This window comes from Rousettus aegyptiacus, unplaced genomic scaffold, assembly GCF_014176215.1.
Source record: "Rousettus aegyptiacus isolate mRouAeg1 unplaced genomic scaffold, mRouAeg1.p scaffold_m13_p_14, whole genome shotgun sequence".
Taxonomy (NCBI): Eukaryota; Metazoa; Chordata; class Mammalia; order Chiroptera; family Pteropodidae; genus Rousettus; species Rousettus aegyptiacus.
This window is the reverse complement of record NW_023416289.1, coordinates 35540652-35609835: the sequence shown is the minus strand read 5'-3', so window position 1 is coordinate 35609835 and position 69184 is coordinate 35540652. Positions and strand designations below refer to the sequence as shown.

The following is a 69184-nucleotide window of genomic DNA, read 5'->3' as shown; positions in this document are numbered from 1 at the left end:
ACTAGGGAAGATGGTCTCGAAGTCCCTGTCACTGACTCTGATGTACCATCATGACCCCCCAGGGTAGGGGTTGGCCCCATGAGGAGGAGACGGGAGAATCAGTACAGGAGGGCAAGACCTGAGGCTTCCGGGGTCACGGCCCAGGGAGTGGCTGCTGAGGCTGCAGCGCCAGGCGGGCTCCCAGGCAGGGCTGGGTCCTCAGAAGGGACTTCCTCAGTGTCCTGGGTCAGCAGGTGAGGTCTGACAGAGACAGCAGAGGGGTCTGCAGTGCCAGTCGTCATCTCCTCCTGGACGGGTGGGACTCAGCCTCTCCGAGGCACAGATCTGCTCTCCCCAGGCCTCACGCTCCAGCCCAGGAAGACTCAGCCCCGTGGTAACTGTGGTCCAAGGAGGAGAGAATCGGGCTATAGTGTCTGCCATCCCTCCAGCACCGAGGCCCATGTGCTTCATGAGCTTGGCCCAGACCTCCGTATCCCCGACCAAGCTGATGCGGTGCTGTAAAAAAACGGAGGGTCCAGACCATGAGCTCTGCCCTGGGACAGAACCAGGAAATGGCCCTGAGGATGTGGGCAGTGTGGCCACAGTGGACGGTGTCCCCCACATGCCGCAGGGACACTGGGGCCTGTGGTCGGAGCCACTCCCCTCAGAAAAGCCTCTCTCTCTCTAGGGGAAAACGAGCGCCTTCCATTCCCGAAGAACAGGAAGAGGCAGCTCGTCCTCCTCTGTTTGTGTAAAGACAAAAACAGCGACTGCCCAGTGCCACTTACTGCCCACCAGTGATCACTCATGCTAAGTCCATCATTGATCTGGCCTTCTTTGGGAGCTGCCCATCCTGATAACAGGGAACACACACACCCACACTCACACACTCACACACACAAACACACACACACACACACACACACACACACACACAGAGTCCTTCTCAATCATTGCGAACACCCATTAGCTTGAATTCCATCTTTCAGGGTCCCTCTGTCCACATTCCTGCCCAGGATGGTGTCCAGGCAGTGGGTGGTCGATGCGACTGTTGGGAGTGGACATTCTGCGTCCTCCTGCTGGCCCCTGGGTCTGAGCTGATCGGATCTGTGGGGCTTGTTCACCAGCTTGCTAGGGACCCTGTTGAGGTCCGTGCCCATTGCTCCCGGAGTCCACCATCTCTCTACTCCCTCAGGGCCTAGGGACCCTTCTGGTCATCTCAATGTCTACTTTGTCTCAGGGGTTCAGTGGCCGCGTCTGATCATCCACTCCTTCCCTGTCTGGTCTAGGTATGGTCTCCCCTCCCACCACAGGGACTCCCATAGCTCCTGGTATCCCCTCCCCAAACCCTTAAGAGAATGGGGTGGGCAAGTGCAAGGTAGGCCCCTTTCCACCTACCTGGCTGCACTGAGCTGCCAGGAGTGCTAAACGTGGCACCTAGGGACCCTGGAGCAGGAGGGACATCCTTCCAGGCAGAATGGTCCCTGAACCCCAGAGCCCTGTCTTGGCCCCTGTATCTGCAGGTTGAAGGATCCAGAAGCAAAGACTGGTCCTGATGTCCACTTGGTCCTCTTCCCAAACCTGTCTCCTCTTCCCTCCAAACCCCGAGAAGGAGAAGTTTGGGACTTTGTTTTATTTAATTTCCCCTAAATCGTGTCTCTCCTCACTGCGTCCTTGCTGCCTGAATCACTGGAGTAGACATGGACCTCGTCAGCTGCCCATACTTGTGGGGGTGATAGACTATTCAGGAATCCTTTCCTACAAATGCAGCTTTGTCACCTTGTTCCCTGCTGAGAGCCCTGTGCCCACCCGTCCACCTCAGTCCGAGTCAGAAAGGCTAGAGTTTAGGAGAAATACATCATCTACCTGTGATGGTTACCATATATGTCAGCTGAGTGGACAAAAGGACCCTGAGAGCTGGGAAAACATTATTTCTGGGCGTATCTGGGAGGGGTTTCTTGAGGAGATTTGCTTTAACTCAGTGGGCTAAGGACATTGGCCCTCCCCAATGTGGCCTGCACACCCAACCCCCTGAGGTCCCTACAGAACAAAGGGGGAAGTGGGTGCTCTCTCTCTCCTCTCTCTCTCTCTCTCTCTCTCTCTCTCTCTCTCTCTCTCTCTGTCGATATCTTGAGCTGGGATGTCCATGTTCTCTGCTCTTGGACATGCAGCTCCTGGCTCTCAGGCCCAGGGACTGAACTGAGTCACACCGCCGGCTCTGCTGGTTTTCCTGTGTGCACGTGGCGGATGGTGGGGTTCAAGTGTCCATGACTCGTGAGCCTATTGCTGGACTAAATCTCCCCTTATATATATCTAAGTAATCTACATCTCAGACCCTATTTGTTCTGTTTATCTGGAGAATCCTGATTAGTACACTAATCATTGACAAGTAGGAGAAAGAGACAGAGCCAGATGCAGAGATGGGGGGAGAGGGAGAGGGAAAGAGGAGAGAGAGAAACTCAGTATAGGACTTATCCCAAGAACACAAATATAAAAACTATAGGTTTAGGAAACAGATCTCTGGAGGAAGCACCGTACAAATAGAAAACGAAAGATAAGCACGAACTAAAATTGACAAGGGAGGCCGGGCCCCCACCCTGACTGAGCCAGGACAGAACCTCCCAGCTCAGGAAATGGAGTCTGTCCTGGGGTCAGAACACTGAGTCGGGCCCCCCACCGCGGCGCTGCACCCCTGTCCCTTAGAGCCGACCGACCTCGGGCATGTCTGTTAATGTTTCGGACTCTGGTTTTTTCCAAGGAAAACAGAGGGAAAAATAGAGGATTCACTGCGCTAATGTTTGCTTAGAATGAAAACAGTGATTGTGCTGTGGTAAGAGTTGGCTGAGTTTTCGTTGAACTTTAAAAACATAGATTTTTTTTTACTGCACAATAACAGTTCTAATAGTAAGCCTGTAACAGGCATGCAGATTTCTTATCTTCTTTCTCCCCTATAAATATTTAAGACTTTATGAACAGGTGCTTGCAGTGGACTTTTTAAATTTTTTTGGAAAAAATCAAGTTGCAAGCTTTTATTACAAATTAAAACTGAAGTTCTTAGAAATCTCAACCTGACAGATATGAAATAATTTAAAAATCTTCAAAGGTGTGTTGAGAAAAACGAGCCTTTCTTTTTTAAAACACGTTTGTCAATACTAAAAAGAGACATCTCCAGGTAAAAATAATAAAAACCCCATGCCGCATAGATAATGCAGATAGTTCTAGTTATCTGGTTAACAGACAAAAAAGCAAGCACTTAAGGCTTTAGCTCCAATCTTGAGTTCATTTCTTATTGCTGGAATTTCATATTCAGTTCTTCCTGTTGGATGACCAAACAGGATGATGGTAGAGATGGTAAGCCGGCTTTTACTCGGCCCCGCCCTGCTCAGCCTGGGGTTTGTGTATGTGTGTGTGTGTGTTGGGGGGGGGGGTGACGAATTCTCAGCTGGTGGATCTGCTGCTTTTGTCTCTTTGTCACCTTGTGGTTTAGGGCATTCTGGGCATCTGCGTCGGTTACTGAAGTGACGGCGGTACTGACGTTGAGGTCGCTGCTGACCGCGGGTCTCATCTCCTTGATTTTCCTTATCTTCTTCATTGCTGTCCTCTCTCGGCTGTCTTTGGTGAGAAGGACCCCTGCGGAATCGTGGTCTATAGCCCCGATACATATTCTGTTTCACTGGTCTATCGCGTTCTCCTGCACCCCGGGTATCAGCTCCCTCCGTCACTTCTTGCACAGGAGGGTTGGAATACTGTGGTCCACGCCCACAGGGTCTCCGCCCATGTATTGTAGGGTGGGAACCCTCGCCTGCGGTAGCGCCGGCGCCGTTGGGCCTGGCCTTCGGGAGCATCCTCCAATCCCTCTTTATTCCCAGCACTCTCAGCATTCTGGTCATCCTGCTGGTAACTGCGAAGACCCCCTGCGACGCGGATAGCGTCTGCAATGGTTACGGTCTGCTGCGTGTTTCCTGCCTTGCACCGGAGCTCCACCAGGGCCTGTGACACTTGCTGCCTCTGCACCCTTTCTCCTTCAACACCACCACACTGCACAGTCTGTCTCCTACCCTGCCGACGTACTTCCTGGGGTTAGTCTTCTTTACGGCAGTCTGGTGTACAAATACATCTTCCTCGGTATCATTCCTGTTGATGAAACCATATCCGTTTCTCACACTGAACCGTTTTACTGTTCCCGAAACCTTCGTCGCGATGACCTTCTTGTCCCCGCTGGCAGGCGCCGCCGACGTGAGGCCGCGGGGCTCGCTGCTCGCTGTGCGGCTGCTGGTGGTGCGGCCTTGGTGTCCGCAGCGCTGAGGGAGCGCGCGGCTGGCGGCTGCTGGGGCTCGGCCTCGCGGCTCACGCTTGCGGTGACGACGGCTGGGGCCGGCTGCGGTAGCTGCGGCTTCTCCCGGTGCGTGATGGTAACTAGGCCTGCGGCGGCGGCTCGGGGCTCTCTGGGGTCCACTCTCCGTTCGCGCTGCGGATCGAACTCCCTTGTCTTTTCCATTTTAAAAAAAAAGACACAAAAATTAGTGCGTAAGGGACGCTGGCGCCCTCTAGCGGGCCTCGGCAACGTTCCTTTCTATTCTGACGGCAAACGCGCAGGAGGACGCGCGCCCCCAGCAGCAGGCTCCCAGCTCTGCTGGCCGTGAGGTCCCGCTCCGGGGTCTTGGTGGTGCACATCCCAAACGTTTCTTTGTGGCGACAGCTCGGGGCAGCCTCGCTTACAAGCCCTGCAGCAATCGGCAACTCGCTAAGTAACCAAGCGGGCAGTCGTGGACGGGACCCAAATCTGTGAGGACAGACGTTAAGAAATAACACAAGGGACACGGGAAAGAAAGGAGAGATGGTCCACGTGTTCAAGGATCGGGGTGGGGATGGCAGGGAGGTGTGAGGGTTGGGCAGACTCGATATCTCGTAATGCGGGACAGATTCCGGAAAAAGAACGATCTGCTTTGTGCCACGGCAAGGTGGAATTCCGCTCAGCGACACAGGCGCCAAGGCAGCCACACCCCCTCCCTGGCCCGAGGTCTGCTCCCCGCCAGGATGTGCATAATTGGGGGAGTGTCACCGTCACAGCCAATGGAGCCCAAAGCATAGTGACTCCCCACTGCAGCCTCGTTGCCTGAGTCACGGGATGTCTATTCACTTGAGCAGACGTGGACCTTGGTCAGCTATCCCTGGTGGTTGGGGGGATGGGATAGAATATTCAGGAATCTTTTCCGACAAAAGCAGCCTCTGCACCCCGTCCCTTGCGAAGAGATCTATGCCCACCTGTCCACCTCAGTCTGAGTCGGACAGGCCAGAGTTCAGGAGAAAAGCACCATCTGTGACAGTTACTTTATGTGTCAGCTGAGTGGACTAAGGGACCTTGAGAGCTGGGAAACACTATTTCTGGGCATGTCCAAGAGGGTTTCTGGAGGAGATTGGCTTTGACTCCATGGGCTGAGTGAAGAAATCAGCCCTCTCCACTGTGGGTGGCCCACTCAAAAACCTGAGGCCCCTACAGAACAAAGAGGGAGGGGGTGCATTCTCTTCCTCTCCCTTCTTGAGCTGAAAGAGGGACGGTAATGGGGATGACACCACTATCACCCCTAGCGATCGACTAGCAAAATCTTTTCTTCCTGTGCCTGTGACCTTATGCTCTGCTCACCTGGAGGCCTTATTTCCAAGGGGAGGAATGCTTCCACCAGAAGACGCAATGATTATTCTTTTGAGCATGAATACTGCTGCCTGTCCATTTGGGGTCTTGTGCTTCTGAATCGACAGACAAAAGAAAGGAGTTAGCGTACTGGTGGGGTGATTGGTCCTGATCACCCAGAGGAGATTGGACGGCTCCCCCAGTGGAGGCGAAGAAGAGTGCATCTGGGATACAGGAGATCCCTCACCTATGAGTCCTATGAATAAGATCAATGGAAAAGCACCACGATCCAGTCCAGGTAGGACTACTAGAAGCCCAGACCCTCCAGGAAGAAGAGTAGACTTGGGTCACTACACCAGGTAAAGAAGCGTGACCCACTGAGGTGCTTACCCAGGACAAAGAGAGTATGGAATAGGTAGTGGAAGAAGGCAATTACAAATGCCAGCTAAAACCATGGCACTAGTTACTGAAATGAAGGCTGTAATTGCCACGAGTATTTCTTCCTTATTTTGTCATGAATATGCCCATATCAATATCTGTATCTGCCTTTGTTTTCTTCCCTCTTTTATCCCATTATTATGTAACATAAGATGTATTGATTGTATATCATGGAATTTACATATTGTTAACTTTACTTTGTAGTATTTTAGTTATGAGATTTCAAGGAGAAGAATAGACATCACCAAGACTTTACATCCTCTTCTGGAGAAAGGGCCAGTGCATTTTTCATTGTAGGCAAGATAGTTGTATCACGCTAGGTGAAAGTGCGACTTTGTTGTTGTCTGTATCTGGAGATTAAGTGTGGTGTAAAGAGATTCATATGTGTGCCACGTCGACAAGGGGTGGACTTGTCATGGTTAATTCTCTGTGAACTTGGCTGGACTGGGGTCAACACAGTTGACTGGATATTTCTACAGTGGTGTTTGTGGGTGGTATTAACTTTTAAATCAGCAGACTTTGAGTAAAGCAGATTACTCTCCATAGTGTGAGTGAGCCTCATCCAATCAGCTAATGGTCTGAATAGAATGAAATACTGACCTCCCCTGAGGAAGAAGGCACTTGGCCAGCAGATAGCCTTTGGACTTGAACTGCAACCTCAGCTCTCCTAGGTTTTCAACCTACCCTTCAGATTTTGAACTTGCCAACCCCCCTAATTGCGTGAGCAAATTCCATTACATACAAACATGCATGCACATACACACACACAATGGTTACACAAGATTGTGAATGTATCAAATGCCATTTAATTGTGCACTTTTAAATGTTTAATGGTTGATGTTATGTTTTGTGAACTTTACTGCAATAGGGAGGAAAAAGAAATGATGCAATGTTTGTAAAGCAGACAGCATGGCCCTGACATTTTATGAGGACATCTTCATTATGCTCATAGTGTTACACTCACAGCATATGCAGAGAAGACAACATTGTGACCAAGCCAAGTCCAGGATACTTCCACTTTGGCTTCCTCTCTGCCTGTCCCATGTAGAGCAGAAGAAAAAGTGCCTTCTCCAGACAATTGTGGTCAAGTTGACCATCATCTACGTGTTCAGCTTCCTGACCTCGTGAAAAATTCTGGCTCCTTCTATGGGTGTCCACAATCCACCTGGACCTGAATGGACCTGAATCTAGACACCCTCGCTAATTCACCCACCAGGACCTAACCCCAGGAGGGTGAGGAGTGGGGGTGGGGTGGGGGTGGGGTGTCTGCTGAATCTGTCCGTGGTGCTGACTGAGACTTTGCATTCGGACCCAATTTCAGCACCATGGTTAGAGCCTGAGGGGGCAACCCCACTTCCACTGTTCCTGATAACCCAGTTGGCAATTTTGCATTAGCTGAGGCCCCATCTTTGATCGTCCTATATAGTCTCTACTCAGGGGTCTAGTAAAAGGCACTCAGAGCAGAAGGGTAAACTGGAAAAATACTAGGGGATTGCAGTAGCTAACATTAATCCAGACTCCCCTCGCAATCCGTGGATCTTGAATACAGATAGAATCTGGAAGCTCCATATGAGAACCCCACATGCAACATCGTGACGGCAGGGACTGGACGGTGTCCTAGAACAGTAGTTCTCCCCTGTTTACTTCAGAGTGTCTCTTCCCAGATGACGCTCAATATGTCAGCCATTGGGCGCGACCAAAACATAACAAATTGGGGTCACGTCAAATTGGTTTCTAATCTAGAAGTGCCTCTTGCTAGCTCTGTGTCCTTGGGACATCATTTGGCCTTTCTGAGGCTCAGTTAGCTTTTCTATAAAAAAAGCAGTGATAATGGCATTGGCTTTGTAGAGATGTTTGGAGGACTGGAGGTCAGAGGTTGTCATATTGTGCCTTTTGTCAACTGTGTGACTTAGGGAAAGCCACTCACATGCTTCTATTCCGTCATTTAGAATGATCATACCAGTATCTACTTCACAAGGTTTTGGTGAGAAACTAGTTTATACCTGTGAGATGCCTGACACACAGCTAGCACTCAGTCAGGGCTGTGAGTCGTTGCTGCTATTAACACTGGTATCACCACCATCACATGCCTGGACACAGTTTGATAAACTGTCCATGTTAAGTAACAATTGCTACTTTCACGGATGATTGTGGGAATTGCTGTGAGGATGCTTGGACATCTGACGTACATGAAGAAACTTAAGCTAAGAGTTGAAAAGTGACGTGCCTTGGGCCATGTGGCAAGGAATCAAAGCCAAGCCTGCCTGATGCCAATGCATTAGCTAAGTCACCTAAAAATTAAAGTAAATAAATAAACTTTAAAAATGAAGAAAAACTCTCTATGCCTCAGTTTCTCCATCTGTAAAATGAGGATAATAATATCAACCTCACTCCCCACAGAGTTATTGCAAGGAATAAATGAGCGTACATATGGAAAAGGCTTAAAACAGCTCCTAGAAGATTCTAAGCACTCAATAAATTTAGATATTATTATTATATACCTTTTTTTAAATACTGAAATAGGCTTGTCTCCTTTTAAAATTTACATGTAGTAACAATGATTGAGTCCCAAAAGAAACTGCTAAGTAAAAAAAGAAGAAGAAGAAGAAGAAGTGGTAATATACAATCATCCACAGAAGTTCATTTGTGTATTTAAGATGCGTTTTCTTTGATCACCATCTAGGTCAGTGGCTCTTACCCAGGGGCACTACCCCGACAGGTACATCTGGAAATATTGTTGGTTTTCACATATAGGTGAGGGTGTGCAGTGTTACTGGCATTTGGAGGGTGGAGCCCAGAGATGCCACAGACCACCCAGCAGTGCACAGAATGCCCCCACGGCAAAGATATTCCAGTCTCGAATGGTGACAGCAGGATGGAAAATGCTGGTTTGTGAGTTTGTGAGAACCTGGCTAGTTTGGGAGGTGTGCACCCCAAACTAATTTCAGGGGACATATGGATTGGAGAAAGTTACTAAAACCTTATTAGTTCAATTTTTTCCTCTCAAAAAATAAACAAAATTATAACAAATGTGTCTGAACCAACCAAAGAAACGAAACTCTCTGAGCCCCACCTCTCCCTCCAAACATACCATGTCTCTCTCCCCAGGGTACCCACTGATTTCTCTGCACTTCACCTACACACACACACAGACACACACAGACACACAGACACACACACACACACACACACACACACATCACCCACTGCAATCTGACTTCTGCCTGTCCAGGTCACTTTGGAAAGCTCTCACTCAGGCCATCGGTGACATCTGGGATGTTACTAAGTCCAGTGAATCTTTTTATCATACTTGACCTGCATTTGAGACTATAAAGAGGGGGTTCTTGAATCCTCCCTGAGCTTCTGGAACCATCTCTCTCTCCTCCTCCTCTTTCTCTGGCTGCTGCCAGGACCTTGCCTAGGTCCTTTTCTTCTTATCTCTCAAATGCCACCCTGCTCAGATGCATCCTCCCAGGCCTCTGCTCTTCCTGCTCTTCCTGCATGCTTCAATCCAGAACTGGGTACATAATGGGGGGGGATACATTGCAAATGAAAATGTGGGGTCCCTAGTTCAGAATTATTAATAATTTCGAGTCGGTCACAGTATGATGGTTAATTCTATGTGTCTGCTTGGCTGGGCTATAGTATCTGGTCATTCAACCTCACATGAATCCAGGTGTTGCTGTGGAGGTATTTTGTAGGTGTGATTAACACGTACAGTCCGTCGACTCTAAATTAGATTTCCCTTGAGAGTGTGGGTGGGCCTCATCCAATCAGTCAAAGGCCTACAGAGCAAAGTGGAGGTTTCCCTGAGGAAGAAGCAATTCTTTCTCAAGACTGCAGCATTCTCTCCTACCTAACCGAGGGTTTCCAGTCTGACCTACAGATTCTGGACTTGCCAGCACCCAGCACTGCAAAGTCCAACTACTTGAAATAAATTAGATACATACATGTACATATACATACATATCTTTATGTATCTATAGTTATAGATAACTTTTACTGATTACCAAGTTGGACACAAATACATATCCATTACCAAATACATGCATACATACATACATACATACATGTGTGTATGTGTATACGTATATGTATATAGAGAAAGATAAATAGATATGTACATGTATCACTTGGTAATCAGTAAAAGTTCATATTTTTGTATATACTAGATATAACTTAACTAGATAGACATCTTCATTCTATATATCTTAATATATATGAAGACACATGTATACTTGTGTGTAATTGTCTCCCACTGGTTCTGCCTCCCTGGAGAATCCTGACTGATACACCTATTATCTACGTGGGCTCCGTCTAATCACACGAGCCCTAAAAGCTGAGCACTTTCTCTGGCTGGATGCAGCGGTAATGGAGCAGATCCACAAATCAGGGAGATTTCAAGCATCAGAGGGATTCAGGCTGCCATTGCGGGTGGAGAGCCACATGGAACGAAAGAGAAGGATGCAGGCAGACTCTGGAACAGACCAACCCCAGCTGAAAACCAAAAGTGAAGTACTCCAGTCCCGTTACCACCAGGAATTGAATTCAGCCAACACCTGAATGAACTGGGGAGAGGACTGTCCCAAGTAAGGGCGCAGACCTGATGACACCTTGATTTTGACCCACAGGACCCACTCAAACTCTGCCCTACAGAAACTGCAAGATAATAAATGCGAGTGGTTGAAAACTACATGAGTTGTGGTCACCTGTTACAGAAGTGATGGGAAACTATTAGCATCATCCTTGGCTCTTCTCTCTGGCAACCCCATCCCTTTCAGTTCCAAAGTCCAAGGGAACTTGCCTCCCAAAACCCTTTTGGTCTGAACCTTCCTCTCCATCCTTGGGTCCCCACCCCAACTCAGCCCCCTCCTGGGGTTCTAGGGCATAGCAAGAAAAATTCAAGGAAGCACCAAAGATTCAGTCACTACAATCCACACCATTGTAATGCAGCAAATGAATAAATGCAACAAAAAGAATAAATAACGCATCTATGAGTAACAAAGAATCAAGTTTCAACAAAGACGGGATCACGGGATCCATGTAACTGATTTTTCCTTTTGCCTCAGGCTCCAATACAGTTCATCATAACCCTAATCCTGTCTTCATCTGAAGTTTTGATATTTTATTCATTATGGCATTTTTTGCGCTTTTAAAAGATATTGCGTTTAAATATCATTTATCTTAAACAAAATGCATTCTATCCATACAATAAAATATTATTCAGCCATAGAAAGAATGAAGCACTGACACGTGCTACGACGTAAATGAATCTTGAAAGACGTGAGGCTGAGTAAAAGGAGCCCAACACGAAAGGTCACATATCGGATAAATTCATGTATATGAAATGTCCAGAACAGGCAAATTCATAGAGACAGAAAATAGATTAATACTTGCCAGGAGACTCGAGGAGCAGGGAGTGGATAGGGGGGTGACTGCTAATGGGTATGGGGTTTCCTTTTGGGGTGATGAAAATGTTCTGGACCTAGATAGAGGTGATAGCTGGACAAGACTGGGAATGCACCAAATGCCACCTCAAAATTATTAATCTTATGTCATATGAATTTAACATCAATAAGAATAGTTAACAAGAATATGTTTCTTAAATATATTATTTTGGTTACTAAGTTTTGAGTGACCACTACCCACCCTTAAATTCTGCTCTGATGTGAGTCCCAATCTTGTTCCAGCCATCCCCCCATGTGGAACCTGGGGGAACATTTCACTACCTGGCTCTGAGCCCCATTATTCCTGTTCATACTCTGCTTTGCTTGGTCCCCACAGTCTCCAGGACAAAGCCTAAGCTCCAGGGGCTTTCGAGCTGATCTCTCCAAGAAAACCAGGCAAACAACATGCCACCCCATGCCTCAGTGCCCTCTGCTCCACCTGGCCTCCTAGCCTGCTCTGAATTGTTTTCCTCCTTTCCTGGCTTTATAAACTCCCACTCCTCCCTCCAGAGTTGTTATCAGTTAAATTGACTCTGTCCTCTCTAGCCGCACAACCCAACCCAGGTCACGACGAAGCACGAAGCCCAGGACTCTGCTTCCTCCATGTCAGGCCCTCCCTCAAACCTGCCCCTGAGGGATGTTTCTAACACCTAAATTTGACCCTCTTGTCGTGGCGAGGCACAGGCGCTCAGTGAAGTATTGACCTGTCTGTGGATGAACAGCTTTGGGCAGGGAAATTCAGCCAGGGAAGTCTCCACAGTAGGATGGGAGCTACCTCCTGGATTGCCACCCATCCTCCTGCCAGTCTCACTGGCTAATCTTATCTATTGCTCTGTCTCAATCTCTGCCTCTGTCTCTCTTTCTCTCTCTCTCTCTCTCTCTCTCTCTCTCTCTCTCTCTCTCTCTCTCTCTCTCTCTCCTCTCCACACACACACATACTCCCCTAACAGCTGCAATCTGGAAGAAATTACTCTTCCAAACAGCCAGACTTCCCCAGTTTCAGGAAATTCCTAGCTGGGCAGGGGGAGGGGCCGGGCTAGGGGCGCGCCCCGTACATCCCCCACCCCCTCTGTGTCTTCGGTGCACTCCCAGTCCCGGCCTCCTCCCACCCCCACACTCAGCCCCGAGGGGCCTCAGCTTTTGCTCCACAGCTTTCTAGTCCTTTAAATCCTAGAGGCAAACTTTTGGGGGATAAGGAAGGCTAGGCGGAGCCTGCCCCTTAACCCTGTCTGCCCCGGATGGACTGAACTGGACTGGGCGGTGACTCCGCGCCCGTTTGGGTTCCTACCATGGCCCCCAAGAGGGGCTGACATTTCAGTCCCGGTGCAGGTACAGAAGGGACCGATGCCAGGGGTGGGGTCTGGACTCCTGGGTCTGAGCCGGGGAGGGACCGGGACCCTTGACTCCTAGGCCGAGGAGTAAGAGCTGGAAGTCAGGACTCCTGAGGCCTGAGAAAGGAGGGGGCGGAAGGAGGTGGCACCGTGGACCCGGACGCCTGGGTCCTGGTCCCCTTCCAGGTTCCGCAGGATACTTCCTTTGCCAGGTGAGATCCGGCCCGGAGGAAGGAGGAAGAAGGCGCGGGTCTGGGCCCAGGAGGCCGAGGCAGGCTCCGAACACAGGACAGCGGGTCTCAGCTTGAGCCGAGCCAGAGCGCCCCGGCCCCGCTCAGCGAGGACCGCGAGGTAAGTGAGAAGCAGGAGTGGGTCGGGGTTCCCAGTCAGGTCCGCAGGAAAGCAGGACCGACGGCGTTAAAGACCGCAGCCGCTTAAGCCCGCGCCCTGCGCAGCCACGTGGCCTCAGGAGGCACACACTGCATCCCCCAGGGCCGGGGTCTCCCCATCCAGGGTCCCCCACCGCCCCTTGCCGCCTCTCCCATGGGGCTGAGAACCAGTCAGGCCGGATCTGGAGCAGGTTATTTCCGTCCTGGCGGGACTGGATTCAGGAGGGGACACCGGAGAACCAGCTGTGTCCCGCCATACCCCGCCCCTGCAGCTGGAGCGCGCAGGAAGAGGAGAGGGCGGATGAGAACGCGAGGAAGACCTCAGCCCCTGTACGGCGGTGGGGGTGGAGGTGATGGGGGGTTGGGGAGGCGGCCGGGTCCCATCTTCGCTCTTGCCACAGGCCTGCTTCACGTTTGTCACAGACAACGGCCCCTCTGTAGGAACCTTGGCCAAGTGAGGGGACTTTTTCTGAGCATGACCTCATTGCTTCAAGCACAGAACTCTACTCAAGGGCGATTAGAGCCTCTCTTTAAGAGGATGAGTGTCTCACTGAAGTGGACCGACTTGCCCCAAGGTCTCAGAGCTGGCAGGAGAAGAGGTGGCATTTAAAAAAACAAAGGAACAAAGAAAAAAAAATTTTCTTCATTGTTTTCATCTGGAGTGAATAAAAAAAAGAAAAGAAAGAAAACCCAACAAACATGGTCATGGGTGTAGGAAATCCTGGCCTTTACATCAAATAAAACATCTTTTCCATGGGATACATGCAGCTGGTCCTACCAAGTCCCACATCCAACGTTTGCTACTGTGTGACCCAGGGCAAGTCACTTCACTTCTCTGTGCCCCAGACTCCGCATCTGTCCGATAGACATCATAACAGTGGTCTCTCAGTCTTTGGGTTGTTCTGAGGATTACATGAGTTTGTTCATCTGTGTGAAGCAAGTAGGCACCAGCTTGGGCCAGAATAAGTAAGTGCTCAGGATATAAAACGTCAGCACCATGAATGTATTCTGTGACCGGCCCTAGCACACAGGCATTCTGATTCCTATTCTTCAGCAAACTGAGGTTTAAGGTTGAGGAAGTAAGTTCAGGGTCCCACAGAAAGGAAACGGCAGCCCAGGTGTGTTAGACATCAGAAACCAGGACCTTAATGTGCTGCCAGGTGCTGGAAAATGGCAGTTAGGTTGCCTGGTGGGACAACAGGAGGATGGGATGAGGGGCGAGCTAGAGCTTTGCGGGAAGAAGCAGTGGCTGAGCAGCCCAGGCAGCATCCATTCCAGTGGCGGCAGGCAGCAGAAGCAGAATTCTGGGTTCTGGAGTCCCACAGAGCTGGTTTTCATGAACTCTGGCAAATCACATTCTCTGAGTGTCTCGTCTGGGGCATGGAACAATAATCTAAAGTGAGACTCCACTGAGCATTTGCTGTGTGCTGGGTACTGTGCTAAGACTTTCATGGGCAACATTTCACCTGTTCTTGCAAAGAGACAGCGAGATATCATACAGGTGTCATTCCATTTTCTAGATGAGAAAAATCATGTCAGAGAGGTAAAGTAACTTGTCCCAAGCCACACAGTAATGGTCACAGGCAGAGCCAAACCTGGATAGTTGGGTTTCTGAGTTCTGCTCTTTTCACCTATAACTCACTTAAGAGTAAAAAGGGCACGAGGAGAGGATGTTTTATTTCAAACTGAATTGAGATTCTATAATGAGTGGAGGTCGGAATTTGTTTTTTACGTTTAGAATTGAAAATATCCAAGTGCCTATCTAGCATATTATAAGACTAAGTCTTGCTTTGTACAGTTTTTCCCCCTTACCTGGAGGGCAGAGGGGAAAGAGAAATGATCGTATGCCAAGTTAAAAAAAAAGTTTATTCATCTAGGTTGGGTGTTTAGGTAGGGTAGAGGGTAGTTCTCACAAGACATCCATGTACAATTATTTTAAATCCTTTTGACTTTACTTTTTTCCCACATGACCACTGATATTGCCAGGATGCTTGTTACTAAAAGAACGATGCTGGCTGCTTTGCCTTCGTCCAGGATTTTATCAAATCTAAATTTTGTTCCACTGTGGTTGTTTAGGGACACGTATTGCACCTGTTCCCTGCCCCCCACTAGCACTACCAACTGGCTGGCAATATTAGTTTTCTTTGACCTTTTCGATGTGCCCTGCAAGGAATCTAATGCTATTTCACCCATTTTACAGATAGGAAGCAGAGATCATGTAATTTTTCCAAATTCATACAGCTGGCAAAGGGTGGGGGCTGAATTCAAACAGAAATATCTTTCATTATAATAACAATGACTATTATTACAAGGTCATCAAAGTCCCTCCTAGAATTTCATAAAAACAGCGTGGTTTCAGGATGAGAGCAAAGGTCAACAGACATTGCTCTTTACCACAGTAGCAAGAGGGCACCTATTTAGTTTAACGTTTACAAGCTACCAGCTTCAAATTGATGCCATTTTGCTGTTTTTTAACATAGAGAAATTTCCATCATCATCATCATCATCATCAGTATCATCTTGCAAAAAGTGAGGTATTATATTGTCTTTCAAAGTCAGATCATTACAGTTAGGATACCCTGTGCCTGTACACGACTCCCAGGCCCACCCAAAACCTCCCCAGTTGGGGTCTTTCTGCAGGCCTGCGGAGTGACAGTTGTGCTCTCTAGACAAAACCTTAATGGGCCCCTTGATATATATGAAATCCTGTTACATCTGTGTTGGTATAAAGACAAGTATAATCCAGGCATTTAGAAGTAAGTTCAAACATTTCCACATTTTTGTGAACCGCTGGAAGTATGTGGGCCCTAGGCACTGTGCCTGCTGCACCCATTGGCCGCAGCCACCCCAGTCTTCAGGAGTCGCCCTGTGAGAGGAGCTGGAGTTTCTGCCAAGTTAGGAAGCACTCCAGAGGGTTGCTTGTTGCCTGGCCTCTGGGAAGCTTGAATGTTAGTTCTTAATGAAGTCAGCAGTACCACGTGGTGGTCATGGGCAGAACTAGATTTGAGTCTGAGATGTGAATCAAGCAGTTGCGACCTCGGCGCCTCTGGGAACCTCAGTTTCCCCCCGTGTAAAATGGTAGTCATCCCACACCATCATCAGCCTCTCCCTATGGAGGGTGTTCTGGGAATGACTGGCTAGGCCCCGGGCTAGACGCGCGGCAGGCATAGGGCGCTCCCTCCAGCTGGAGGCCGCGCTGACTCGCCCCCACCCCGCAGATGCCGGTGCTGAAGCAGCTGGGCCCCGCGCAGCCCAAGAAGCGGCCGGAGCGCGGCGCCATCTCCATCTCCGCGCCACTCGGAGACTTCCGGCACACGCTGCACGTGGGGCGAGGTGGCGACGCCTTCGGGGACACATCGTTCCTGAGTCGCCACGGAGGGGGGCCGCCCTCAGAGCCCCGGGCACCTCCTGCGGGGGCCCCGCGCTCCGCGCCCCCTCCCGCCGTGCCGCAGCCTCCGCCTCCCGGCCTCCGCGCGCCCGCGCCCGCTGACCCGCTTCTGTCCTTTCACCTGGATCTGGGCCCTTCCATGCTGGACGCGGTGCTGGGCGTCATGGACGCGGAGCGCCCTGGAGCCGCTGCCGCCAAGCCCGACGCGGACCCCGGCTCTGGGACGCCGTACCCCAGGGCCCGCTGCCGCCCCGACGCGGACCTCGAGCTAGACGACGTCATCGGCCTGTAGGCTCCCGGTTCCCTGCGCTCTTGCCGTGTGGCACTTCACTTCTTTATACATAAACGGCCACGGTCTCTGCCCCGGTTCTGTCTGTTCACTTTGTACGTGGGAACGGGAGTATGATGGGGTCCCAGAGTCTTTAAGAGCCAGGTGTACCACCCGGAATTCACGTCTCGGCGGAGACCGGACTGGCCAGGGCGAGAATGACGATGGGCCTGGACTGATGGGATGCCGCCCCTTTAAGAGAGCTAGGGGACGTGGCTAGGCGATCCCCTCCCAGGGGCGGGGTTCCTACGTGGCTGCTCCCACAGCCTCTTTCATTCATCCTGTTGACAGCGCTGCTGACGGACCGACGCCATCCCGCGCGACCTGACTCGCTCTAGCGGCCCGACCGAGTTTAGTGGACGCCGCCGGGGCGAGCCACCCTTTACTCTGGGAGCGGCCGCACAGAAAAGTGGTCGGGAGTAGGCGTAGTCCTCTGGAGGAAGGGCCCCTTGTCCCCTAAAGGTGTGTCGGCCCGAGAGCGAGGGCGCCAGCTGCGTCAGGTCTGGGCGACGGAGTTCTGTCTGAATCTGCAGATAGATGTCTGGTTGTCCCGGGCGTTAGTGAAGGGCGCGACTACCCGGGGGAACGGGGAGGGGAGGACAGAGGGGCGTGGCAGCACATGCAAATCAGTAGACAGGGGCGGAGCCAGGCTCGCTCTAGCCCAAGGAGGACCGGTAAATCAATTAGGCCACAAATGTAAACCGCTGTCCGCAAAGGGGGCGGAGTCAGACTCCCAGAGGACACCATGGAGGGCGATCCGCTTGGGCCGGAGCGCCCTCCGGTGACGTCAGTCAGGTCACTGTCCAGGTCTGGGCAAGGCTGCCCACCATGCAACCAACCTCAGCGAGAAAAGCTCGTCAGCTGCACCCCGATTCCCATGGCAGCAGCTACTTCTTTCTGTAGGGCCACTGGTCCACCGCTTCTTCCTTGAAAGGCCGCTGTCGCTTTGGCGCCTGCTGCCGCTAGCTCCACTCCCGGGCCCAGGCTGGCGCTGAGGCTGAGGATGGATCCGGAGCCAAGAAGCCGCCGCTGCGCACGGCCGCTACCTTCATCCAGCTCATCCGCTGGGACCCGCACCTGGACCAAGTCGACTTGGTGGGCTACTCCGACCGCTTTCTGGGCGTGAGCAAGGAGCCCTTCAGCACTTCTTGCTGGGACGAGCCAATGGCGGTGCTGGTACTTTCGCTTCCGCGACCACGTTGTGTGAGACCGCGACTCGAGCACCGATCTTGTCTTCGGATCAGGGTCGGCGGAGAGCCCTGGACCCACAATCGTGGACGCACTCGAAGGCGGGGGAGCACACGAGAACGGAGATGCGCACGACCGCGCGCGGAAATGCACGGGGTCGAAAACACCCATGGGACCAGGGCTTCCAAGGACGGCATAGATACTGCCTCCACTGGCGCCCAGGCAGGCGGCACGCAGAGCTGGCTTGGACAGTCCGGAAAGCAGGTCCTCTGGCGCTGGTGTCTGTGAAGGTCCAGCAGCTGGACGGGGCCAGGATTTCTTGTAGATGGGAGCCTGAAAGGGTGCTGCTGCAGCTGGCTGCTGAAGCCAAGACTAGAGAGGTGCAGGTTGTGCAGCAACAGGAGACCCTGGGAAGTATTAGGATCCCCTCTCCTTTGTATTTTCTCATTAAAGGTTTATCATTTCAAGGCACCAGCTCTTGGTTTTATTATTTTACATTGTTTTTACATAGTCTATTTCTGCGCTTAATCTTTATTACTTCCTGCTATTCATTTTCTTTTTTTCCTAGTTTCTGTAGGTGAAAGGTTAGATTTGAAAATTTTCTTGTTTCTTGAGGTAGACCTGTATTATGAATTTTCCTCTTGGGGCTGCTTTCTCTGTGCCCCATAGATTTTGGTTCATTGTTTTCATTTTCATTTGTCTCAAGGTATTTTTAATCTCATTATTAACCCATTCATTACTTAATGTTATTTAACCCTCACATATTTTTTAGGTTCTTTGTTGTAACTCTAAGACTAAAATGGAATGTGGTCCTTAGAGAGGCCACTGTGGGCAGGAGCACGGCCCCTCACCAACAGGTTCTGTGCACTTTGTGGCTCTAATGAGGACAGGACGCCGGCTGCGGGCAGGGGTGGCCAAAGCCCAGTTAAGATCTGGTCTGAGCCATGCCATCATGTGCTCCATTCAGTGCCTGCACAGGCCCTGCACCTGATGCTGGCCTTGCTGAGGCTGGTGGGGCTCCAGGGTGGCTCCCATAGCCACCAGAGCAGAGATGTACAATCTCAGCCCACCGACTTCAGGCACCCTCACAGCTTTAGTTTGGGAGGCTGCTGCTCCTGGACTCCTAAGTGCTCTGTGCACCGCCCACTCCCTCCCTGGAATGCATGGCCCAAGTAGCTGAGCCAGAGGCTGGAGGCCCAGGGGCTCCAAGTGCTATAGCCCCCTGGGGGGCTGGACCCCCAATATGACATTGGCCAAGGTGCCCAGGGGCTCCCAAGGCTGCCTCCTCACCACTGGGTTCGGCAGAGGGCAGGAGCTGGGGGAGCCAGGCCCTGGGGCAACTCCGGCTGTACCACATGGGGAGGGCAGGGGACACCTTACCAACCTTTGGCTGAGGTCTCCCTGGGGTAACAGTCCAAGACCTCTGGGGGAGACAATCCGTGTCAACCCCAAACCACCAAACCACCCGATGAGATCCAGCCCAAGCAGAAGGGACAGCATACTCTCTCTCTCTCTTTAATTTTGGTTTCTCTCAAGCTTCAAAAACGGTGCTCAGTGCTCAAGGAAAGAATGAAGGAAAGAAAGGGGAGGGAGAGGAAGGGGAAGGAAGGCAGAGGAGGGACATCTGGAAAAAAAGCAGCCTGACAGTCCAGCTGTTTGCAAACTCATTGCACATCCTCCAGTTACATGGCAGAAGAGGGAGGGAGGACCAAAAGAAAAGGGGAGGAAGAAAAAAAAAATAACTTAAACACACACAAAAAGAAAAGAGAAGGAAACATGACGTGAGCTGGTGATCCATGAAGGCGGGGAGGGGGAACCGTTTACCTGTGCTGAAACAAGTGGGTGGGGGGGGGGGGTGGGGAGGAAGGAGAAGAAAAAAAAACCAGAAGAAACACTGGGGTGAAGGGAAGGACATGAGACAACTTAATACAACTGCAGACGAGGCGGCCCGGCTGGCAAGGTCCCGCGTTGGCCTCCGGAATCCTCAGTGTGAGGTGGTGGTGTGGATCTGCTGGTGGTGTGGTGTTGGCGTTTCTGGGGTGGGAGCCGAGGGCAGGGCACAGTCTCTACGGGCTCCCCTCGCCCCAAACACTGAGGCCCCAGAGGGCTGGGCAGTAAGAGTCTGTGGTGAGGCAGGCGGGTGGGCGGCAGGGCGGCATGCTGGTGCCCCCGCCGCAGCGGGAACAGGCGGAGCGGCCCGTCATCTTCTGCTGGCCCCCCGGCATGGGACAGGCCAGGGTGCCGGGTTGATGCCGGAGTACAAGCTCGAGAGAGAGAGAGAGAAAACACTGAGACAGCATTAGTGGAGGTGCAGGGTGGACACAGACCATGCCCCCACCCTCCGCCATCCCTAACCCTCCCCATCCCACCCCTCTGAGCAAAAAATAAAAATGTAGAAAAAATCTCTGTACAGACTCCCCGGTAGGAAAACTGGGGTAGGGATGGTGGCTCTTCCTGGAGCCCACTCCCTATAATTAATTTACAAGCCAAGTCCACGGCTCAGAAAACAAAATCTGCAGAGGCAGCTCTAGGGGCCGCAGCCCTGCCCCCCCACCCCCGTCGCGCTGGTGCTCAGAAGGCAGATAGCTGCGCCAGGCTGAGGCGGCAGTCGATGCTGGCGTTGTCCGGGCCCGTGTAGGCCAGGCCCAGGGGCTCTAGGAAGGCCCGGCAGGCGGCCTCGCCCTCGAAAGCCAGTTCGGCCTGCAGGTAGGAGATGGGCAGCGCAGGGCGGAAGCTATGGAGATAAGAGGAGAATGTGATGAGGCGGGTGGTGGGTGGGGGGGCCCCACGAACAGGGAGTGGGTGCCCCCCCTTCGGATACCCAAAAGGCTTCCTCAGCACGTTACCTGTTGACCTCTCACCCCCACCCTAGCCTCCCCACCTCTGGGGTTTGGGGGGGCCCAGGGTGAGGCTCATGGCCCCACCTCCAGGTATGCCCCCCTCACCCTTACTTACCTGTGCAGGGGGAAAGGGAAGGAGAGGGACAGGAGAGAAGGGCCCAGCTGGCTCCTTCACAGCTTGAGGGCCTGAGCAGTCCCTCAGAAGAGGGCTGCAGTGGCCGAGGTGCAGGGGCCAGGCAGAGGGAATGACCCATGGGGACAGGCATGGGACTGAAAGGCTTACTGCTACTCTGGCCTGACCCTCAGGGACCCCAACCCTGGGCCAGAGTGCCTCGGTATGTCCCAGGCACAGGTGTCAAGCCAGCACTTACTATGTACTCAGAACAGGAATTTCTTGTTGTCAAGAAAACACTATTGACTATGAACTTTGCATGTGCCAGGAAAAGCTGTTCCAAGTGCTACCATACTGACTTACTGAATTCTCATCTGCAAGCTATGTCACCCTACCCTTTATAAACAGTGAGGAAAGTGCAGGTCTAAAAGCAGAGCCAACTGACCAGTGTCACCTAGGAAATGACATAAAGTAATCCTGCCCCAAGTCAACGCCCCCATGGATAGGGGCACGGGAGAGCCTGCTGCCCCCATACCTGAGCTGGCCTCCTAGCCACCCAGAGAAAGGCAGGGCCAAGCTACGAAGTGAGAAAGCATGAGAGCATGAGGCCAGTGATAGGCCAGGGCCCCTCCCACAAGGCACATTATTGTGTCCCCATCAGAAGCCAAGCACACATATACTAACACCAAATAGTCAGTAGCCCAGCTACACCAAGAGCTCACAAAGGCTCGGGACCTGCCCTTGGGGGCCTGTCCAGCTGCGCAGGGTGGATTCGGAGGGGCAGCCAGGGTCCTCCAGGCCCACTGCCCCTTCCAATGCCTGGCCTGTTGCCAGGTCCTATGCTTCCTCACCCTGCATGTTTCCACCCCAAGTCCCCTTCTGTTTCAGTGGCTCCTGCCCTGGCTTGGCCTTTCCCTTAAATCTTCTTTAGCTGAACCAGATCCTAGAACATGTATCTGACCTTCAAGCTGACTATCCCTCCCCAGCTCCAAACCATCCCCATGACCCCCGTCCTAATGGATATGGCATTTAAGGCCCCGCGGACCTACCAACCTGACCAGGGGTTCTGATGTGGGGTATACTACAGGCTGGTCAGCAGCATCCCTGGTCTTTACCCACAAGGGGCCAGTAGCACCCCTGACTGTGACAACAAAAGATGTCTCCTAACATTGCCCTACATCTTCAGGGGGAGTCTCACTGCCATGAAGACCTCGTACACCTAACATTGTGGGTGCAATTCAAGTCTGGGGAGGAGAATACACCCTTCTTAAGAACAGCCCAGGACCAACCTGCCCTGCACCATGCCTGTCTTTCTAAGCTCATCTGCACCCTCAGAGGACTCAAGTGGGGACAGGATCCTGTCCCATGAGACCAGAAGCCACCAAGAGCAGGGCCATCTTTTCTTTTTCTCTAGAGCAGGAGCCCAGTGACAAGAACCAAGATAAAAAGACTGGACAGAGACCTCACAGGGAGGGGCCTGGGGCCTGAAACAAGTTGCAGACCAGCCAGGGTCATGGTTATCATGAGCAGGAGAAAAGAGAGTAGCAGGGGTGGAGAGGGATCCTGGAGCAGGGAGTCAGAGAAGGTAGAAGATGGAAACAAAGAAGGACCAGGACGACAGGGTCTGCAAAGGGAAGGAAAAGTAGAAGGTGCTGTGTGTGGGAAGAAGAGAAGAGGAGACATGGGGGATGGGAGCCTAAGGCCCGCAGGCCAGCAAGAGTGAGCAGAGGAGAGAGAAAGCAGGAGAGCCCAGCGGCACATACGTTTTGATCATGGCTTTGAGTGCAGCCTTGCGCTCTCGGTCTGCAAACTTGTCTACGAGGTAGCCAGACATACAGGGCGCGTGGCAGTACAGCCGGAAGAAGCGATGGTAGTTGCCCAGAGCCCAGGCTGCCCTGAGCGCCAAGGCATGGGCCACGCAGGGATCCGTCTTCAGCTCCCGCGTCAGGTACGCCAGCTCCGTGGTGATGTCTGAACCCAAGACAAAAAGTTAGTGGGGCCCAACCCTGGGGCCTGGAGCCCCCAGTCTGCAGCCAGCCCTCTCACCTCCTGAGTTCTTGGTGAAGATATAGTAGAGGATCCGGTAGGCGGTGAACTCGCCCACATTGCCTGCCAGGTTCTCTGCATACAGCGACTTGAGCTGCGTCTGGCACTGGTTGAACTCCTCGTGGTCACCCTAGCGGCAAGAGCAAGGAGGGAGAGGAGGAGCAGAGTGAGGCCGAGGAGCAAGCTGAGGATGGGCTGGGCCCTGTCAACCTACTTACCTTCTCCAGTGCAATGCGGGCGTGCGTCTCATATACCTCCACAGTGAACTCTGTGCGCACGCCTTGCACCTGGGTGGTGGGGAGAGAGGAGTCAGGCCAGGCCAGGGCGGGACATGCCCCACCGGACCATCAGAACCCTGCCTCACCGTCAGGTCCTGCCGGATGGACTTCATTTGCTCACAGGCAAAGGCATAGTCCTGCTTCTCTTTCCAATGGGACTTGACCATGCACAGTGACTTCTTCAAAACCTGGGAAAAGCGGCAGGCTGAATAGGATGGGTCACAGGGCAGGGGCAGAATGAACCTGTTACAGTTCCGCTAACTTGGTGTTTCACACGAGGGCTCTGACATCAGACCCCTCAGGGACTTGCTACCACCATGAACAAGAATGCTGACACAAACAAATAAATGCTCCTGGCCCTGGTGCCATGTCAGCACCCGGTGTGTGCTCCCCCTCACATGGAATGTCCACCACTGTCCTGTGGGCCTCAGTGGAGAATGCTAAGATCCTTCTCCCTGTTTAGGACAGAGACCCAGAGACTGAGTAAGTCTCCTGACAAAGCTGCACACCAGGGACTCAGGGCTCTGAGGCACAAGCTGTCTCTAGCCCACTTCCCTCAGCACCTACCTGGCCAGCTGGGTTCCCATGGAGGACCTGCCCTTCCCACTGACACTTACTGCCACAGGCCGTACAGTGGACGGGTCGGGGGCACAGGTGAGTCGCAGGTAGTGCTTGGTTACATCAGGGCAGGTGCCCACAATCTGCAGCTCCTGCCAGTCGGGGTCGGCCCCGCTGCTCTCCAGGCCGCCCACCTGCAGCACCAGGGGCTCAAGGCGTAGGCGGCGGGAGTGTCCATGCTGGAAACGGGCCGCCCGTTTCTGTTTCTTGAGCTCGCGCTCAGGATCCTCACACTCCAGCGCCACCATCCTCTTGCGGTTACGCTTAGTGGGAGCTAAGTCATGCCTGCGGAAGGGGGTCCAAAGAAGAAGGTGGGCATTTATGCACTATCTGGTCTGGTCACAGTAGTGGCCAACTATCTGCCTCTCCAGTGCTCCCCAAGGGTACGGCCCCTGCTCCTGGCCACCCACCCAAATGTTTACCTCTTCCCACGCTGTGCCCTGCCTCGGCCCCGATCCATGTGGGCTCCTCGACCCCCCCGGCCCTTGGGCGGTGGGTTCCTGCGACCCACAGGCTGACACTCATTCCCTGAGAAGGAGCTGTCAGAGTCCGAGTGGGAGTCACTGCGGAAGAAACAGAAGGGTGAGGCCCGACCTGGCTCCTCCACAGGCCCATCCCACCTGGAGCCAGCGCACCTGCGGCGGAAGTGGCGGGTAGGGGACCGGGAGGAAGAGCGGGAGCGAGAGTCAGTGCTGGAGGAGGAACTGTGGTCCTTCATGAAAACATTGCGGTTGCCAAACTTGGCAAAGCTGCTGCCCCGCGCTCGGCCAGCTCCCCCGGCCCCTGGTGTTCCACGCTGAGACTGGGCGCCCCCGCCCCTGGTTGCAGCGCCTACTCCCCTGGGAGGGTGGAGGCTGCTGGGGGCCTCCCAACGCTTCTTCTTAGGACTATCAGCCACAGGTTCCCGAGTCAGCCTGAGGACAAAGCAGGACAGGGCATCACCAATCTGTGCCCCTATAGCCCTATCTGCCCCCTGCCCCAGGGACATGCTGCCCCAGGTAGGAAAGCTTTCCCCCAGGCGACTCAGCTAACACGCCTAACACACCTACTTCCCCCTGCCCCAGCCCCACTCCCTGCCTGCCCAGGACCAGGTCCCCACCCAGGCAGCCCTCACCCAGGCAAGGGCTCCCGGCTCCAGTCGATGGTGTAGGCGGAGCCGTCTTGGAGTCGGGCCTGCAGCACCTCCTTGAGCAGCTTTTCCGTCCGGTCCTTGTCCTCCTCCGACTCACAGGCTGTAAAGCAGCGCTCCACATACTCCTTCATATCCTGAGGCCAGTCATCGGGCTTCCCAGACAGGCTCCCCCTGGGTAAGGACAGAGATGGGCTCAGCTGGGGTGCACCCACCCCAATGAAGCCTGTCGTCACTACCACTGGATCTGACATATGTGCCATACAACTCCAACGTTTCCTCTTCCCTCCAGCTCAACACTCATGGTAACCCTGAGGGAGAGCCCTCACCCTCCCTGAGAAGGCAGCCAGAGGCTCAGAGAGCAGAACCTACATTGGGCTGTACATGGGTGCTAAGCACGGAAGCAAAGGGGCCATCACCTGTGGTTCTGGGCCTTCTCGGGATTGGGCTGGAGGCCAAAGCCGCTGTGTTGGCCCTCTGAGGTAGAGCTGAAGTTCTGGCTGGTGACAGCAAAGGGCCGTTTCTGAATGTTAAACTTGAGACCACCAGTCCCAGGGGCAGCTGTGAAAGCAGCGAAAGCTGGGGTTAGGTCTACACTGGGCCTCCCAGAGCTGCTCCAACCCCAGGAATGGACAGCTGCAGCTCCAGGTGGCCATCCCACGACCGTGGCACCATCCCAGCACCCAGTACCTCACACCCTCATTTCCCTGTGCTGCCCTCTTACGCTTCATGCGGTTCCACAGCTGCTGGCCCTTCTTGGGCTTAGCGGGCTCGGTGTAGGCGTGTGGCCCGTAGGCCTGGCCCGAGGTGGGCCCTGCCTGGCTGTGCTGAGTGGCTGGGGCCGTCCCGGGCTGGGGGCCACTGTTCAGAGCATGAGCCCCGTGTGGGGTGTTGGAGGGTTGAGGGGGCTGGGCCGTGGGCAGCTGCTGGGGGGGTGCCTGGTACGACATGCTGTCATCCATGCCAGGGACCGGGGGCTGTTGGAGGAAATGGCGCTGAGGGCAGGAGCAGAGCTCTGCACTGCTCTCTCACTGTCCTCAATCAAGACAGCGCTCAGTTCTCAGCTCTGCTATGACCTCAGCCTGAGGTGCGGTCTCACAAACTGCCCTCCACAGGGGAGAAGACTAGGTGCAGAGCTCCTTTCCTGTGGCCCCAGCTGCCAGGGACAGCATCCCCAGTGATTACGAGCTGAGCATGTGTCCCAGGCCAGCGAAGGTGCACACAGGATCACACATACTTGCAGGAATCCCAAAATAACAGTGGCCCCACCCACTCTCCGAGCTGGGAGTTCACGTGGCTTGTATTGTAATCACACTGCCGGAGAGGGTGCCGGGATTCAAACCAAGGTCTACCCACCTCCCAGCACTGCTCTCCACTCCGCCAAGGTGCACATTAAGTGAAAGGCCAGAGCGTGCGCGCGTGTGTGTGTGTGTGTGTGTGTGAGAGAGAGAGAGTGGGGGGGGGGGACTGATTGTGCATATGAGTGCATGTGCAGGAGGAACACAGAAGACAAGCTGCTACTACCATTGCCCCAACAGCCCAGGCCCTGGCCCTGCCCAAGCCCTGCACCCATCCTGGTTTCGAGATCCCTGCTCCACTCTCATACTCAGAGCAGGACTTGCTACTCAGAGCAGGACTTGCTTGGCATCAGCAGGAAGGAAAGGGGAGTCAACTTTAATGCAGCTGTCCCCATTGCTAGCCCCCTCAAAAAACAACACCCCCAGCTGGAACATGACCCAGAGTCAGGTTGGGGCGTTGGTTACCTGGTTCAGAGCCCCTTGGTGCTGCGGGGCAGAGGGCTGCTGAGGTGTGGTGGAGCCGTAGGAGCCGGCCATCCCATATTGTGAGGAGCCATAGCTCTGGTACATGCCCTGCCAGGGCAGGAGGGAGCGTCAGTGGTGAACCAGTACCCCTTCCACCTGCCACTCAGCAGCCGTACGCAGTCATGGCCCTCCCTCACCCCTCGACCTTCACCACATAAATGCACCAAATTCTATAGTAAAAAAAATTACAAAATAAAAGGAAAACTATCAACTCTAAATCTCACTTCTGCTAGTTCTCAGAGGCATTTCTCTGTTTCTCAATTCTTTACTGAGTGCCAACTCCTCTAAGTACTACCATAGAACAAAAGCTAGAGGTAAAGGGCCACGCTCAAATGAAGCTGGCACTCACAACGCAGGCAGTTACAGACAAACGTGTAACACGTCAACAATGCGCGCCACAGAAGAAAAGGCCGAGGGAAGCAGCAGAGTGACTAGGTGTGGGGGAATATTCCTATAGTTTGTCACAGAAAAACGCTCTCTTTAGGCATCACCCGGGCAGCACCCTGGGAGGTGGGGACATAGCAAGGTGTCACACATGGGAAGGAGAGCAGCCACAGAGCACCAGTGACCTTGCTATGGGAAGATAAGGGTCTCTGTGGTAGCTGTGGGTGAATGTGGGAAGAGAGGTGATCGGAACCAGATAAAGCAAGGCCTAGTGGATCACAGGTGACCCTAGGAATTGATCATGTGGGTGATGAGCTACTGGGGGGTTTTCAATGGTTGACTGTCACAATGTTTTCAATCCATCCACTAGCCAGGACCCACTCCAGTGGCCCCGCCTGCTCCAGGGGCTGGGCACTCACCATGGGGTAGTAGTAGCTGTAGGGATAGGCGTAGCTGTATTGCTGGTACCACTGGTAGTACTGCTGCTGCTGCAGAGCCGCGGCTTCCGCCTGGGACACGTACTGTGGACAGAGGCCCATGAGCTGTCAGCCTCGGCAGCAGGAGCCCATGGGCCCATCTACTGGTTAACTGCCAAGGAACAGAACCCGGCACCTCTCTCCACAAATAGCCACCACCCCTACCAGCGGACTTGGGCACCTTAGGGACCGCAGGCACATCTTCCTCTTCAGGTAGGATTCCCAGGGACAAGGACACATGATGCCCTGATGCTTCAAGGAAACAATCCTTGCTTCCCCCACACTAGGGCTCTGAGAATATTTTCAGAGTACTCTGACCCAGTGATACGAGAGGATGCCAAGTGTATCCCTCCCTCAGAAACCCCTCATCAGAGGGCCCAGATTGTGTAGCCTTCTCACCTGTGCGCTGGCCACAGGCCCATTGCTGCTAGCCTTGGCAGAGCTGCCAGCAGCGCCTGCCTTGCTGATGCTGGCCAGGGCCTGGCGGGCCTTCTCCCACTCGGGGTTCTCGTGCATGGGTGTCTCTATGCCATTCTCTCTGCCTGCCCCAGTCACCATGCTGTACTGAGAGGACCTGCAGAGTGCGGATGCTGAGTCAGGCTGCTCTCCCCACTGTACACAGTGGGCAAGACAGAGAAAGGCAAACACCAAGGCAGCCATCCCAGATCTCCCTCTATCTGTTGGAGATAAATTTCCTAATCTGTGATATGCTGACAACCAGCTTATTTCACTTTTCTGTGAGGAATAAATGAGATGACCCACTGAGGGTACTTTTCCAGGTACCTGGTATACAACAGTTGTTAAAAATCAAACAAAATGATTAACAGTATCCAGACCACTTAACATGGGACCCGGTACCTAGTAGGTATAAAAGCTTTAGAAATCAGCAAATCCTATCTGACTCTACTTTAGTCGGCAGATGATAACCACACCATTTTGGAAAAAATAAGGAATTAAAGACAAATGGCTGAGGCAGTTGGAGGCTGCCTCCTAATCACAGTTCATTGAATGAATCACCAATTTTGCAAAACAAGCACTGCACTGTGAAAAATTAAAGCTCAGAAGTCTTGACACTGTCCTCACTACAACCAAATGCTTCTTTTACCCTCCCTCCTGCCAGAAATCTCAGCCCCACCTCTACTGCCAGGGACTGCTACATCACCCACCCCACTCTGTGTGAGGTTCCACTCCAGAGGATGAGCTGGGGCTTGCTTTCTCTTGCCCTCCCCTCCGGTCACTGCCCCTCTAACCCACTAACCAGTCCGTGTTACGTTGATCACCCACGTTGGCTGCCATCTGGACCCTGGGGCGTAAGGGATGGACCTCGGGAGCCAGACTGCTTTTTCACTGTCTGTGAGAAAAAGAAGGAATTAGGGAGACTCAAGAGAGCAAGAAACATGCCACAAAGCACAGAAGTACATGGACTCACAAGAAGCTAGGCAGAAAAGGGGAGTTTGAGAAAGGATCCTCTGGGGCAGAGAACTGAGGAGAATTCTAGGTGTGGAAGAAAAGGATTATGTGAGAGGGAGAGCTGGGTCTCCCTGTGGCCCTCCGGGGGGAGAATAAAGGATGTGACAACAGGTAAGTCTAGAAAAATTTTCCAAAGGTAAACAGAACCTGAAACCCATGTGAGGAAGGGAAGGATTAGAGGGAACCCTGAGCTAGACAGGGAGGTTGAAGAGTGGGACGGGGGACCTCAGTCAGGGGTCCAAGAACTCCTGAGAGGAGGCAGAAGAGAGGGACGCTCCCAGAGCCCAGTGAGGGTGGAACCTGAAGGCTGGGAGGCTTGGAAAGATTTCTGAGAATTCTGTAAGGAGGAAAGCATCTGACAGCGTCTCAACATTGAGAAAGAAGAAAAACAACTTGAGAGGAAAAGGGGATTTCTGGAAGTCACAGCTAGAGGCAGGGAGAAGTTGAGGGTGGACCAGGGGAATGCCAACATAAAGAAGAGAGTTCCTAGAAAGCTCTGCAAGAGCGACTTCTAAAAGGCCCCCTGAGGGCAGTGAAGAACCCTACCTGGGACTTCCTAGAAGGGCACCCTGGGAAACAGTAGAGGCAATCGCCTACGCTGAGAGTCTGTAGAAAAGCTTTGGGAATGCCCAAAGAGACCCAAAACATACCCCAAAGTCCACAGTGAGGTGGAGAGAAATACAAGTAAGTAAATGAGTGGCTTGGGGGTCAAGAAATGGGGACCTAAACTTGGGGTAACTGACAAGTGCAGGGGTGGGAGGAGAGGGTCAAATCCTGCTCAAGAACCCGACAACCCACTAAGTGAGGGGGTACGAAAGTCTAGAGCTGGGAAAAGCCCTAAAAAAAGGTGTTAAAAGGGGAAAAGAACCAAGGGAGGCAGATGTTCAGTAGCTGGGTAGTGGTGGGATGGCAAGACACCAAAGAAACGGGGGGAAAGGCCTGGAGGTAGTGACCGGAATGAGGGTCCTGGACAAGTCTAAAGAGTGGAGGCAGAAGCCGGCGGAAGGTGAGGGGCACCTGGCCGTCCAACGGGCGCGGGGAAGGCAAAGGAGGGCGCCGGGTGGAAGAAGAACCCACCCGATCCCCGCGACTGTCTGGCCCGAGAGCCACAGCTTCGAGTCGAGCCGCGCGTGCGCACCACGTTCCCGAGAAGGCGTCTGGGCTACCTGTCGCCTGGGGCAACGCCGTCCTCCCGGTGGAACCACCCAGTGAATGGGAGTTGAGAGAAGGAGCGCTAGGAGACCAGAAATTCCAAGGGAACGGCGGGGAGCAGGGACCAACTACACAGGTACGAGAGTGCGCAGCCGCGCGCTTCAGCCCTCGTGCGCAGACGCAGTGCCGCCTGTGCCCGCCACACCCTGTAGACGCTCGCACGCGCGGCGTCCGTTGGGGTGACAGTCACCGAGGCCTCGGGGCCCGCGGGGCGTAAGGCCGAAAGAAGATGCCGTGCCCGCCCGCCGCTCCCCACACCCACCTCGGCCGTTCACCTGCGGAACTCGGCAGCAGCGACCCAAGGCGATAGCAACACAGCCACTGGCTGCTCACAAACCTGCTAGCGCCTGTCTTCTTTGGGCTTCGACGTCCTGACCGCGGCGTCCTGACGTCACGCGGAGGCCTTGCCCCGCCTTGCTCGACTGTGCTCAACCAATGGCCACTGCGAGCTTGACTTGGGCACGCCCTTCCCCTCCTACGCAATGACGCGATGGGCATTTTAGGTAAGCCGGAAGACAGGGTGGGGACGGTGGCCCCGGGGGGACACGCACGGCAGAACTGGGTCTTGCGCCCTTCCGCGCAGCTCTGTTTTGTCTGGGTTCCGAGTGGCCGTTATTATCATTCCTAGCTATGAACTGGGGCGGTAGTAGTTGTCAGACTGCCCACCGTACAGGGATGTACAAGCCCGGGGTAGGGAATGACGAACTCAAAGGAGGGGGATGAGTGAGAACAGGCTTCACCGGCAAGGGTAGCTTCTCTAGTAAATAAAACCGGAGCGGCGCAACTGGCGGAGGGAATGGCGCGTTCGAACCTACAGAGGCGGGAAACAAGCGCAGCTTGCGGGGCGCAGAGGGAATAGGCAGCTGTGGCACGGTAGAGCCGTGAGGGTCCTGGGGTGAAGAGGTGGGTTAGCAGCGGTGGCAGGGAGCAGGTCCAGCAAGGCCAGGCTGAGGAGTCTGCACCATCCCTGTAAGCAGGCTTTTCTTTAAACTACTTGTAACCTTTTGCGTGTGATGCTGTCCATTTCCACCCAGGACCTTGACAAAATTATCTGGTCGGGTTCGGGGACCGGTTGCTGTAGTTAAAGCAATGGTGGAAGAGACTGCTGGTTACCTTTCCGTTTCCAATTGCTATGAAATTTTTTATTGATAAGTATCATGTTGTTGGTTGTTAGCATACGTGATCTTCCAGCTTTTTACTTTATTTTTATTTATTTTTTTACAAACATTTATTTATTTTTTAGGCAAGGCAAGCCTTGGTTGAGTTCACAGTTTGCAAGGACCTTGTCAGCTCATAAACCCTTATTTTTTATTTTTTATGCCTACAGCACCTGGTCTCCCATCCAAGTACTAACCAGGCCCGACCCTGCTTATCTTGCTTCAGAGATCAGCCAGGATCCAGCTCGTTCAGGGTAGCATGGATGTAGACTACTTTTTTTATTATTATTATTAACTTTTGTCTTTTAGAATAATTTTAGATGTACAGAAAAGCTGCTGAGAGAATTCAGAGCCCTGCACACCCTACATCCAGTTTACCCCAATGCCAGCACCTTACGTATTATAATGTATTTGTTAAAACTAAGACATCCACGTTGGCACATTACTATTAACTAAATGACAGACTTTATTGGAATTTCATAACTTTCCACTCATGTCCACTTATGTCTTCTTCGGGTCCAATCCAGGGTACTACACTGCATTCAAATCTCTTTTAACAATTATATTGAAGGTGGGTTTCTTGTAGACAAAAAGACAGGATTTTTCTTTTTTACCAGAGCATACAGTCTCTGCCTTTCAAATGACGTGTTTATAACTATTCTTTTAATATGGTTATCGGTGTGATGACACTCATCTTGCTATTGGGTTTCTATTTGTTCATCTTTCTTTGTTCCCCTTTTCTTATTTTTCTGCCTTCTTTTGGTTTGAGCATTTTTTAAAAATAGACTTTATTTTTTAGAGCAGTTTTAGGTGGGGCCTTAGGGAGGTGCTGTGCCTCAGTTGCCCCCCCCCCCCGCCATCCAATGGGGGGAAACTGTCTCAGAACCAAGGCCATGGCAATTTCAGGGCTCACTCTGATGTTTTCCATCTCTCAGAGCTCACTCTCCTCCCTTAACTGATGTCCAGAGTCTTGAGCACCGTTGTTTCATGTGTTTTGTCTGGCTTTTTGCTTGTTTCAGGAAGGAGAGCAAATCCCATCCCTGTTATTCCATCTTGGTTGGAAATGGAAGTGCTCACATGTATTCTTTTAAAATGAGATTTACCTTTTGTAAAGGTAGGCAAATGTTCTTTTTCTTGGTTGAAGTCTGATGAGTAAAGATTGCTGACAGTCTGTCTGGCAGGAAATCAATGGGCCTGAATCTTGGGGTATTTTGCCAACATCCAGCACATCAGAGCACACTTCTGCTTCTGCTTCTGCTTCTGCTTCTGCTTCTGCTTCTGGGCAGTGTCGATAGAGGGCAGTGTTTGAGAGCAGAGCAGCGGGAATAGCTTTGTGCTGTCCCCAGAGTCACACAGCTCAGTCAGAAGAAAGGTGGCCCCAGCCGCCCCCTGGCTGGAAACGGTAGTCCTTTTCTCTTTCCCAGTTTCAGGCCCACACATCCAAAGCTGCCTTGAACATTCCTTGCAGTGTACTAGATAGAAATGATGAGTGAGCATGGAGCAGTCCCCAAGGCAGGCCCCTCGCTGGATACCTGGCATGGGACACTCCGGGCTGGCAAGCCCAGATCTGGAAGCTCTTAGGGCCATATATGTGTTTTAGGATCTGAGATTGAGTTTTGAGAGATGATGTGGTTCCTAGTCCACACAATACACTGTATCCTCGGTACCCTGTCTGGCTCTTAGGAGTAACTCCATTAGTGTTTCTGCAGGAAATAGGTGAACATTCCCACCAAGCAGAGAAATTGCCTGTCGGTGACCCATGCCAGGACAAGTCAGGTTCCACTGCCCAGGAAGTCAGGGGAGGACCTCTGGTTTGACAGCTCTCTGGATTTGGGAATTGACAGGAGGATCTGGGGAGCTGCCTGTGACAGCTAACAGACGAGGCAGCCAAGGCCCACAAGGGCGAGAGGCTGCCCATGTCCCTTAACCATAGCCTCTGCTTTATTTGTCTACTCCACTACCATTGGTGTCACTCCCACCTCAAATCTCCCTTCTCTCAGGCTTTCCCCTGAAATCCCAAACCCAGCCAAGAGCTGCCATGTTTCCAGAGTGCCCTGCTGTGCAGTGACTTAAAGCAGGGGACCTCCAACTCCTGCGCTGCTGACCAATACCAGTCTGTGGTGTGTTAAGAACTTGGCCACACAGCAAGAGGTGAGCAGCAGCCAAGCAAGCAAAACTTCATCTGTATTTGCAGCTGCTCTCCAGTGCTAGCATCACTGCCTCAGCTCCACCTCAGACCATCAGGTATTAGATTCTCACAGGAGCACTGGTCCATGGTACTAAATAGCTTGGGGACTGCTGACTGAAAAGACTCGTCCTCTTTATGTGGACTTCAGTTTCCATGGTTTAGCGGATCGAAGCGTTGTTGCAGGAAGCAGCCCTTAATGTCTGTCCTTAGGTGCCTCTGCTTTGTTTTCATAGATTGATTCCCAAAGACGACTGCCAGCTCAAAGGGTCTGTATGTTTTTGATTTTACCCCGTATGAGATGTTTTCTGAAGGATTGCTATTCACAGCCTCAGGACCAGCACATTGGAGTGTCCGGTTCCCCCACATCCTCCCCAGCTTGGAATGTTACCGCTCTAAGTTTTATGAGAACGAGGTGGTGAAAAAGTTTTTTGTTTCACATTGCTCTTGCTATTAGGTTTTGGAGGTATTTTCATCTGTTCACTGGCATCAGAGTTTTCACTTCATTACATGTTCATCCTAATTGCATATTTTTAAGTTGGGTTGCCTTTTTTTTTTTTTTAATTTGTGGAAGCTTTGTAGATTACATTTATATGTTAAGAATTATATATATATTTTTGCTGTATGTGTCAACACACACACAATTTCCCCCAGACTATCAATTTGTCTATAGCGTGTGTGTGTGTGTGTGTGTGTGTGTGTGTGTATTTTTTGTTCTACACTTTGTCAAATAAATTACCTTTTCCTTTCTGGCTTGAGAATATATTGCTTAAAATCTGCCACCTCCAAGCAAGACATACAATGTACAAAATTCTCCTTTCTCTTGAATTACTTCCGTCCCTGTACTTGTTTATGTTTAGATTTTTCACCCATCTTATATGTAGAGCATTTTTTTCCAAATAAAGAACCAGTTGTGAAACCAACCAGTCTTTTTCACTCTGATTTGGAATCTGTCTTCTGTCGTATATACACACACTGAGACCCATTTCTAGGCTGTCTATTCTGTCCCAGGAATGGCTGTCTCTTCCTGTGCCAGGACACATTGATTGCTTTTAGAATCCTGGAGAGGGCATGTTTTTCTAAATGAGAACAGTCCATTCAGAACCGCTGCAGAGCCTGGTCAGAAGCAGAAACACCTGGCAGCCAAGAGGTCGAGGTGAGGGTTCTCCTTACCCCAACCAGAGGCCAGACCAGGCGGGGGAGAAATAAGAAGGATCTAGCTGCTTGTAAAATAAAGTCTTCCCTTTTATTTCAAATCAACCCATTCCCAAGTTAGTGCCACAAATTGAGACGGGCCCTAAGCCCACCTGGGGGTGGTGGCAGCAGGAGTATTCATGTTCCTTCAAGGGTGGGCCAGGCAGTCAGGGAGGAGGACCCCCTCCCCAGCCAGCCCCAGGCCCTGGCCTGCCCCCTCAGCCTCTCCCAGGGCTAAGGGCACAGAGAGGGATCCAGGCAGGGAGGCCATCCTGTTTGAAATGTCCATGGCTAGGGGTGTTGGTTAGTGGTGGCCTAGTCAGGCTGGATTAGTGGGGTTTCCTCCGGCAGCCAGGGAAGGAACTGCAAAGAGAGGCAGAGTCAGCATGGGATGCTGGTCGGAGGGCCACCACTGTGCCCAGAGTGGGAGAGGACAGAGGCCAGCTTCAGGAGCTGGGGTGTCACTCTGGAAGCTCACCAGAGAGGAGGGGTAGGCTCCAGTCTAACATGGAGGGGCTCAGATAGACGACTGCCACTGCACAAAGCGCTTGGATTCCTGAGGGGTTGGGGAGAGTTAGAGGAGGGCAGGACATGGTAATTGGCTTTGTAATGTAGGCCCCCAGCCCCTCTTCCCTCAGACCCTGGAGTCCAGGCACCCAGCCCCTTTTCTCTCAGACCTAGGAGTCTGGCCCCTGGCCCCTCCTCCCTCAGACCCAGGGGTCCAGTACCTGAGGGTTGAAAGGGTCATCGTCGTCTGTGTCATCATAGTCGTCACTGGGGTGCAATGCAGGGATCCATCAGGAGGCAGCTCCCCGCCCACAGGACCCTTGAGGGTCCTCCCTCCCCGATCCTCTCCCTAGGACCCTGCCCTCTCCCCTCCTGACCTGGGCGGAAACAGGGCCCAGGCTCGGGGCAGGCTGCAGAGGGCAGTGGCCAGGGCCCCCGCAGACAGGAGGGAGAAGAGCAGCAGGAAGAGCAGGCCTTCCAGCACGTCTTCACACAGGCCACGCAAGGCTGCTCCGTAATCCTGGGGTGGGTGGAGAGCGGGCATCAGTGAGTAGTGCCCCCTTTCTCCCCCATGACTCAGACTATCCCCTGGCTGTGCAGTGCTGGACAAATCACTCAGCTTCTTTGTGCCTCAGTTTCCTTCCTGTCATACATGTTCAGCATAGAGCCTGGCACACAGGAAGCACTCAATGTACAGTAGATGCTGTGGCCACTGTCATTATCACACCCTCAGGAATGAACCCAAATCTCAGCCTCTTGTCTGTCACTGAGACCCCACCACCACCGCAGCCCCTAGTCACATCACCAGCTTGGCTGTGGTTTATCACATGGCTTCTCAACCTGGAGGCTCTGACATCATGATCCAGGTCATTCTTTCTTGTGGGATCATCCAGCACACTGTCTGATATTGAGCAGCATCCTGGGCAAAAACGCTGGCCTAGAACACTTAGAACAACTCAGAAGAATCACTGGCTCTGAATTCCAGCTTGCGCATAGCAGTCAGTAAATGCAAGCTATAATGGCTTCATGGCAAATGAGCAGGGGCCCCATTTCCTAACCAAGGCTGTCACTCAGCAAGGATTGGCTGAATGCCTGCCCTGAGCTGGGCATCGCTTCACATTTTAGGAGACCAGTCCCTAGGTCCCCAAAGGTCACTTCAGGCCATGACGGGCTTGGAGAGAGGCAGCACTGGGTCTTGACAGGAGAGATGGCACCTGCAGGAAGGAGCTGGGCTGACGGGAGCTTAGGAGATCGGGAGTGCTGAGACAGGCCTCAGGGCTGCTGTGGCCCTTCAAGAAGGGGTGCAAGAGGGGCAGAGGCTAGGACCAGCCAGATGACCACATAGGCCCTTGTAGTTCTGGCGACAATCCGGGGCTTTAATCCAAGTGTAGAAGAATCATGGCGGGGATGGGGGTGCAGTTAAGCAGAGGAAGAACTTGATCGGATTATGTTTAAAAGGCTCACAGCTGTTGGTTGCTGCTGGGAGGACAGATGGGGGCAGGAGAGCAAGGAGACAAGGCTAAAGGGCTATGGCCACTGGGCAGGAGATGAACAGGGCGAGGACCAGGGTAGCAGTAGTGATGGTATGAGCCATGTTGAGTACAGATGGGTTTCATATGGTTGAGGGAGATGAGGACAGAGAGCAAAAGAGATCCTTCTGGATTTCTGGCTTAAGCCCCTGCATGGGGGTGGGGGAGGCCTGGTACTGAGCCATGAAGCCTAGGGGAAGGGCTGTCAGGGCAAAAGGGAATGCTGCTTTGACTGGATCAGGCAGGTGCACATTGTCCTTTCATCCTGCTATCAGCCCTGCAAGGCAAAGATCAACTCCCTCTCACACTGCTGCCTTTTGCCGTGGTGGAGCGTTGAAGCCTGGAGAGGGTAAGCCACTTGCCCAGAGTCACAGCATGGGAGAGGCAAAGCTGGGACTGAAACCAAACATGTCACTCTCCAGAGCCCACCCTCCTGCCACCTTATCCCTGATGCTCCCTGTCCTGATTTTAATATGTGGGGACCTTGAGGCCCAGACAGGGGAAACTGAGGCCCAGGACCCATCCTCCTCCCTCCCTTCCTTTCCTCCTTTGCAATGGACCTCAGACTATAATCCAGCCCTATGTCTGACAGGACCATAGAGAAATACATGAGCTCCAGTTTTCCCTTGAATAAGAAAGCAGCATAGCCTTTAAGGACATTCTTCCTTTCTCAGCTCTGTTATTAGGCAGTTCTGATTAATTCACGGCCCTCGTACTCCCACATTAGAGTGCCAGTTTCAGAAGCTTGGGGGCAGCAGGAGCCATGGAAGGGATGTGAACACGGCATGGAGCAGCTTAGACCCGTCCTATGGGCTAGATGGGTCCCTCCAGCGGTTGGGTTGCCAGATCAGACACAGGACAGCCAGTTACATGTGAATTTCAGATGCCTAGCAACAAAAAAAAACTTAACACAAGTATCTTCCCAGGTGGCATGGGACATCCACTAAAAAGGCATTTGTTGTTTGCTGAATCTGGCAGCCCTAGTTGAGAGTCCATGGCATACAGATAGGAAGGGGAGGAGGTGTGTGTCCTCTTGGGGGGTGTGTGTGTTGAGGGGAGACAAGCTCCAGCAAGCCCTTGGGGGTGGGAATGGTAGATAAAGACATTCAGGAAGCAGACTGCCTGGGTGACTGCCTGGCTGCAGGGGCTCAGGAAGTGAGAGGGCCGATGGTCTCTGTCTCCACAGTATGTACCCGCCAGCTGTGAGACCTTGGGCGACCCAACCCTCTACATCTCACCTTCTAAGACAGGCAATAATGGCAGTTCCTTCTTGACAGTGTTACTAATGGGAGCTTGGTGGATCCCAGCAGTAAAATACCTCAGAGCCTGCACTGAGTAAGGCCCAAGTGCATGCGTCAGAAGGGAGACTGATTTTCCTTCCCCTCAGCCCTCGCAGCCATCCAGTAAAGCAGGTATCATCTCCCTCGTTTCCCAGGTGAGGAAACCAAGATTCAGAGGTATGCACTGGCCGAGGGCCACAAGCCCACAGTAGAGCCCAGACAGGAAGGAGTCTGTGGGACACCAGGCCCTCTTTCTCTCAGGTGTCCTGCCACTTCTGCCTTGGCCGACAACAGCACACACTCCAAGAGGGCTTTACTGGTACTCACACCTGTAATTCGGTTTGATAAGTTAGGAAACTGAGGCACAGAGAAGTTAGCGACTTGCCTGAGGTCAAGAGCTAGCACTGGAACCCAGGCAGTCTTGCCCCAGAATTTACTAAGCTGCACAGCCTCTAGGAGGGAGGACAGAGGGAGGAAGGAAGGATGGGATAGACATGGTAGATGGGTCCAAGGTAACAGGCTAGATTACACCCATATGACAAGTAAACAGATAAAGAGATTTCTCGGGGGCAACAGGAGGGAGACTGGCACGGTTGGAGGAGAAGGGGGAGGCTGTTTGGTGGGCCCAGGCAGAGGCTTCCCTTGGGAGAAGAATTTGGGGAGGGGCATGGGGGGGTCACCTTGTGCAGGCCTCGACAGTGCAGTAGTGCCACCAATTGGTGGAAGTTTCCTTCAGTCACATTCAGCGTCTCCTCCAAGGACAGCAGAGGCTTCTGCAGTGGGAAGGAGGTGCTTATCCCACAGACTCCTCAGCCCCAACCCCTCCGTGCCTGCACCCCGCCCACAGCCACTGAGCCTGCCCCCCCCCCCCAGAGGAATGGCAAGGAGAGGCGAGGTGAGGCAAGCAAGATGTAGAGGGAGCGCACGGCCCGCTGACCTGCGCGGAAGGAAAATGGGGCACAGCTTCTCGCTCCAGGCCCTGCAGCTGGGAGTGGATGTTGGCCAGAGCTCGCTGGGACAGAGTCAGCCTCTGCGGGAAGGCAGGAGGGAAGAGGACCCAGTGGTGCAGGCCCCCAGCCCACTCCAGTCTGGGGACACAGGACTGGGGCCCCTGGAGCCTACATCCTCCCCCAGAACCCCTAAGTCTTGTCCCCAGCCCCCTCCTCCGCCGCCCAGTTCCCTTGCCCGCATCCCTAACCTGTTGAAAGGGGTTGGAGACGGCCTGGTTGCAGAGGAAATAATAGTTCAGGATGTCTGAGGCAGGAGGGGAAGAGGAGGGGAGGCGGTGAGCCTGGGCCTGGGGCCTCCCTGGGGACAGGCCAAGAGAGGGCAGGGCCCTGTCTTTCTACCCTCAGGGCCAGGGGCCCCTCCCCAGGTCAGGACTCTCCTGTGGTCCCAATGACCTGGCATCCTGAGACCAGCATCCTGCCCAGCTCCTAAACTCTTCTGCTCCGGTCACAGCCCAAAACACACTGGTCTTCATACTCCTTGGGGACCCAGCTTTTGCCTTCCTCCCCTGGACTAAACTGTGCTTCCTCCAGTATCTCCAAATGGCCAAATCCTTCATCACTCAGTCCCGTCCCCTCTCCTGAGTCCTGCATCTTTACTCAGCCCACCCAAAGGTGCTGAGAGCTTCCAGGGACCAGGCTGAGCCTGGCTGATGGCTGGGTATCCTGCACCCCCTTACTCCAGGCAGGGCTGGGCACAAAGGCCTGAGGATCCAGGGTGTTCCTGGATTGATTGGGTCACCTGAGCCAAGCCCAGTCTCCTCCTGGGTCAGGTTCAGGACATAGGTGTCAGGACTGGAGCAGAAATCACTGAGACCCTGAGAGAAGCAGCAGAAAAGGGGGCTCAAACACTGCCACAATGGCACAGTCCCACAGACTAAGTACCCCCAGCCCTTTCTCCCTCAGACCCAGAAGTCCAGGTCTCCAGTCTCCTCCCTCAGATCCGGGGTTCCGGGCCCCAGCCCCCTCCTCCCTTAGAACCCAAGCTGCCAGCACCTCAGGACATAGGAAACCAGCCCCAAGCCTCAGAACCTGTGACCCTGCCTCTCAGGACGTAAGGCATTGGACCCCACCACCCCAGGATCCAGGAGTTGGGGCCACCAGCTCCCTGAATCCCAGAGCCCAGGGGCCTGGCCCCTTCACTCACCACAGCTGTGGCTGCCTCCAGGCCCAAGGAGCCCCAGCTCAGGACAAGAACCACGAGACTCATCACTGTCATCCTGTGGAGAGAGGGGACTGGACTCTGGGTTCTGCAGTCCTGCAACTCCCCACCTTGCCTCTTTCCCTCCCCCACCCCAGATCCCATTGGAGCCTTACTCCCAGCTTCTGGAGCCTGGAAGATCAGAATTAGGGTCAGAGAAGTTTGGGGTAAACCTGTGGTTGGTGACACTTAATTGGACATCTGGACCCTGCCCAGGGGGCTAGAGGAGTGAGAAGGGCCTTTGGCTGGCAAGATCCCATTCCAGCTCTGCCTCCATCTTTTTCTAGGACTCTGGAGGGCCACTACCCACCGCTGGGCCCCACTTCCTGGCTTTGAATTCCACTGGACCCCGCTTTTCCCAAGCACACCCCTAGGTTTTCTCCTAGCTGGGTCAGCTGCTGGCTTGGTCAGACTGCTTCTCCCAGGACTGGCTGCAGCTCCAGGGCTGAAATCACCTCCAGGGTTCTCTCTGGTCTTCATACTTGCAGCAACAAGCAAGAAGAGCACCTGGGGGCCCAAACCCAAGGCCTGGCCTCAAGTCCCAGACCTGACCAGCCTAGGCTGTGTTTTATCAGGTCTGAGCCCTCAGAGGGGCCTGGGTGGGATAGCAGGGCCTCTCTCCCTGGCCAGTATAGAGAGAGTGGTGGGCACCAGCACAGACTCCTCCCCAGTCCCAGGAGCAGGGAGGAAACAAGGGCTCCTCCAAATGGGACAGGCTGCCAGGGTTGAATCCCAGCTCCAGCACTTCCTGGCTGGGCGGCCCTGGGCAAATGGCCCAAACTCTGAGTGCCAGACTTCCCTCTGCTAAGCAGGGAGAAAGAAAGGACCTCCTGAGAAGCTGGTGTGAGGGTACCAGAAGAGCATGTGGCACACAGAGTAAGCTGTCAGCTCAGAACATGGCCCTGCCATCCCGTCATGCCAAGTCATGGAGCCTTGGATGTGGTCACCAGCTGCCTCAGGTCCCTCATCTGTCCAATGATGGGTGCCCGAAAGGTACCTCCTTCACGTGGTTGTTGTGACAACTGAAAGAGCAGTGTACATGGTCCTCCATAGATGCCACAACCACCTCATCCTCACTGCAAGTGTCACTCCTGGTCCCTACCAGGATTTCCAGCACCTTCCACTGCAAGGTGGCCTGTTTGTAGGTCTGCCCAGGCAGGCAGCTCCAGGTCTGGTTTCCTTCTGTGGGCCCTGACCAGCCTGGCAACTCGTGGAACAAAGGAACAGACCAGAGTGAGCCTGGGGAGGCCCATGGTCCCTCTCGCAGGAGTGCTGTGGAATGGAACGCCGTCCCCCTGGGCTGACATGAATGCGCAGAAGGTGCCCAGACTTACATGATCACCAGCCACTTGCTCTGCTTTGCCAGGCCCAGGAGGGTGAAGAGACAGACGAGGAGCTGCAGGAGCAGCAGGAGCACATAGGCCAGCCATCTGGGGGGTAGGGGTGACAGGGGTATGGCTGAAGTGGCAAATCTAGCCTTTGTGCTCCCAGACTCCATAGAAGGCAATGGCTCCCCACGTTCCACCTGGCCATTGTGACCTCCCTGTCATGCTGGTGTCCAGGCCACAGTCCAGCTCATCTGTGAAATGGGTACACTGGGAGGCGGGCCACCCTTGCCTCCCAGAAAGAGTGTGGAGCACTTGGGGCCACACTCTAACCAGATCACACAGAAGCTCAGTGACTGAGTACATGATCTGGCCGCAGAGCCCCTGCCCTCTCCCCACCCTGCAGAGTGAAGCAAGTCACTCCCAGACACAGGCCTCATCAGCCACAGGTTGCACAACCTCAGGGCGCAGAGTCTATGGGCTGGGTCTCCACATCCTAACTGTGTGTAACCTTGTCTCAGTACCTTTGCCTCACATGCCTTGTCTTCCCCACCTGTAACGTGGGGAGACGACAACATGTACCCCAAAAGGTTGTCATGAGGCTAATGAGAACACGGAAAGCGCTCAGAGGAGGGCCAGGCACATGGACACACTTCAGTGTTAGCTTGACCATGAATAAGGGAACTTTAAATGTTACTTAATCACTCCATATCAGTGAGTAATTAATTCACTCTGACTGAAGAGGATAGCGCATGTGAAATTACCTTCACCTTTGGACATCACATTTCACTTGTGCGTTTTTCTTACTGGCCCCACCCCAACACTGGGAGCCGGGCAGGAGCCACCGTCTGTTTTGTTCATTGCCCTGTCTTATGAAAATCCACATTTCACAAACAGTGGAATGTACAATGTGTGCCAGTCGCTGTCATAAGCTCTTGACTGATGCCTACTCATTGGATCTTCAACAATCCAACAGGGGTGGGGTGCTACCCATTATTCCCATTGCACAGATGGAGACACTGAGGCATAGAACTGGTGAGGACTGGTTTAAGGTCACGTGGTTAGGGAGTGGCTGCTGGCTTTAGGGCACAGGTTCCTAACCACTGGGACATGACTTCTCACTCCCTGAATGGATACACCCATCAGAGAGATAACTGAGGGAGTGAACCAGCTAATGGGCTAGTCGGGGGAGTGAGTTCAAGAGTGAGTCGACGAATGAGGGAGTCTGGAATAAATGAATGCATGAATGAATGAAGTGAGTGGGTGTATGGATGAACACTCAGGTGTGAGAATGGACATCACTTGGTCCATCTCTCCACAGCTGGGTTTCTCAACCTCATCCCGTTGAAACTTGGGGTGGATCCTCCTTGCTGTGGGGACCGTCCTCTTCACTGTAGGATATTGAGCAGATGCCAGGAGCGTCCCCTCCCTCAGGTGTGACAATCCAACGTGTCTCCAGACATTGCCCAATGCACCCTGGCTGAGAAAGCCCTGCCACACAGGGCAAAAAGAGGGCCACCCACCTGTACTCTTCCACAAAGGACACATCTTCTGCAACTTGCAGGGGGCTCAGGGGCACTCCCTGCCAGAAGGCCAGCCCCTGCAGCTGCTGAGTCACCGCCTCCGCCTGCCTCCGAGCCCCCCGGGTGGCAGCCACCAGTTCTGTGCGCTGTGTAAGCACCTCTTCCAGAGTGGTCAGCTCTGTCCTCACGGCCTCACCCAGCCTCTCCACTGTCTCCAGCACCTGGGTGCAGGTGTAAGTTTGGGGTCAGGGGATGGCATTCTCAGGGGTCCCAGGGTCGGGGGACAGGGTTATGAAGTAGGAGTGAGCTGTGGTGTCTGAGAACTGGGGCCAGGGCATCTGCCATTGAGGGGGGAGGAGAGGCTCTGAGTGGTTAGTGGCTTGAGGCCTGGGGAGATTCAGAGCCCAGACCAGGAGTAAGTCTGGGGTCCTGGGTCTGAAGTTGGCATCTGCCTTCCTGAGTCTGGGATCCCATCTGGGTTCCAGGGCCCAGGGTCTGCACAGGACACAAGATCCAAGGTCTGACTGAGGTCAGGCTGGGTCCCCCACTAGGGCTAGCGATGGGAGTGAGGCCTCTCCTCTGACCCCTGGTCCTTGACACTGAGGTCCCCAAGCTTGGGTCAGGGCCACCGATCAGGCATGGACCTCACTGGACGGCAGGGGCTGGGTCACTGGTGTGTGGTCTCTGTCTGGTTTGAGCTATGAGTTGAAAGTCAGAATTGGGCTGGGTGAGTTTGGGGTCTGGGTTTGAGCCCCAGGTCTCAGATCTGGGTCGAAGTTTCAGAGGGTGCCACGTGTGAGGAGTCTTGGCTATGAGCTTAGATTCTGTTTCCCTGGGAGGGAGCCCTTTGTCCTGGTATGGGGAACCAGTCTGGGTGTGGGTCTGGGGTCTGGCAGCTGCCTAGCCCCTCACCAGATGGTCAATAGCACTGAGCGTGTGGTTGGCGTGAAGCAGTGCGGAGCTGAGCTGGGACACCCCATCACTGGTCTCGCTGTTGCCATAGAAACCGATGCCAATGCCCGCGCTGCGAGGAGGAGGGAGGGGAAATCAGGATGGGTCCTGGGACCGCGGTGGGGGGCCAACCCCCCACCTCCTCATACACCCAACCCTGGCTCTGCCCCCACTTTATTGGTCCAGCCCATCGTGGGAAAAGAATGTCTCCAGCCTGGCCCCCACCGGTTGCCACGGTGACGGGAAGGCCTCACTCCCCCGGTGAAGGACGTCATTGTGATGCTAATGTGGGTGGAGTGGAGGAGGTGGGGGGGCCAGATTTAACTCGCACCTTCCTGAGAGGAACCGCTGTCACGCCCAGCCCCAGAGTGTCAAGTTGTGTCCCCCGCTCCCTAGGACAGCCGGCCCCACACCCATTCCCTCTACCCTTTCTCAAGCATCCAGGGTCCTCCGCACCTTTTCTTTCAGGGCCTAGCCGTCTCCTCCCCCGCATCCTGGAGGGGTGGCAGTCCTAAAAGTGCAGGCCCCTAGCCACCGTCTCCTGGGGGACCTGCCGGCCACCCCTTACCCCCAGGACCCAAGCGTCTGGCCAGCTGGGAGCTAAGCAAGGGAATGTGGGCCCATGCGCCAGGAGACGGTGCCCCCGCCCCTCTGCGGCCAACACACAAAGCCCCATTGTAGGGCCTGAATCGGGCTCCATCCACCCCCGGCGTCCCTCCGCGGAGCGGCCAGGGCCAGCCCCAAGCGGAGGGAGCCGGACGCGGGAGCCGGACGCGGGAGCCGGACGCGGGAGCCGGACGCGGGAGCCGGACGCGGGAGCCGGACGCGGGAGCCGGACTCGCTCCCAGTTCCCAGCCAGGACAGCGCAGCCCCCGCCTAAGCCCTGGGACACGACGCCCGCGCCCCTCCCCCCTCACCTCCCACCACCCCCGCCATTGTTCACTGCCCCACAAAGCTGCTCTTGTCTCCAGGCTGCAGGGGGCCGGCAGTGTCTCTCCCCCACGGGGCCTTTGTTCCACCTCCCCATCCACCCCCACTCAGGAAAGTGCCAAGAGGAAGCATCTTGGAACTAGGCCCGCCACTGCCTACCCCCAACACACCCCCAAACACACACACTGTGCACCCTGGGCGAGGGAAAGTGGCAGAGCCCTGCCTGGGGTTGGGGTGGGAGAACCAGCTTCCCGGCCACACCCCAAGCAGGTGGGGGTGGCGCTGTCTCAGGGGCAGTGCCCAGAGCTGGCCCTTGGAAAATGCTGTATCCTTGAGTGCTCTTCTCTCTCCTCTAGAAGTCCCCAGGCCGGGGAAGGGGGGGTCCTTGCCAGTCTGAATCTCCTCTCTGACACTTGGGCCACATGGCCTTAAAATGTTGCCTTGTCCCTCTCCCTGAGCCTTCCTCTTTTAAAAGTGGGCATGGTGACCCTGAGCCCAGGAAGGTCACTGCAGGGTGAAATGAGACTGGCTCAGGTCTGGGCCTGGAGGAGGTGGTCTGGGTTGTAAATGTTCCTTTGTTGTCTGTCTTCCCATGGGAACATCAGCTCCATGAGGGCAGGGACTTGGTCTGGTTTGGTCAGTCTCTCCGGGCACACAGTAGGTACTCAAGAAGTAGTCGCTGAATGAATGAATGAATGAGTTAATGCATTACTATTTATGAGGACAGCTGTGAGCCAGGCACAGCTCCTTCTCTCACTCAATTTTATCATAACTAGGAGGGAGATGTTACCATAATACCCACCTCAGCGATGTGAAGACTGAGGCCGCGAGAGGCTAAACACTCTCCTAGGTCACACAGCTGTTTGGTGGCAAAGCCATCAACCCCCAGGTGGTCTGAACACCCAGCTCTTCACTCTTACTCTGTCTTGCCAGGCTAGCTACCCTGGGAAAGTCATCTCTTGAAACTCAGTTTCTCCATCCATCAAATGGGGGCAATTCTCCCTGCTGCTGAGGTGAGATTCTAGGATGCCACAGGTCAATGGACAGACCCATCCCCACTCTCCACCCACCCTGGGGTCCCATTACCAGCCGATGAGGAGGGCAGCAATGCAGCTCCAGGTGACACAGCCTCCCCCAGGTGGGGGACTCTTGGTGCCGGGGGGCCCTGGGGGCTGGCAGCAGCAAACACGGATGAGGTAGGCAGCAATGAGAATGAGGCTGAGGCCCAAACCCAGGCCAGCCAAGGCCACGACCAGCAACAGGGCCTGGAGAGGGGGTGACATCAGGCCTCAGAGGGGCTCTGGTGGCTCCTTCCCCACTCACCTGGAGGGTCTGAATATGAGATCTCAGCGGAGGAGGTAGGCATCCCTGGCTAGACTGGGGGCCAAGTTGACCTTGTACTTTTCAGGTTTGTGGGAAAAGATGGGGTCCCCAGGACCCCCCAGGCTGGCAGCTGGGGCTCCATAATTTGGGACTGGGTCATTAGAGGAAGCTTCTAACTGGGAGGCCCTAGTCTCGGGTTCCAGTTCTGCTCTGCCCACCAATGGTTGTGTAATATTTGTCAGGGGCCCTCACCTCTTTGAGCCTGGGGTTTCCTCCTCATCCAGGCAGTTGGATGGAGCATGTCACAGGGCCCGCAGAGACCTGGATCCCTGAACTGTGGGATCCAGGATGCGGTAGGGGTGCCTGTCCCTGGTGGCATGTGCAAGGGTGGGGAACAGGTTTCCTCTTCCCTCCTCCCTGCCAGCCTTCCCCACTCACTGCTCGGCTCCCCTGCTGCTGAATTCTGCACATCCACCTCAGTGTAAATCTGTCACCCAGGGACTCACAGGGAGGGAGGCATGACAGCCTCTGTGACTTTGCATGTGCAAGACCCAGAGATAGAGAATGAGAGAGGGAAGACAGGCAGGAGGGGGCTCAGAGAGAGAGACAGAGAAGCAGACTCAGAGAAAGGAGAGACAGAGACTGAAGGCCAGGAGGACAACAGCAGGGAGAGAAAACGTATCTGTAGTTGTAAAAGCCCTAAAGAATAATGGAGTTCTTCATGAGGCAAAAATTTACAGTAGATACCCTGCTGTCCTATCACCTTCAGGGATACCCGGAGTGGGCCAGGGGTTTACCTGGAGCCACATAGAAAGACGGGGCTCTCCACCTGAGATAAAATCAGACCTCTGAGCTCAGTAATGTGGTTTCCCACAAATCAGTGTTTTTGCTTTTGTCCTAGCAGTGTTATGTGTGTATGTGTGTGTGACAGAGTGTGTTTCTGGACGTGAGAATAGATGTGACATCTTTGAGTTTGTCTGCCATGAGATAATACACCTGAGTACATGTATGTTTGTAGGTGAATATGTGAGTGTGTCTCTATGAGAGCACCTGTATCTGTAGGTGTGAGAGTGATTTGTGGGCATTTGTGTGTTTCTGTCACAACTCCTTGAGTCTAAATGGGTCTCTGGTGCTGTGTGTGAAAGAGAAATTGTGTGTGTGTGTGTGTGTGTGTGAATGTCAGTGTGAGTGTGTGAATGTGTGTATGTGTGAGTGGGTGATCATGTGTGTGTGTGTGTGTGTGTGAGACTATGTTTCCCCAGCGGTGCTGCCCAGTTCCTGATTGTTTTCCTGGCTGTACCTACAGCCATGACCTCCCTGGAGGTAATGTCCCCCTCAGGGGCATGTGGCTCTGTGCCTTCTTTCCCCAGGGCTGTCTCTCTGACTGTCAATTGCAGGGAGTGAGGCTGCCTGATGCCTCTGGCGGTGACTGGGGTGGGGACCCCGTATGTGGCTGCTTGGGTACTCTCCTGAGAAGATCTCCTTGGCTCTGTGTGAGTAGATATCTGGGACCCATATTGGAGGTTGTGAGTGTGTAACTGAGACGCTATGGGCAAGGGGCTGGCAGTCCCCGTTTGGAGGGCCCCATGGAGTAAGTGGGGAGGAGCTGCTAGGGGCTGGCACAGCTGTGACCTAAATAGCTCAAAATACAGCACATCCTTCGCTCTGTTTCTCTGGGACTCCCCCTTCTAAGCTTTCCAATCCCCAGCCCCCTATCCTAGGGGCTGCCCAGGACAGATTCAAGCGGTCTAGACCCTACAGGCAGGGCCCTGACCCATCCCCGGCCCCACCAGGACTCCCGGCACCCCAATCAGCCAGCAGCTCAGCCAAGCTTTGCTCATTAATCTCAGTCAAGGGCTTGAATTAAACTGGGTCAGGGGACAGTTCTCTGGCCCCAATGGGAGCTGAACCAGGCTGGGCTCCCTTCCCTAGGAACTCTGGTTTCTGTAAGGTTCCTATTCTGGCCCCACCCTCTGGATCCATTTCTGTCATCCTCGGCTCCCCAAATCAAACCCCATCCTTACCATACCCCCTTCCCCAGTCTTTCTCCACCCTGACCACCCCTTCTGTCCAGAGACAGCTCAGAGTCGCCCCTTCCAACACCTCCACCTCCTTTCCCCACCCGGGGCCCTAAACCCCTCCCCCCCATTTCAGGTCTCAATCCTGTCCCAGAACAGAACGCCCCCCACCACCAGCCTTTTTCCTCTCCACCACCATCAGCTCCTCTTTCTGGGTCCCACCTCTATGGGACGTCCCCATCCTATTAAGGAAGGGGTTATCTCTTAGGACACCTATCTTCTGATGACCCTGAACGCTGGCCTCCCAGGCAGATTAAAGACCCTGGAATCCTGGGGCTCCCAGACCCCGCCCTTAGGGACTCAGGGGTCCCTTTTTTAAGGATCGAGGAATCTAGCTGGCCAGCGCCGGTCCCAGGAGAACCTCCAGGTATGGGAGCCGTGCGCTCCTCCTCCCTCAGACACCCGAAAGTCTGGGCCCGGCTCCCACTCCCCAGGGAACGTAGGGATCTGTCACCCAGCCCCTTTCTCCTGCAAGATCCAGAATCGCTGGCCCCCAGCCTCAGGACCTCGAGCCCACTCCCACCTGCTGGTATTCCCGCTCCTGGGGAGCGAAGCCGCTGGGCACCGGACGGAGCTGGAAGTCCGCGCGGGGCAGCTGATGGAGCAGATGCACCCAGGCCGAGGGTCGATAGCCCGGGGGCGTCCCCATGGCCCCCGGGGAAGGGCGCGCGGGGCCGACGCAGGGGCCGCGGGAGCCTTGGTGGCGGAGCGGGGCGCGGGCGGAGCGGGGTCTGGCTGGGCTCAGGGGAACCGAGCAGGCGGAGGGAGGGGGCGGGGGGCGGAGACTGGGGGAGGAGAGGGAGGCACAGGCTAGGCGGGCATAGTGCTGCCCCTGGTGGCTGCGGGAGGCACTGCGGCGCTGCAGGTCGGTCCTTTGCTTTCCTCCTGCTGGGTGACGGCTCCCACCTGCAGCCCGGCCCACCAAGGTACCGCGACATCCTCGTCCCTGTAAGGCCGCTCATACTGTTATGTCACCCTACAACATAACGATCCTTTTATCTTTAGGAAGAGCGCTCACGTCCATGCAAAGGTCGCTAGTATTTGTACAGCATTTTACAAATAATGATCAGTTGCATCAATAAAAAAAAATCTCAATTTGTGTATCAGCGCGCGCTCAACCTGTAAAGGGATCTTTCGTCTAGGTAAAAGCCCTCTCCCTCTTTGAAAAAACAAACCTGTATTAGCGCATGGCTTCTAGGCGCCACTCTTCCTTTGAGCCTCCTTGCATACCTGCGTACCCACATAAGGGCCCTTCGCGTGGGCCCCTCGCATCTGCACAAGGACCCTGCCCACCCCAAGAAGAACCTTACTCTTCTGTATAGGGTCCCACCCATCTTCGTAAGGATCCCTCTCACGTGTTGAAGAACTTCCCCAAACTGATTAAGGATTGCTTTTATGTATATAAGGATCCCTCTGTCTCTTGCCATTCACTTCACAATTTAAGGCCACTTCACAATTTAAGGTCACTATGTTGAGTGTCACAGAAACCCGCTGATGGATGGCACACTGATACATGGGGAAGTAGAGACCCTTGGAGGGCACCCAGCCACTTTGATGTCACCACCCAGACAGTAACTGTTGGAGCTAAAACTTAGGTGCTCAAGAATCTCCCCCAGGGGTTCCCGCACCCTGTGGAGCAGGGTTACACTTTTTGCCACCTGAGGTCCCCACACCCGGCCTCTCTTGGGGGGAATGAATTGGGCGGGAGGAAGAAGGGGAGATTAGTACTCCACCTATCTCATTCCAATATTTTGCCCTAAATTGGTGAGAAGGGGCTGGGGATCATTGCCCAACTCATTACTAGAGATAAAAATAATTATGGTAGTGGTGATGTTGACAGTGATGATGGTGATGATGGCGATGGCAGTGATGGTGGTGATGGTGACAATGATGATAGTGGTGATGATGGAGATGGGGAGGATGAGGATAGCTGTCCCCTGAGAAACACACATGTAGATACTCATCATTACTACCCCAGGTCTTCCTCTGTCTGCCTCCAATTCTACCTCATATCATGTCCTCCGCAATCCCCAACCAGGTGGACAACATGGGGCCTGGAGATGAAGAAGATCCTGGAACAAGCAGCCGTGAGTTGCACTAAGTAACCCTAAGCAAGTGAGTTCCCATCTTGGAGCCTTTGTTTATCTGTAAAATAAGAGAAAGAGGTGAAGCTAGCCATCCTGAAAGCTCTGGGTTGGCTGATCTCCCATAACACGTCCACAGTCAATGTTCGTTGAACCAGCAGGACTTACTAAGGGGGAGAAGAATTCCAATGTCATGATGTGTGTGCTTGGGTACGAATATATGTGGGTAGGGGGAGGTACTCATGTGACTCCAAAACTCAAGAACACTCAGTGGCTCCCTGTTGCCTGTGGGATCTAGTCACAGCCTCGTGTTCCTATTTTTATGCCTCCGTCACCTGGCCTTGTGTCAGCCTTCCCTAAATATATATTATTTGAGAGTGGTGGGTTTCCAATTTGTAGACCATGATCCACCATGAGAAATAGATTTTATATCATGATTTGGTACACACGAACATGCTCCCGAAGTAAAAAACAGTTTCATGAAATAAAACTGCCCTCTATTCTGTGCAATGCTCTCAGATATATCTATTCTATGTTTATTCTAGTCATAAATGAAAATCTGGTCACAACCTCTTAAATTTTTCATACCTGGCTAATGGGTCTTGACCTGCAACCTGAAAAGCACTAATCTCTAATTCCAGAGAGCTTCTGGTTTGGTGTTAGAAAAGAGGTAACTATTACAATGCAGAAGTAGATTATATTGGCTGCTCAAGGAAGCTCGATATTTTGATTCTGGACCCTCAAAATGTGTGCACACATGGACACACACACACACACACACACACACACACACCACTCCTTTTTGCTCCCTTCAGAAAAAAGGTTTCAGTTGACTGAATCTCCCTCTTTCCCTGCTTCACTCTGGCTCTTTCTCTCATCTCTCTCTCTTCATCTCTCTCACACGTGATTGAGGTCCCTGGTGCCTATGTTCTGGCCTCTTTAGAGAATTACTGTAGCTGTAATGATAAAGTACAAGACAGCATCCTTGTGTATGAGGCCTGAGATGCTGTCTAGTAGAAATTTTCTGGCTTGACCTTCTCCTTTCTCCTAGGAGACAGATGATTATTCCAGGGAAGTCTTGTTCTTGGCTGGACACCATTCCAACACCATCTCAAGATTGGTAGGTGTTAATTCAGGGTTTTGGGTGCACAAGAACCCCCCAGTGCAGGATGGCTCAGAGCACACGGTTGTTGCTATTTAATTTCAACCAATGCTTGCCATATGGGAAGAGGGACACAACATTGCCAGATGTTCTGAATTTCCAAGCGAAGACAGGAATCTGGATATTTTTAAAAGCAAAATCCCTCAGCTTTTAAATGTTGAAACTTATTCAAATACAAAAATAAAAATACCATGCGGGCCAAATAAAACCTGTTTGTGGGTTAGAGCTGGCTGGTTTGTAAGCTCTGGTATAGCCAGACGCTGAGAAGCACCAGCATGGAAGGGGCAAGTGAAGAAAGAGAGATCCACAAAGAGACTAAGAAGGAGCAACCAGGGAGGTGAGAAGGAAGCCAGAGAGGCAGCAGTGCCACCTCCTTCAGGGAGGCACCTGGACCAGCCTCTCTCAATGGAAGACCTGGACTGGTCTTGGCAGAAGGGTTCAGCATGTGCTCCCAATGACTTAAACTCTGGGCGACTCATTGGTTTCATGAGGGCGTTGTGAGTGCATATCGTATGAGTGCATTTAGACAATTTTATAGAACAGACAAAACTAATCTATGGTGGCAACGTAATCAGAACAGTGGTTACCCTTGGGGGTGGGGACAGGGCTGAATGGGAGGGAGGCTGAGGGAGCTTTCTTGGGTGATGGCATTGTGTTCTGTACCTTGAGAAGGGTTTGGGTCACACAGGGGTCCACATTTATGGTACACTTAAGATCTGTGCATTTCATGGCAAATTTTACCTTGGAAAAAAAAAGAACTCTAGTGATAAGCATGTTTAAGTATTGGGGGAAGGGGAGTAGTGTCTGCAGTTCCATTTGAAATGGATCCGCAAAGAAAATAAGATGGATTGACAGAGGGGTACATAGGTAATAAAACAAAATATCAGGGGCAGAATCTATGTGTTGGGTATTTGAGTGTTCACTGTAAAATTCTTTATTTTTTCCAATTTTATTGAGATACATAACTGATATATAACACTGTATAACTTTAAGGTGTGCAATGTGAAGATTTGATATCTGTATATGTTGCAAAATGATTGACACATCCATCACCTCACATAGTTACATTTTGTATGTGTATGTGTGATAACTTTAAAAGCCTACTCTCTCAGCAACTTTCAAGTATACAATATAATACTGTTCATTATAGTCACCACACTGTGTGTTAAATCTCCAGAACTTATTCATTTTATAACTGGAAGCTCATACCCTTTGACCACCTCCACCCTTCCCCTCACCACCACTCCCAACCCTGGCAATCATCGGTCTGGTCTGTTCTGTTTTTGTGAATTTGTCTTGTCTTGTTTTAGATTCTGCATATAAATGGGATCATATACTATTTATCTTTCTCTGTCTGACTTATCTCACTTAGCATAATGTCCTCTTGTTTCTTCCATGTTGTTGCAGATGGAAAGATTTCCTTCTTTTGATGTCTAAGAATATTCCATTGCATTTTTATCACATTTTCTTTATCCAGTCTTCCGTCGAAGGACACTTAGGTTGTTTCCATGTCTTGGCCACATGAATAATGCTGCAGTGAACATGGGGTGCAAATATTTCTTCAAGATCCTGTTTTCATTTCCTTCAGGTAAATACCCAGAAGTGCAATTGCTAGGTCATAAAGTAGTTCTATTCTTAATTTTTTGAGGAACTTCCAAACTGTTTTCCATAGTGGCTGCATCGATATGCAGTCCCACCAATGGTGCACACGGGTTCCCTTTTCTCCATATTCTTTCCAGTACTTGTTGTCTCTTGTCTTTTTGATGACAGCCATTCTGACAGGTGTAAAGTGGTATCTCATTGTGGTGTTGATTTGCATTTCCCTGATGATGAGTGATGTTGAGCATCTTTTCATGTGTCTGTTGGCCATTTGAATATCTCCTTTGGAGAAAGCCTATTCAGGTCCTTCACCCATCTTTCAATTAGATGATTTGTTTGTTGTTGTTTTTTTCACTGTAATACTGTTTTGACCTTTTTGTATGTTTGAAATGTTTCATAATAAAATGTTGAGGAAAAAGGGTAGGATATAATTAGAGAAAGAAAGTGGATAAAGTAGTATTTATTATTGGATTATAAACCAAATATGAAATACATATCCACAGATTGAAATGATATAAATAATTGATTAAATAAAGTAATAAACAGGAGAGAATCGACACATCTCCCATGCAGAAGAATTCCAAATAATTTAGGTAGATATTCTGTCCTCAGGGAAATGAAGCATAACTCCCTACTCCTTAATGGCGGGCTGACCATCAGGACATCCTTCTACAGGAAACAGTGAAAATGGGGGGAACAGAGGAAGTTGACAACAGAGAAGCCTGACAGACACTACCTCAGCCAGGGCATTAAGGTCAACATTCACTATGACCAGTCATGTTGACTTAAATACAACGTAGTCTCCTGGGTGGGATCATTGGAACAGAAGCACATTAGATAAAAACTCAAGATCCAAACAAAATGTGGGCTTTGATTGACAATAACGCATCTGCACTGGTGCATTGCTGTGACCAGTTCACCATGGTGATATATGGTTTCAGCAGCAGGGGAAACTCTGTACTATGCTTATAACTTTTCTGTAAATTTAAAACTACTCTAAAAAAAAATACCTAAAAAAGAAATCCAAAAAAAATTTTTAAATGATAAAAAAAATTGTTTTAAGTCTGAGCTCACTGGTGAGAACAGGAAACAGCTTCATTCTTTCTCACCATGCCTTCACGTTCCATCTGTCGGAGCCCCCTTCCCCTTCCCCTGGCTATATCAGGAGCAGATCTCCTGAATTTTCTTGCCACTTTGGGGTTTTCCAACTGTCCTGATTTCAGTGGCAGGGAGGGGGGGTAGGGGGAGACAATAGTCCAGCCTAACTTAATATCAAAATATTTATCTGACGTCCAGTTCAAAGTTACTCCCTTTCTCCTGAGGGAGCCTTGAGCTAAGACCCCACAGACCAAGGGAGAAAAGGGTATGGCACATAGTTGCTTTCTCCACCCTCCTTTTTGTCCAGTCTCTAAGGGAGAAGGGGATGGAGACAGAGACTCATCTTGCTGGTGCTGTGTCACTTTGGCCACTGCCCTGCCAGGCCTTCCACTCTTTGTGTCATGGAATACCCAGGAAGACCCCTCGCCTTTCTCTCAGTCCACCAAGAATTTCAGTTTCCCTTCCTCAGTGTCACATTATTGCTGGTGTCCAGGCTCTTTAACCAAAGCCACCAGGACTGTACCTGTAATCGAGCACATTGGGATTATTACACATTACAGTGAGATAGCGCACATGCTATGGGGTGACAGGTAACACATCAGGTAGGGGGGCGCTATGGGCTGTGTTGTGTCCTCCCAAATCTATAAGTCCTCAACCTGTGACTGCATTTGGATAGAGGGTCTTTAAACAGGGGATTAAGTTAAAATGAGGTTGTTAGGGTGGGCCCCAGTCCAATCTGACTGGTGTCCTTATAAGAAAAGGAGACTAGGACACAGACACAGACAGAAGGATAACCATGTGAGGACACAGGGAAGAAGACAGCCATCTACAAACCAAGGAGAGAGGCCTCAGGAGGAGCTAACTCTGCCAACACCTTGATCTTGGACTTCCAGCCTCCAGAACCATGAGACAGTAAATTTCTATTGTTCATGCTGCCTATGTGTGGTGCTTTGTTACGGGAGCCTGAGGAGATTAATATAGTGGGTGCTAGAAGCTGTAATAGGACTTGGATTTTCTTGGGTCATTTTGAGAGAGGTCCAAAGAAGACAGAGCTTGCACTGCCCTAGGGTGTTGTCGGGGAGCAGGGGCACTTCTGCGATGTAGTGTCTCTTCTGTTTGGGAGCCACTAGAGCACTGTGCTAGGTAAAGACCTATATTCATCCTTGAGTGAGCGGTAGTGGGTATTTGGTGTCTGTGGTTTACATGGTGACATGGGGTAGAGCAGATGACCTGTGAGATGGTTTGCATCCCACCAGAAATGGTCCTGGTGTGACTGTGAGCATCACATCCATTCTGCATGTCCAGTTCCTTTTATCTTTTGTCACTGAAAGCAACCTGGAAGACAGGTGACACATCTATCTCCTCCTCTCCCTCCCTCTCAGGGCTCCCGATGGCCTCTGGTTGCTGGGACACCTGCAGAAATGACACTTCTAGGTTTGGTTCACTTCTATAAACATCGAAGCAACAGCCATGGATGTCCCCCTATCTAGAAACACCTGCAGCAGATTTGACACTATGGAGAAATGCTTGGTCATGACAAACCTCTGAAGTGGGAGTCTTTGATTGCAGGGCCACCCAAAGTCACCTAAAGTCACCCAAAGTCATCCATGCTCACTCTCTTGCTGTCCTGCTATGACTCTCCTACTCCCCATGATAAACCCTGGGCCCTCTCCTCCAAGCAGTCCTCTGGGGTGTTCTCAGTGCCAGGCAGGTCCCACAATGCCAGATCTGCTTCTTCCATGTGCTCACTATGGCAGCTGCTCTGCTTTATGTCCCCTCCACCCACCCAATACCCTCAAACTTAAGGACTCTCACCCTCTTCTCTCACAAAGCTCCAGCTCAGTGCTGTGGAGGCACCAAGACTATTTAAAATATAGGTTATATTATTATCCAGGTACAGCCAGGCCAATAGTTTAGAGGTAGTGGTTTGTTACTCATAGATTTGGAGAAGGGTCTCTCTCCCTTCCTGGCTTGCAATTGACTACCTTTTTCTGTACCCTCACAGAGAGACAAATAGAGACAATTGAAAATGTCTCCAGATATTTCTTGGTGTCTGCATTTGGGATCTTTCTATTATTCCTGCTGGCTCTGGGAGTCCCCAGTAATCACCCTGTAGATTCCAGCGTCTCTGCTGTAATCGCCTGGTTGGTTCTGGGGGCTCTTGGTGCCACTTTCCATTTGGCTCCTCAGACAACTGCATGATTCCCTAGCTGGCTCCAGAAACTTGACATCCTTCAGTGACTGCTTAACTATGAGCCACTTCTTAGCACCCTGTCATAATTGTGGCCTTTTACAGAAATCCAATCAAAATGACCCAATTCATGTGTTTTGTTGATCAAGTAGCATGTGACTGGGGCCTCCAGTACTTCAGCACCATCTCTGAGTACCTGAGATAGAGATGGACCTAACTATCCTGTGCTCGAAGAGCATCCAGCCTGTTGGGAGAAGAGGAGAGAAGTGAAGACACCGTGTCACCCAGGGATATGATAGAGCCAGCACAGCACTTAGTGGGACCATGCAGAAAGAACACTGGGGCCACCATGTGCAGCGGTGTAGGTTGTGTGCTGCCAACTCTGGGGTTGCCATCCCACAAACTCTATTTTCACAGAGCCTCCTGGAAACTTTGAGAATAAGGAGCCTAGTGAGACCTTCAGGACAAGCCTCCAGGGGTCAGGCAGAGACAGGTCTGGAGCCATCCTGGTCCTAGAAAGAGGGGAGGCAGCTGTTTGAGGGCCTCCCTGCTGTGAGAGGCCTCAGATTCTGAGCGAAGATTCCAGGGAAAGAATCACTGGTTGAGACATGTTCCCTCTGGGGTCATTTGCATCACTTTCCATCTTACTCAGGGTTACCACGGTGACTCAGTGTGACCTGATGCCTCCAGCACTGACAAGCTTCACTTTCTCATCATAGCTCAGATGCCACCTCCTCAGCATCTTCTCTGACTACCTTATTAATATCACAGCCTGTCCCCACATCCTCAGGCTTTCTAGACTCCCTGGGCCTCCCTTTCTCTTTCTCATTTTTCCAAATCACCTTTTTTTTCGCCTTCCAGGAGACTATGAATTTATGACATTGATGGTATATTTTATCTCCCTCCATAGAGATATAAACTTCTTAAGGACAGGGAGCCCTGTCTATTCAGTTTATTGATGAACCTCAAGCGCCTCCAGCGGTGTCCAGCACACAATCAAGGATCAGCGAATAGTTACTAAACGGAAAACTGAGTTTGTCAGATGGAACAACCTTTTTTTATCCTTCTACTTAAAAGAGATTGTCTCCATGGAAGCCACTAGAGGGCGACCAAGATGTGTGTTGACTCTTCGCAGCCCCAGGTGTGTGGTCCTTGAGCCTCCAGCTCAGGGGCTGGGTGACTTGTGACCGCATGCCTTGTCTTCCGTGAGCCTCCATCTTCCCATCTGCATCATGGGGGTTAAAGTGCCCTAAATGGACCGCAGTGAAGAGTAAAGGGGACAATGCACGTACGTGAAGACTTTAAAAAGCTATTGCATGGTCATTTAATGATTTATTCCGACTCATTAAATGACAGACATTAAGCAGGTGCAGGTTTTACATGTATACATTCTACCTCGATAAACCTGTGTAAAGCATGACTAAAGCCATTGGGCTGATGCAAGAAATCTGAACATCCCAATATAGCAGCAAAATAAGAAATAGTAATCAAAGGCAGTGACAGCAAAGTGGTAATGTTCTTTAGAAAAGATGTACTGACCATACGCTTCTTTATTTAGGGAAAACAGCTCATACTCATCAATGTTGATGTGTAATGGTGGCAGTGTAATTGTGTCCATGGCAGCAAAAGAACGTGAAGACAGTAACCTCAATGCCATTAAATAAGATTAGGGAATATGGAGATTAAGGTTAAGTGGGGTCAGAAAGGTAGGTCTCTAGAAGAACCAGCCATTCCCACACCTTGACCTCAAACTCCCAGCCTCCAGGAACTTGAGACAGTACACATCTGTTGTTTAAGCTCCCAGGCTATGTAGTTCTTTGCCAAGGCAGCCTTACCAGGCTAAGACAGCAAAAAAAAAAAAAAAAAAAAAAAAAGATCGATCAGCACAGATACTCTACTTTCAGCTCCTTCCTCAGCTCTATGTCAGGCGGGGAGCGTCTGCATTCACAGAATTGTTCCCACCTCTCTGATTAGCCTCTTCTCTAGCAGGTTCTCTCCCTACCACAGTAGGGAGTCTACAGTGGTGGGAAAACCAAGTGACATCAACCTGTTGCTGCCCTCTCAAAAGAAAGGTCCTCATGGTGATTATCTTTGGTGACCTCAACCAGATCATACTGAATACCTGTTTTCATTTCCTATGGCAGAAGGAACAAATAGCCGCAGACTTGGTGGCTTAAGACAATGCGAATTTATCATCTTACAGTTCTCGAGGCAAGAAGACTGATGCGGCTCTCATGGGGCTGAAATCAAGGTGTTGGCAGGGTTAGTCCATTCCTTTTCTTTTCCAGCTTCCGGACACACATATGTCCCTTGGCCCCATCCTCTGTCTTCAGATTTCTTTCTGACCTTCCTGCTCCCTCTTTCACTTGTGAGGACCTTGGGATGACATTGAGCCGACCTGGTTAGTCCAGGGTCTTCTCCCCATTTCAAGATCACCTGACTAACAGGCTTGATTCCATCTACAACCTTAATTACCCCTTGCCTTGTAATATGACATAGCCACAACTTCTGGGACTCTGGAAGAGGACATCTTTGGGGCCCCATTATTCTGCTCACTATGATTTATAAGAGGGCCCATCACTCTGGACCCCAATTTCTTCCTCCAATCTGGACAATAACAGTTTCGGTCATGTAAGGCAATTTTGAACAATTAATAAAATATGAAATATCACGAACCCAGTGCAGACCTGAAAATATCTAAATAAATGCTAAGTATTATTGCTATCATTACTATATTTATCTCTCTTATTTAGATTTCCAGCACACTACCTCCAAACACCTCCCACACATACACACCAACTCAGTCTCAAGGCACAGTTTCCTTTATTGTTTATCCACGTGGTCTGCAAAAGACATAGCTTGCCTGAGTCTGCCCAAAATTCAGAGTGTCCTCCTCTCCTTTTTCATGGGATGGGTCTGAATGGAATGAGGTGATGATGTCCCCAAGGCATCTGGTCCATCTCCTGGATTCTAGCCCCTCTTTGAAGAATGAGAGACAAACTCCCAATGCACCTATCTTCCTGTGCTTGGCGGTGAGTGGAGAGGTGTCCAGCTACAGCAGCACATGGAGCAGAAGCAGAAACCGACCCTAACCAAACCCCTGAACCATCACACCCCCTGGAAGCCATCGAAAGGTTGCAGGATGAGCTCAGGAGGGGAGGAGTCTCATCCAGTGTTTTGATATTTTATAACAGCCTTAAAAAGTGGGTAATATTTGCTTCATGTCCATTAGCAATGCTACCACATAACAAACAAACAAACAAACAAACAAACGGAAAATAACCAGAGCTGGTGAGGATGTGGGGGAGGTGGAACCCTTGTGCAATTCTGGTAGGAGCACAAAATGTGCAACCCCTGCAGAAAACAGTATTCAGTTCCCTCAAAAAAATAGACGTAGAACTATGATATGACCCAGGAACTCTACATCTGGGTATGCACCCAAATGAATTGAAAGCAGAGTCTCGAAGAGATGTTTACCTATCCATGTTCACTGCCACATTATTCAGAGTAAGTGGGTGGAAGCAGCCAAAGAGTCCATGGATAGATGAAGGGATCAACAAAATATGGTAAAGCCATGCAATAGAAGATTATTCAGCCTTAAAGAGGAAGGACATTCTGTCACATGCCACAACACAGATTGACCTTGAGGATATCATGTTGAGTATATTCTAGGATCTGTCCTTATTGGTACACAGGGTTTTTCAAAATGCACATTTTAGACTTTATATAAAGCAGGGATCCAAGAGGCTTACTGGAAACCAAAATAAAAATGCTTTAGCAACAGGCTAAAGAGAGACTTTTATATAATAAATCTTCTTTCTAGGGGGAGTGGGGGAGACAGAATACACTTCCATTAATACCCAGGTGGAGAAATAGTCCATTAAACACAATGAACAACCAAGGTGACAAGGCTCAGAAAGGAAGAGAAAAATCTCCCAAAAATGAGCTTACAGACATAGAAATGTGCAACTTAAATGACAGAGAATTCAAGATGGTACTTCTGAAAAACTCAATGAGATCCAAAAAAATCATATCAACAATTTCAGAAATTGAAAAAACAACTAGATTTTTGGAAAAATGGCAGAATGAGAGATGCCTCCAGATCTCTCTCCCTTGAAACAATAAATAGCTGAACATCTAAAACTCAACGAAAACACCCCAACTGCACGCCAGCACGTCTGAGCCTGAGATCTGTGCATAGGAGCTACCACAGGTCAGAACCCAGGTTTCAGACTGGGAGTAATAAAGAAACTGCCTTTGAAGCCTCAGGAGCTCCCTGCAGGAGGAGGGGGAGGGGAGAAGGAGCAGTGAGTTCATGCAGCGAGTTCCCTGAACATTTTTGCCTGGTATAGCTGTAAGCTCCCTGTGGCCTGCTGGCAGCAGGGGGGTGGAAAGCAGAGAAACAGGATGAGGGACTGCAAAGGAACAACAAATGATTTTGGCTGCCGGAGAGTGCAAAACTGAGGCTGAGTGCAGCCCCCCACCCCCAACCCCCAACCCAGAGGGCCCCTCCCCCCATACCCTTCAAGACTGATCCGTGGAGCCTGAATCTGAGCAAATGCTAACACTGACAGGAACTGAAACTGAGAGTAGCGAGCATGATGAAATAGCTACAAGAAAATTTTAAAAACCTGATTAAGACTTCATATAAAGTAGGGATCCAAGAGGCTTGGACACGGCCTGCTGGAAACCAAAAGAAAAGTACTTTCTTTGCAACAGGCTAAAGAGAGACCTTTATATAATAAACCTTCTTTCTGGAAAAACAGCAGGAATCACTTCTGTTCGGTTGCTCATGGGCGCCATTACGCCAGCGGAAAGGTGGTTCAATACCTAAGATGGCCGACGGCTCACTACTGAAGTTACAGCAGAGACTTCCCGGGCAGCGGGATTAGCCAAACAGAAAAGTCCCCGCCCTGTAACCCCACCGACATCCTGGGCCAAAACCTTTAAAAACCGCGCCTATACCCCAGACACGTGCGACTTCTCTGGCCCCTTTCCTCGGGACCAGAGAACCTCACCTGCAGACCCTAATAAAGCCTGTTTCATACTTCGCTTTGGTTCAATCTCACCCTCATTTTAGTCTCCTCCGGCCGATCAACTTCCATTAATGCCCAGGTGGAGAAATAGTCCATTAAACACCATGAACAACCAAGGTGACAAAGCAGCTCAGAAAGAAAGAGAAAAACCTCCAGAAAAAATCTCAAAAAAAAAATCTCCAGACATGGAAATACGCAACTTAAATGACAGAGAATTCAGGATGGTACTTCTGAAAAAACTCAATGAGATCCAAAAGAACTCAAATTAATAATTTCAGAAATTGAAAAAAACTACTAGATGAGCAGAACAAGGAGATCAAAATCCTCAAAAAGAACCGAATAGACCTTCTGGAGATAAAACACATACACACACACACACACACACACACACACACACAAACACACTGCAAGAGTTGAAAAATGAAATAGCAAGCTTGGGAAATAAAGTCGACCAAATGGAGGAAAGGATCAGTAATATCAAAGACAGAAATCTAGAAATAAATCAGGAAGAAGAAGAGAGAAATCGAAGAATAAAAATCAATGAAAGAGAAATTCAAGAACTAGCTGCTGATACCACCAGGAGAGGAAACATCAGAATAATGAGCATTATTGAAGGTGAGGAAAAGTTACAGGGATTAGAAAGCATTTTCAGACAAATAGTGGGTGAGAATTTCCCAAATCTAAGGAATGAGCTGGAGCTTGGAATTCAAGAAGTCAACAGAACACCCAATTATCTCAACCCAAAAAGGCCTTCACCAAGACACATTGTATTAAAATTATCAAAAATCAATGACAAAGACAGAATTCTCAAGGAAGTCAGGGAGAAAAAATTGTAACTTATCAAGGAAAAGCCATTAGATTATCCTTGTACTTCTCAGAACAAACCTTACAAGCCAGAAAGAAAAGGAATCAAATATTTAAACTATTAAATGCAAGGAACTATCAGCCTAGAATAATGTATCCAGCTCAGCTCTCCTTTAGATGCGAAGGAGAAATTAAGACTTTTTCAAACATATAAAAATTGAGGGAATTCTCCACTATGAGGTCTGCACTACAGGAAATACTGAAAGAAGTCAGTTCACTTAAAACAAAATGACAAAAAGAAAATACATAATTAGGAGTAAAGTGACTCTCAAGAAATAGAAGCAGAGGAGTGCAACCCTTCCTAAGAACAGGGAATTATAAGCTTAAATAATAATAAGAGAATTGTTATAACAAGATAGTAATGAGCGTTCAGCATACATAAAAACAAATTGAGATAACAATGACTGAAAAGGAAGAGATTCGAAGATCCAAATTCACAAAGGGGAATGAAGGCACATGCAGAAGAAAATGGATGACTGTATGTGTGTGTATGTGTGTGTGTATGTGTGTGTGCGTGTGTGTATAACTATCTTTTACATATTCATAATGGTAACCACACCCCAAAGATTTAGAACCAAAGTACATAACATAAAACAAAAAGGACCAGAGGGAAAACTCAAAAAAGCCAACCAAAATAAAGAAAACACAAACACAAAGACAAGGAAGCAATGGAAACACCAAGCTACCAGAAAGCAAAAAATTAAATGGCTATAAGAAGACATCGTATTTCAATAATCACCCTAAATATAAATGGACTGAACTCACCAATAAAAAGGCACGGAGTTGCAGATGCATCAAAGAACAAAATCCAACCATATGCTGCCTCCAGGAAACACATCTCAGCTCCAAAGACAAATATAGATTCAAAGTTAAAGGGTAGAAAATGATATTTCAAACAAATGACATTCAGAGAAAAATGGAGTAGCTGTACTAATATCAGATGAAATAGACTTCAAAATAAAAAAGGTAAAGAAAGATGCTGAGGAACACTTCATAACGATAAAGGGAATCATACACCAAGAAGATATAACACTTATTAATATCTATGCTTCCAATCAGGGAGCCCCGAAATGTGTAAAGCAATTACTAACAGAACTAAAGAGAAAAACAGACCAAAACACTATTGTAGTAGGGGACCTAAATGCCCTACTGTCGGATAGGGACAGGTCATCCAAACAGAAATTCAATAAGGAAATAGCATTCTTAAATGACACATTAGACCAACTGGACATAATTGACATTTACAGAGCCTTCCATCCCAAAACAGCTGCTTATCCATTCTCTCTAGTGCACATGGAACATTCTCAAGAATCAACCGCATACTGGGACACAGAGATAACCTCAAAAATATAAGAGGGTTGAAATCATACCAACCATATTCTCTGATCATAATGCTTTGAAGCTGGAGATCAATTGTAAAAAGAAAGAGGGAAGAACCACGAATACATGGAGATTAAACAACATGCTACTGAAGAATGACAGGGTCAGAGAAGAAATAAAAAGAGAGATCAAGAGGTACATAGAAACAATGATAACGATAGTACAACAGATCTAAACTTTTGGGACATGGCAAAAGTGGTCATAAGAGGAAAGTTCATATTACAGGCCTATCTCCAAAAACAAGAACGAGCCCAAATAAACAACCTAATGCTTCATCTTAAAGAACTAGAAAAGGAAGAACAAATGATGCTTAAAGTCAGCAGAAGGAAAGAAATCATCAAAATTAGAGTATAAATAAATGAAATTGAAAACAACAATGACAACAACGACAACAAAAAAAAAACAATAGAAAAAATAAATGCAACAATGAGCTGGTTCTTTGAGAAGGTAAATAAAATTGACAACCCCCTGGCTAGAGTCACTAAAGAAAAAGAGAAAGGACACAAACAAAATCAGGGATGAAAGAGGAGAAATGATGACAGACACCACAGAAATACAATGGATCATACAAGAATACTATGAAAAAGTATGTAACACCAAATTTAATAATCTAGAAGAAATGGACTAGTACTTAGAAAGAGACAATCTTTCTAGACTGAATCAAGAAGAACCAAAAATCTAAATAGGCCAATCAATAGTATGGAAATTGAAACACTCATCAAAAACCTACCAAAAAGTAAAAGTCCAGGACCAGTTGGCTTCACCAGTGAATTCCACCAAAAATTCAAAGAAGATTTAATGCCTATTCTCCTCAAATTCTTCCAGAAATCCAAAACTCTTCCAAAAATTCCTAACTCATTTTATGAGGTCAATCTTACCCTGATACCAAAATCTATAAAGATAACACACAAAAAAAAAACTACAGACCAATATCTCTCATGAAAACAGATGCAAAAATCCTAAATAAGATACTAGCAAACTGAATACGGCAACATATTAAAAAGATTATACACTACAATCAAGTGGGCTTCATCCCAGAGGCACAGGGATGGTTCAACATATGCAAATCGATTAGCATGATACACCACATACACAAATTAAAAGCTAGAATCGTATGATCTTATCGATAGCTGCAGAAAAAACCTTCGACAAGATGCAACATCCATTTATGATCAAAACACTTAACAAATTGGTATAGAAAGAAAGTAACATAATAAAGGCCATATATGACAAACCTTTAGCCAACGTTGTATTTAATGGTGAAAAACCAAAAGCCTTTCCTCTAAGATCAGGAACAAGACAAAGCTGTCCACTATCACCACTGTTATTTAATATAACCCTGCAGGTCCTAGTGAGTGTAATCAGACCAAAAAAAAAAAAAGATATAAAAGGCATTCAAATAGAAAACAAAGAAGTCAAACTGTCACTTTTGGCAGATGACATGATTCTCTCTATAGAAAATTCTAAAGACTCCATAAGAACATTCCTAGAAACAATAAGCAAATACGGTAAAGTCTCTGGATACAAAATCAACGTTTAAAAATCCATAGCATTCCTATGTTCTAATAATAAAGTGTCAGGAAAAGGAAGTGGAAAAAAAGAATTCCTTTTGCAATTGCAACAAAAAGAATAAAATACCTAGGAATAAATCTAACAAAACATGTGAAGGACCTAGATAATGAAAACTATAAGATGCAAAGAAATGGAAAGGTATTCCGTGTTCCTGGATTGGATGAATCAACATAGTTAAAATGACTTTATTATCTAAAGCAGTATACAGATTGAATACTATTCCCATCAAAATTCTTTCGGCATTTTTAAAAGACAAAAGACAAAAAATCATCAGATTTGTATGGAAGCACAAAAGACCCCGAATAGCCAAAGGCATCCTAAGAAAAAAGAATAAGGCTGGAGACATCACTCTGCCTGACTTCAAATTATACTACAAAGCAATAATAATCAAAATGGCATGGTATTGGCAGACAAATAGACACAAAAATCAGTGGAACAGAATCAAGAGTGCAGAAGTAAACCCACATTTATATGGGCAAATAATTTTCGACAATTTTGGACTTAAAGAGGATTTTATGAATTTGACCTCAAAGTCAAGGGAAGTAAAAGCAAAAACAAGTGAATGGGACTACATCAAAATAAAAAGTTTCTGTACTGCAAAAGAAACTGTCAACAAGGTAAAGAGACAACCATCTGAATGGGAAAATATATTTGCAAGCGACACTTCTGATAAGAGCCTAATATCCAAAATATACAAAGAACTCATACAACTCAGTAACAACAACAAAATTCCCAAACAATCCAATTAAAAATGGTCAGAGGACCTGAATAGACACTTCTCCCTAGAGGACATACAAATGGCCAACAAATATATGAAAAGATGCTCAACATTGCTAGCTTTAGAGAAATGCAAATCAAAACCACAATGAGATACTATCTCACACCTGTTAGAATAGCTATAATCAAGAGGACAAGTAATAATAAGAGTTGGAGAGAATGCGGAAGAAAAGGAACCCTCATACACTGCTGGTGAGACTGCAAATTGGTACAGCTGCTATAGAACACAGTATGGAGGTTCCTCAAAAAACTAAGAATTGATTTACCATATGATCCAGCAATCCCTCTACTGGGTATTTACCCCAAAGACTTGAAAACTCATATCCGAAAAGATATTTGCATACCAACGTTCATAGCAGCATTGTTCACAGTGGCTAGGACGTGGAAGCAACTGAAATGTTGTACGATAGATGCTTGGCTAAAGAAGCTGTGGTACATATCTACAATGGAATATTACTCAGCCATAAGAAGAGATGAGATATTGCCATTTGCAACAAGATGGATGGACCTCGAGATAAGCATGCTAAATGAAACAAGCCAGAAAGAAAAAGTTGAAAATCACTTGATATCACTTATATGTGGAATATAAACCTAAAAGCAACAAACAAACAGGACAAACAAACAGAGACTCATGGACATGGACAATAGTGGTTACCAGAGGGTGGGGGAGGGTAGATGTACATGGGGTAAAGAGGTCAAATATGTGGTGACATAAAGAAATCTAACTATGGGTGGTGAATATACTATACTATATATATATATATATATATATATATGTATGTATATGCCTTACTGTTGAATTGTACACATGAAATTTACTGGATTTCATTAACCACTGGCACTATAATCAAAAAAGTTTTTAATTAATTAATTAATTAATTGAAAATAATAAAAACATAAATGCAAATTTAAAACATTCAAAAAATAATATTAGCTAACATCTCTTAGCCTCATTTGTTTTATTTATAAAGTGTGGACAAGCGACAGAAGGAAATCTAACTTTGGGTGGTGAACACAAATGTAATATATATATCACATATTGTTGAATTGTACAATTGAAACTTATTTGATTTTATTAATCAATGTCACCCCAATAATTTTTAATTTTAAAAAGTTTAAAATAAATTAAATAAATAAAGCGCGAATAATTTTTAAAAACGCACATTCCCATTATATTTTAACTTCCAGAGTGGTCGATGAGAAGCCTGATGTGATTGTGAAAAATTGAAGCTTCATATATAATTGTCTTTTTCTCTCACCTAGGAAGTGTTTAAATTATTTTCTTTTCCCTCTATTTTTGAAAAATGTCACAATAATGTACTTTGGCGAAGGCCCTGACACTTAGGCTGTTTCTTCTCTTTCTCACACACACACTTCTTTTTTTCACCATAGCTCCGCAAGTTGCATGCTCAGAAGTTAGTTCCCCAAATGTCATATTTTCTGAACAAAAAAAGGCTAAGATCATAAAAATTTCCCTCTAAATATATCATTTGTCGCATCTAACAAGTTTTGGTATGAACCACACTCTGCCTGTTCATTATTATTTTTTTAATGCCAGTTTATATTTATTTATTTATTTATTTATTTATTTATTTATTTATTTATTTATTTTTCATGCTATATATGCATAATTTCCCTGTTCATTTCTAAGATGTAGGAACTACTACTTAAAAAATAATAACTTTAAAGATATGTTTCCACTCTACTTGTTTGTATGCCTCTAGAGGAGATTTATTTTCTCTTCTGGTGGGCAGATAAGCTAGGGACCTGTTGCCTTCACTTAAAACTGGGTTCCTGTCCTTCTCAGATTCTGCATATGCCCAGTTCACTTTTATCCCAGTCTGTGGCCCTTCAGGGTCCCAACCTAAAACCTGGGATGTTTTGGGGACACTTCATCCATGATGGACCCTTCTGCTCGATGCCCCCCACTTGAAAATTTTGCTTAGCAAGATTGCCAGAAGGTCCGCTCAGCTTGTTGGTCTGTCATCTGCTGCCCTTATTTTCAGAATCAGCAAACCGTCCATGTAAAACTACTCCCAAATGATGAATTCCCTCTCTTTCAATTTCCTTCCCCTTTTATATCTTAGGACCATGAATTTCGTCTGTCTTGGAAGCTCTCAAGGGCTAGAAACAGATGTTGTTCTTTTTCTGTTGTTTTTCTGTTCTTTTTAAGCGCGATATTTAGTCTAAAACAACCTAGCGAGACATTTCTGGGAACCAAAGTTTCGTCAGCATTTCTTCTGAGGCTGCTTCCCAGTCCATTTGTTTAAACCCCAGGGTCACCACCCTACTCCAAGCCACTTCTCTGTCTTGTGGAGGGTTGGAGGTCCTAAACTGGTCTACCTTCACCATTTTTGTTTTCTTTAATCAATGTAAAATGTACATTATTTTATATTACTGCTAAGTAAAATGCAGCAATCATAGGTGAGAACATAGGGTTCTCAGTCTGTGCAGGCTGAAATCCAGCGCCACACCTTCCCCAAGGCACAATGCAGGTAAAATGAGTTTATCCTCTGAGCCTCCGTGTCCTCATCTGTGAAAATAGGTCCAGTAAAGGAACCTCCTTCACAGAGTCATGAGAACAACGTCGACTGTCCCTATGCAAGACGCAAATGGCCTCTGGTATACAATAAGTGCTCAGAGCATGTTAGATGTTGTTTCTATTACTAGCTCTAATTCTGTCTTCATGAAGTGGTCATACAGGTATATTTTAGACAGAAATC

At 50.3% G+C, this 69184-nt stretch overlaps 4 protein-coding genes, 1 long non-coding RNA gene and 2 pseudogenes across 14 annotated transcripts; 4 read left to right on the top strand and 3 right to left on the bottom strand.

Annotated features, from left to right (window-relative positions):
* Positions 1-2106: 2106 nt before the first annotated feature.
* Positions 2107-4477, bottom strand: LOC107510083 (annotated as a pseudogene).
* An 8098-nt stretch (positions 4478-12575) lies between these two features.
* Positions 12576-16969, top strand: CDC42EP5 (CDC42 effector protein 5). Its single transcript, XM_016143275.2, has 3 exons — positions 12576-12825; positions 13040-13178; positions 16435-16969. Exon 3 carries the CDS (start codon positions 16435-16437, stop codon positions 16894-16896), a length of 462 nt encoding a protein of 153 aa, XP_015998761.2. The 5' UTR covers positions 12576-12825; positions 13040-13178; the 3' UTR covers positions 16897-16969.
* A 708-nt stretch (positions 16970-17677) lies between these two features.
* Positions 17678-18607, top strand: LOC107510097 (leukocyte receptor cluster member 9). Its single transcript, XM_036232682.1, is given in 3 exon segments — positions 17678-17713; positions 17836-18107; positions 18109-18607. Coding segments are annotated over 3 exon segments (519 nt in total). The 3' UTR covers positions 18320-18607.
* Positions 18608-18919: 312 nt separating this feature from the next.
* LOC118611480 lies at positions 18920-19530 on the top strand (annotated as a pseudogene).
* Positions 19531-19619: 89 nt separating this feature from the next.
* LENG8 (leukocyte receptor cluster member 8) lies at positions 19620-30915 on the bottom strand. Of its 8 annotated transcripts, none has more exons than XM_036232286.1 (16): positions 30846-30915; positions 29085-29177; positions 28226-28400; positions 27770-27871; positions 26907-27014; positions 25868-26120; positions 25563-25704; positions 25129-25317; positions 24650-24928; positions 24437-24577; positions 24014-24299; positions 23483-23584; positions 23337-23405; positions 23119-23248; positions 22836-23043; positions 19620-20854 (listed from the first exon to the last, which is right to left on the bottom strand). In XM_036232286.1, exons 2-16 carry the CDS (start codon positions 29120-29122, stop codon positions 20692-20694), a joined length of 2385 nt encoding a protein of 794 aa, XP_036088179.1. In that variant the 5' UTR covers positions 29123-29177; positions 30846-30915; the 3' UTR covers positions 19620-20691. The 8 variants fall into 8 exon arrangements, with proteins under 8 accessions (XP_036088179.1, XP_036088177.1, XP_036088178.1 ...); XM_036232284.1 differs by having other exon boundaries at positions 30771-30898; XM_036232285.1 differs by having other exon boundaries at positions 30784-30893.
* Positions 30884-34773, top strand: LOC118611441. Its single transcript, XR_004954422.1, has 2 exons — positions 30884-31011; positions 32685-34773. It is a non-coding gene; the product is annotated as an uncharacterized LOC118611441 (long non-coding RNA).
* A 182-nt stretch (positions 34774-34955) lies between these two features.
* Positions 34956-49429, bottom strand: TTYH1 (tweety family member 1). 3 transcript variants are annotated; one of them, XM_036232327.1, is made up of 14 exons: positions 49222-49406; positions 46384-46562; positions 44329-44440; positions 43417-43637; positions 41903-41998; positions 40515-40587; positions 40048-40185; positions 39559-39582; positions 39298-39390; positions 39041-39133; positions 35929-36071; positions 35773-35818; positions 35523-35600; positions 34958-35407 (listed from the first exon to the last, which is right to left on the bottom strand). In XM_036232327.1, the coding sequence occupies exons 1-13, from the start codon at positions 49345-49347 to the stop codon at positions 35562-35564; spliced, it is 1383 nt and encodes a 460-aa protein (XP_036088220.1). In that variant the 5' UTR covers positions 49348-49406; the 3' UTR covers positions 34958-35407; positions 35523-35561. The 3 variants fall into 3 exon arrangements, with proteins under 3 accessions (XP_036088222.1, XP_036088220.1, XP_036088221.1); XM_036232328.1 differs by having other exon boundaries at positions 34962-35407; positions 39559-39614; positions 40110-40185; positions 49222-49429; XM_036232329.1 differs by lacking the exon at positions 35773-35818 and having other exon boundaries at positions 34956-35407; positions 39559-39614; positions 40110-40185; positions 49222-49429.
* Between the last annotated feature and the right edge of the window lie 19755 nt (positions 49430-69184).

Excerpts from the sequence above, each read along its gene's own strand:
- TTYH1 (XM_036232327.1), bottom strand. The coding sequence starts at position 49,347 with ATGGGGACGCCCCCGGGCTATCGACCCTCGGCCTGGGTGCATCTGCTC. Across the intron at positions 39,134-39,297 it reads CCCATTTTCCTTCCGCGCAG|AAGCCTCTGCTGTCCTTGGA; the intron begins GTCAGCGGGCCG and ends TTCCCACTGCAG. Across the intron at positions 35,601-35,772 it reads ATGACCCTTTCAACCCTCAG|GAATCCAAGCGCTTTGTGCA; the intron begins GTACTGGACCCC and ends CCAACCCCTCAG.
- LENG8 (XM_036232286.1), bottom strand. The coding sequence starts at position 29,122 with ATGGCAGCCAACGTGGGTGATCAACGTAACACGGACTG. Across the intron at positions 25,705-25,867 it reads GCTGTGGAACCGCATGAAGC|CTGCCCCTGGGACTGGTGGT; the intron begins GTAAGAGGGCAG and ends CTGCTTTCACAG. Across the intron at positions 23,585-24,013 it reads CCACTGTACGGCCTGTGGCA|GTTTTGAAGAAGTCACTGTG; the intron begins GTAAGTGTCAGT and ends CGCTTTTCCCAG.
- CDC42EP5 (XM_016143275.2), top strand. The coding sequence starts at position 16,435 with ATGCCGGTGCTGAAGCAGCTGGGCCCCGCGCAGCCCAAGAAGCGGCCG.